At 32.7% G+C, this 72,089-nt stretch overlaps 2 protein-coding genes across 2 annotated transcripts; one reads left to right on the top strand and one right to left on the bottom strand.

Moving 5' to 3' along the window:
* The first annotated feature begins 27,948 nt into the window (after window positions 1–27,948).
* LOC107899492 (zinc finger protein ZAT5) lies at window positions 27,949–29,468 on the top strand. Its single transcript, XM_016825220.2, has one exon. It carries the CDS (start codon window positions 28,320–28,322, stop codon window positions 29,082–29,084), a length of 765 nt encoding a protein of 254 aa, XP_016680709.2. The 5' UTR covers window positions 27,949–28,319; the 3' UTR covers window positions 29,085–29,468.
* An 11,181-nt stretch (window positions 29,469–40,649) lies between these two features.
* Window positions 40,650–44,329, bottom strand: LOC107899493 (ras-related protein RABC2a). The gene is made up of 6 exons (XM_016825221.2): window positions 43,849–44,329; window positions 43,680–43,748; window positions 42,408–42,473; window positions 41,864–41,985; window positions 41,379–41,507; window positions 40,650–41,025 (listed from the first exon to the last, which is right to left on the bottom strand). The coding sequence occupies exons 1-6, from the start codon at window positions 43,988–43,990 to the stop codon at window positions 40,915–40,917; spliced, it is 639 nt and encodes a 212-aa protein (XP_016680710.2). The 5' UTR covers window positions 43,991–44,329; the 3' UTR covers window positions 40,650–40,914.
* Between the last annotated feature and the right edge of the window lie 27,760 nt (window positions 44,330–72,089).

The raw sequence follows: 72,089 nt of genomic DNA, 5'->3' as shown, positions 1-72,089 counted from the left end.
ATTGTACTCATATCAGAAATCAATCAAAATTATACATATTGTCCTATATATGAGCCCTCGAGGCCTAAAATACACGTTAGAAACAAATCAGGTACTCAAAGAATTTTTCAAAAAATATTTAAATTTTCCAAAGGTGTAAGGGACACACGCTCGTGTGGCCATGCCCGTGTCTCAGGCCATATGGGTATTCGAAATAGGGGCACATGGCCATTTCCCAACTCGTGTCCATACCCGTGTAACTCTCTGACTTGGGTCATATGGCCAAGCCACACGCCCCTGTGCTAGGTCGTGTGAACATTCTGTTTTGTGCAAATTAAAGATACAGGGGACACACGACTGTGTCACCTGGCCATGTGTCACACATGGCCGAGAAACACGTCCGTGTCTCTGCCAGTGTGGACAAAAATAGGCCATTTTCCTAGCCATATTTCTCACCCAATTAGTCATCAACCTAAATCAACATTTTGGACATCAACAAGCCGTAACAAGACATTCAAATCAAGCCAAAATCAATATTTAAACATGTAATACTATCACATACCAACAATATGCCTTTAGGCTCTTTAAATGAAAACATAACTTATATCAATAAAATAACCAATTTCACCTACATGACCAAATTCATATATGCATAATTTACCAAATATACCTATTCAACCCAACCATCAATATACCTATAAGATTTCCATTATACAACCATTTCAAACACACATCAAACATGATAAAGCCATTTACATACACATCAAAATTTATCCATCACAAGCCATTCAAATGGCTATTTCCAACATAACATTTATATGCCATCATTGGCCAAATTAACCTATACATTCTATTATAACCAAAATTAATTAATTATTATACCAAAAAGGCTGATGGTTAGTGTGAAGTTGCTCTGATCAGCTTCCAACCAAAATGAGCTTTCTAATTACTAGAAAACATGGAAAATACCATAAAGTAATTATTTAAGCTTAGTAAGTTTGTATAGAAAAGAAATTAACTTATCATTTAATCATATTTAAGGTAAGCATGTTAAACCAAACCAATTTGGCCAAAAGCCTAAACACATATCCTCAACATGTTAGCCATGTAACATTTTCCATAACCAATAAACATGGATATACATAATCACTAGGTAAGATTCACATACATGTATCATCCATTTCATATTTCAATATATCATGTAATATCATTTCCATGTAATTCAAGTATGTAACACCACTTACCCGTGTCCTATGCCGAGACAAGGTACGAGGCATTATCGGACTTAAATATAAACAATCATGCAAACCGGGCCATAAAATTTCATTCATATTTTAAATCATTCTATCACATGCACATATTCCCTTATTTGTGTTTACGAAACCCAAAACATACTTTAGAAAGGATTCGGGACTAAACCGAGAACTTTGGAAAGCTCTGGGAAAAATTTAAAAATTTTTATCATGAAACAAGGTCACACGCCCATGTGGATACGGGGGCATGCCTGTGGCCATCAACACGCCTGTGTCTTCAGGACGTGTAACCCTCTGTTTATGACGTCAGCAAATAAATTGAACCACACGGCCAGGCCACACGCCTATGTCCCCAGGCCTTGTCCCTTACACGGTGGAGACACACGGTCATGTCTCATCCCGTGTAGTTAACTCTTAGGCTATTTTCCAAGCCTTTTTGTTACCTTTACATGCACACACATATACATGGATCCAATGGCATTCATCATCCTCAATTATGATACAAACATATCATTTACCTATCAACATGCATGTGTTACACATTCTCACATTAAACCAAGACTAGTAATACCATAGTTATCTTTGTGCCAATTTATTTCAACTTATCATCAAACTTTTATGTTCAAAGCATTATTGCCAACCATGAATTCATGGTCATAAAACATGAATTCAACACACATGACATATTGCCAACCATGCATGACAAACAAACATAATCATACCTTCACATCATAAGCAATAAATCATAACATGACTAGCTAGACTTACAAGCCATAATCAATATGTGCCACATCTCATGGCCATATACAATAGCTCAAAATGGGCCAATACTTTTGGCCAAATCATAATAACACATGTCATAGAACTAGGTTCCTATACATGCCATTCACTTGATAATTCTAACGTATGTAACAATATTCCAAAGGTATTGGCTTGATAGTGTGATGCTGCCTCTGATGGTCTCTAACCCCGAGCCGACCTGACAACACTAAAATAAATAGAAAGGAGGGAGTAAGCTTTACGCTTTGTAAGCTCACATGAAAAATAATAAGCAATGTATTAACATGCTATTTTTCAATTCCTCTCTATTTATTCAAAGTCTAGTTAAGCTACTTTGTCGAGTCACGGTCACTAAATTATTTATATCCGGAGATACGAGACTCCAAATTGAGAACTGCTAATTTTCCTAGAAACTAGACTCAATATCTTCTTACCATAAAATTTTCAGAATTTTTGGTCCAGCCAATAAGTACAGTTTATTATTAAAATCTCCCCTGTTTCGTTGTTTGATAGTTTTGACCTTTCTTCACTAAAATTTATTTATCTCATAGTACAGGACTTAGATGATGCTCTCATCTATTTCTCTTGAAAATAGACTCATTAAGGATTTTAAGCATGTAATTTATAATCCATGACTATTTTCATGAAATTTTTAATGATTTTTCCAAAGTTAAGACAGGGGAGTCTAAGATCACTCTGACCCTGATTCACAAACATTCAAATTCTCATAATAGAAGATTCCTTTACTTACATCATTTCCTTTATAAGAAACTACACTCAATAAGCTTTAATTCCATTTTTATTTGGCTTTTAATTCGACTTCCGCAATTTTTGGTGGATTTTCAAAGTAGGACTACTGCTGCTGTCCAAACTGTTTTAGTACAATATAACGATATCATCACAATATATTCATGAAATTACTCTCATAAGTATCACTCATTCATTTTCATTCTTATCAAAAGTCCATGGGTTTCGAGTATTTACCTGTGCTATCATTTAGCACAACACTTGTCCAAATGTGACAATTCATATGCATCATAACAGTATCATATAAAATAAATGAGTTTATCATGGTAAAAACCTTTTTATTTCAATTCTCATATTAATCTCATTGAATTTCTCAGAATCTCGATGGATATCTCATTCACTGTCAATTCATACAAGTGATCATTTCAAGTACGCACTCTCATGAACCTCACTCTTACGGCAGGATTACCAATCCAGGCTAAATCCCTCGTAATATAAACTCATATGGTAATGTCGGGATTACCAGTCCAGGCTAAATCCCCCGCAGCGACAATTACCCTTATGAGTTCGGATCTAAATTACCAGTCCAGGCTAAATTTAGATCCTAATCGAATTACCCGTCCGGGCTAAATCCATTTCAGCATACATATTTTTCGAGAGACTAGATCACTTTACAAATGTCTGTCAATTCGTATTTTCCCTTTCTAAAAAGTACACTCACGCGAACCTTTTTTCTTACAGCGAGATTACTAGTTCAGGCTAAATCCTCTGTAATATAAACTCATAGAGTATTGTCGGGATTACCAGTCCAGGCTAAATCCCCTACAACGACATATACTCAAATGAGATCGGATTTGAATTACTAGTCCAGGCTAAATTCAGAACCTAATTTGGATTACCCGTCCGGGCTAAATCTGTTCACACATATTCTTCGGAAGGGCTATATAGGGATTGGATCACCCGTCCGAGCTAGATCCTTTTTACCATCAATTCTTTTTCAAGAATCCATCGAATATCCTATTTCATTCAACCGAGATTTTTCTTCCTCTTATTATCAATCATGTCAATGTTTCATAAATTTTCATACATTGAGCATTCAAATCATATTCTTATCAAGAGCATACATTTATCATATAATCATCATTTAAGCAATTAACATACCTCACACATTGTATTTACTTGCAAATGGACTTACCTTCCTTTTCACTCTTTCACAAGTTATCCAACTTAATAAAACATCATGTTATATCAAATTCTCAATATATTCAGCTATTATATAGCAAGCCATCAATGATTGAACCATCAAACATGTCATGTGCTACTAGTCATATATCATTCTTTTATCATTTTTCAATATATTAAATCATGCCATTCGTGCAATAATAATATAGAATTTTCAATTCAAATATATCATTGCAATATTATTGACACACGAACTTACCTCGGCACCAAAATAGCAAAAAGGAACCAAACTGTCGATTTTCCATTTTTCACCTGGTCTAGGTCCAATCCTCTTTTTCCTTGATCTATAATAGCACATTTTTTCTAATTATTAGTCAAATTATTTAATGTGATCCAAAAATCATATTTTTGAAAATTATATTTTTGCCCCTAAACTTTGTCAAAATTACACTTTTGCCCTTAGGCTCGTAAAATAATTTTTATTCAATTTTCTCACTCTTTAAGCCTAGCCGAACCATTTAATAACTATAGAAAACCACAATTCTCATCAAAACACACTTTTATACCATTTATACAACTTTTACAAAATGGTCCCTTTGGACGTTTTCATCGAAAATCGCTTAGTAAAAGTCATTTATTGAACACCCAACATTCATTTTCTACCATTAGACATCAAAATGCATGCATGCCACACATGGGTAAATTTTTAAACATGAACCCTAGCTCAAATTAATGGTAGAAATAGATAGATCTTGTTATGAGGATTGAAAAAAACGTAAAAATCATTAAAAACGAGGCTAGAATGGACTTACAATTGAGCTTGGAAGGTTAAAAAACCCTAGTCATGGTTTCTCCATGCAATTTTTGGCTAAGAGGTCAAAAATTGACTTTTAATTCATTTTAATAACTAAATGACCAAAATACCCTTAATGAAAAACTTTGGAAACATGCCTAACCATGTCTATTTTTTTCCACCAACTTTACCAATGGTCTAATTACCATATAAGGACCTCCAATTTAAAATTTCATAACAATTGGACACCTCTAGTGTGTAGAACTCAACTTTTGCACTTTTTACCATTTAGTTCTTTTGACAAAATTGAGTGCCCAAACGTCAAAATTTTCGAACGAAATTTTCATGAAATCATTCCGTGAAATTGTAGACCATAAAAATATAATAAAAATAAAATTTTCCTCGTCGAATTTGTGGTCCCGAAACCACTATTCCGACTAGGCCCAAAATCGGGATGTTACAAAGTATATACCCGTAATTGTTCATTTCGAAATCATATTGTTTCATATCAGAACTTTTCCCATTGAACCATTTAAAATATTGTTGGATACTCGGGTAGTACACACGAAGTGTACAAATCTGTGATCCGTCAATTCATGTATTTGTATGTTTATACAAGCATGTAAACGGGAAGCTCTTCAGAGCCATATAACGGGAAGCTCATGTGTAAAAATCACACACAACAATATTCAATTTAAAATATTTAAATATACAATTTAGTTACACAAACTTATCTCGATAAGTATATGTAGATACAAAGGCTACTAATCCAATACTTTTTCTTTGCCTCAATCTAACTCCGTATTTGGTCTATCCAAATCTATACGAATGAATTTAACTCAATTTAATATAATTCATATTCAATTTAATCCAACACACATCTTTGGAAAAATTACTATGTTGCCCCTATAATTTTAATTAATTACAATTTAGTCCTTAGGGTCGAAAAATGAAATTCATACAATTTAATCATTATTCAAGCCTAGTCGATTTTCATACTTATCAATAGCAGCCCATGTATTTCACAAAATTTAGAATTTTTTCATAAATTTTTTATCTTTTCAATTTAGTCCTTAATTGATAATTTTATCAAAATTCTCTTTACAAAAGTTGTTTATCTAACAACAACCTTTCATTTTCTATCATAAAACTTCAAAATTCAAGTATACTCATCCACGACACAACCCTAATACTTTAACAATTTTGCAAATTAATCCCCGAGATAGTTAGATTAAGCATTACGATCTCAGAAACATAAAAAATTATTAAAAACGAGACTAAAATACACACCTAATTAAGCCAAATAAGTTTTCTAGAACTCAAGCTTCCATGGCTAGGGTTTCCATATTTTTGATGAAAGATGATGAGAATGAATGATAATAATAATAATTATTTAATTCATTTATCATCATTATTTAACTTTCCAAAATTAACCTTACTAATTTATTAATTTTTCAATGATGAATAATCATTCTTATCTACTAACTACTCTAAATGGTTTATTTGCTATATAAGGACCTCCAATTTTAAATTTCATAGCTAGTTGATACTTTTAACTACTAGAATTCAATTTTCACACTTTATATAATTTAGTCATTTTTATCAAGTTGGGCATGTAAATGGTAAAATTTCTTAACAAATTTTTATACGATATTTTTATCATACTTTAGACCATAAAATAAAATTAAAAGAAATTTTCTTTCGACCTCGAATTTATGGTCCCAAAAATACTGTTCTGATTTCACTAAAAACGGGCTATTATAGTAGATTACAAAGTCATCATTTCTACCACAACTAAATATGTTAACGAGAGCTAAAAAGGTAATGAAGGATACAAATGGAAGATCAGGGAAACACTAATGAAAAAGAAATAAAATTTGGGAAATTAAAAAATTTAAGTGTCATTATATATGCATAAATGCACGAGTAACGTGGGATCATTGCAAATTGGATTCAAAGTTTATTTGAAAATGCATAATCTCGTTGGTTAAAGCAAATTCAACAATTCCAGTGCTAGTACTAATAGTTTATATACAGTCTTAATTTGGATATTCCATTACATATTGAAAGGCATAGAACGTAAAAATCAAGGCTATGAGGGAATTGTACAACAATTGGGATGATTCCTATAATGAGCTATAAAGATGGATAGTTGCACTGCAAGAGTTCGTTCTCGGTATGGTTGTAACAGCCCATTTTCAGTGAAATCAGAATAGTGATTTTGGGACCACAAATTTGAAGTCAAAAAAATTATCTTATTATTATTTTATTTCCTACAGTATGATTGTAATACCGTATAAAAATTTTGTTAAGAAATTTTACTGTTTACATGTTCAATTTGATAAAAAGGACTAAATCACGTAAAGTGCAAAAGTTGAGTTCTAGTAGCTAAATGTATTAAATAGCTATAGAAATTTAAATGGAAGTCTTTATATGATAATTAGACCATTAATATTAATAGTGGAAAAATATGATCATCTTTTTATTGGTTTTAAAACTAATTACTAAGGTTAATTTGTAATTTAATAAAACAACTCTTAATAAAATAAGTAAAAGAAAGATATCATCTTTCTTTCTTTCTTCATTGTCAAAATTTCACCTAAGGAAGCCATTAACAAAGCTTCAACATTCGGCCAACATTCATTCCCTTGCATGTGAGTATTTTTTCTTCCCGTTTTTAATGATTTCAATGTTTTTGGAGTCGTTGTAGCTTAATCTAGCTAGTCCGGGAACTAATTTGTGAAACTTTTAAAGTATTAGGGTGTTAACATTGATGAATGTATGAGTTTTGATGATTTTTGGAAAAAATGATTAGTTTTTGTTAGATAAACAACTTTAGTTAAGTGATTTTCATGAAATTGTCAAATAGGGATTAAATTGAAAAATGTGAAATATTTATGGTGTAATTTGTGAATTAATGAAATGAATGGACTGCTTTAAGCTTGTCGGATTTTCGGCTAGGCTTGGATAGGGGTAAAATTGTATGGATTTCATTTTTCGAGCCTAGGGACTAAATTTCAAAAAAATTAAAAGTATAAGGGAAAATGGTAATTTTGCCAAAATATATTTTGGATTAAATTGAATTAATTTTATGTTGAATTGAGTTAAATTTATCTGTATAGATCCAGTTAGACCTCGTATGGAGTTAGAACGGGGCAAAGAGAAAGTTTCGAATTAATCGCCTCTGTATCTATGAATACTCTTCGAGGTAAGTTCGTGTAATTAAATTGTGTTTATATGTTTTTAATTGAATTATATAAATGATATGATTTGTCATATATAATTATCGAGTGCATATTCAACGACGTACGACGATTATCGAGCCCCGTTTGAACATTAAAAATCCATAGGATACAAATGACATGCCATTAGGATTACTGGTTTATAGCTCGTAAGAGCATGCCGGTTCATAGCTCGTGAGAGCATACCGATCTTCAACTAAAATGAGCATACCTATTCACAGCTCGTATGAGCATACATGTACATGAATTGACAGATTACAGTCATATGAGCTAGCATATTATGTGTGAGCTATCCCGGGTATCCAATGGTATTCTAAACGGTTTAACAGGCAATATTCAATTACGAAATGATATGAGTTGGATACGAACTATTACAGGTATATACATAAAATACATGGAAATGATGTTACATGAGATATAGACATATGAAATGGATAATACTTCTTTATGGAACTTGATTAATTGTTGAGCTCATTCATGAGTATTGGTTCATAGATGTATTTACATGACTAATATTAATTGGGGGTATATGTGCTTAGGCATTTGGCCAAAATGTGTTGGAATATGCTTTGTTACTTACCTATTACTTGATTAAATGGTAAGTTAAATTTTAAGCTATACAAACTTACTAAGCTTAAATGTTTCCTCTGTGTTATTTTTTGTGATTTATAGTGTGTCGGAAGCTCGTTTAGGTTGGAAGCTTGTTGGAGCTATATCACACTATCCATCGGCTCTTTTGGTATTTTCATATGTTTAATTTAGGTTATAATGGCATGTATAGGTTGTTATGGCTAATGTTAACCTATATGTTTTGTTGGGATTATGGCTATTTGTTTGGCTTGTGTTTTGGTATTTTGATAATGGTATGAGTTTGGTTTTGGCATGTAAATATTAGAGTTAACATGGTTGATGGTGTGGTTAATGTGGTTGAATGATGAAAGATGAAATGATAGATGAATATGCATAATTTATATGGCTTGGAACTTGTTGAGAAATGGTACTTTGTTTGAGTAGCTTAAAAGATTATTGATGCTAATTATTGAATGGCATTTTGGTACCAAATGGTTGTGTTTTGGTAAGAAAATTATTTGATATGTATTGGTACAAAAATGCATGTAAGTTAATTGATTTTTTGGTCAAAGTGAATACAAGGTTAGTCATGTTTATATATTTTCATTTGAGGTGCCTAAGGGCATATTGGTTGTATGATATTATACCATATGTATAAGACTTGTTTATGCTTGATTTGGATGCCTTGTAATGGCTTGCAAGTATGTGAAATGTTGTGTGTAGGTATATGCCAATTTGGGTGAGAAAAATGGCTTGTAAAATGGCCTATTTTCGTCTACATGGTTAGAAACACAGACGTGTGTCTCAGCCGTGTATGACACACAATCAGGTGACACAGCTGTGTGTCCCCTGTAGCTTTAAAAGGGTTGCAAGTCAGGCTATTACATGGCCTAGCACACAACCTAACACACGGGCGTGTGAGGTTATTTCGAAGGGTACACGGCCTGGCACGCGGGCTTGTGGCTTGGCTATGTGACCCAAGTCAGTGAGTTACACTGGCATGAACACGGGCTGGGACATAGTCGTCTGTCCCTATTTCAAATGCTCACACGACCGTATGACCCCTATTGTATTGAAAAAATTCAATGTTTTCTGAAAATTTCTCTAAGTTTTTGATTTAGTCTCAACTTGTTTCTAATGTGTATTTTAGGCCTCGAAGGCTCGTATAAGGGACAATTTGAATGTTTTGAATTGGTTTTAATATGTTTAATGATATGTTATGAAATGTTTGAATTTTTTATCCGTTTGAATTGTAAACTCTGGTAATACTTTGTAACTTTGTTCTGATGACGGATATGGGTTAGGGGTGTTACAATGGTGGTGGAACTACAAGCTTTCGATGCATATGATTTTTCTTGTCAAAAAGTGAAAGGTAAATCAAATATTGAGAATATTTAAGATTTATGTCAAGACATTTCCATATTGCAAGCCCATTGTGCAAGTAGACGAGACTTGGATGTATGTTAAATATAGCCAGATATTGTTGCTTGCAATTGTGTAAGATGGGAATCGAAGAATCTTGCTTATAATATTTTCCATCGTAAAAAAGGAAGACATGGGATATTTCAAATTTTTCCTAAGAAACTTGTGGCTACATGTAGTTAAATAGCTTGACATATGTTTAATGTTTGATAGTTGTAAAGGCATTCTAGCGGCAATAAGGCGATGTGGTGGTATGTGAAGACCACTGGATGCCTGTCATGTGCATTGCATCCGACATATTACTTGCAATTTTGTGAGTTCCAAAATTTTGATCAACATGAAAAAGTTGTTAACATGGGTACGTACTTGAATCTTATATTAATAATTGGTATTTAATGTTTTTCTCCATACTATTAATGATAATAACCAAAATTTATTCCATAAAGTATGAGCTATAACAACCCGTTTTTAGTCAAATCAAAACAGTGGCTTCGGGACCACAAATTCGAAGTAAAAATAATTTTTTTATTATTATTTTAATGTTTACAACATGATATTATGATTGTGTGAAAATTTAGTCAAGAAATTTTATCGTTTGAGTGTTTAATTTGATAAAAGGGACTAAATCGCGTAAAATGTAAAACTTGTGTTCTATTAGTTAAAGGTGTCTAATAGCTATGGAATATTAAAGTGAAGGTCCTTATGTTGTAATTATACCACTAATAGCATGAGTGGACAATTATGGACATAAATTAGATGATTTATGGTGTTTTTATTAAAGGTTAAAATAGTAATTTATAAAATAAACTTAAGTAAAAATAACATAAAATAAGTCGTCATCTTTCTATTCTCTCTTCAACTGATTTTTCTAACAAGAAGGAAGCCATGGGAATGAACTAGGTTTCGGCTACTTCAAAGCTTAAATTGGTGAGTGATTTTTGTCCCGTTTTAAATGATTTTTATGTTTTTTAAATCGTTGCAGCTTAATTTAGCTACCCTAGGGACTAATTTGTAAAACTGTTAAAGGTTAGGGTTTTTCCATTGATGAATGTTGATGTATTTTGATGTTTAATTGTAGAAAATGCATGGTTGTTGTTAGAGAAATAATATTTGTTAAGTGATTTTGAGTGAAATGTCCAATTAGGGATTAAATTGTGAAATGTGTAATTTTTGTGGTTAGATTGTGAAATAAATGAAAAATATGGGCTGTTAGGGACTTAATTAAAATTCAGCTAGCATGGGTTTTGGTTGAATTACATGAATTTGTGCTTTTTTGAAATAAGGACTAAAATGTAAATATGTGAAAAGTAAAAGTTCCTTAAAATGTGTTTTTGGATTAAATTGAATAGAGAGATTATTAAAAAAGCTAAATTTTATATTATTTGGATCCAGAAAGGCGAAATACGGATTTAGATCGGGAAAAGAACAAGGTTTCAAATTAATCGATTTAATTCGCCATTTTTGCATTTGAGGTTAGTTCGCATGTAATAAGTATTGTTATATTTGTGTTTTAAATGCTTTAATATTGCATAAATTGTGAGCACGACATTGCAGACTTATTCGACGAAGATTCGGCATTGGAAATCCCAGTTGAACCTTAGATAGATTAGGATACGAATGACATGTCATTAGGGGGTAATATTGTTTTGGGTGCTGGTCCATACGTCCTACCAGTGGCTGAGTTATTCCAGCATGTATTGCGGATTCTTGTCAGCTTGTATAAGCAGCATCGTGTAGTTACGTCATGACCGTCAGTTTGTGTGAGCAGACCTGTTGATAGCTCAAGAGTGAGCATTATTGAGATAGTTTCGACTATGTATTAGTACTTCGGTGCAAGATTTATTGAGATAGCTTCGGCTATATATATCGGCACTTAGGGTGCGAGATTCTTTAGTATCCTGTATTATTCCAAATGGTTCAACGGGTATATCGAAGATATGAAATGGTGAGAATAGATACGTATCAATACAGGTATGTACTGAAACTGAATATGCATCGAACATATGAAAGAATTGAGTTCATGGTTAAATAGGTGATGGAATACATGTTAACATTATGGTTAAATATCTTGTAGTATGTTATATGTATATTTTGAATGGTAAATAAATGGTGAGTTTTGCTTATTATTTTCATACAAGCTTACTAAACTTTATAGCTTACATTGTTAAATTTTTCGTGTTTTGTAGTGAATTCAAAGCTAGCTTGGATTCGGGGACCGTCGAAAACTTTATCACACTATCTTACTATCACTTTGGTACTTTTGAACTTAAGTATTTTGATTATATGGCATGTATAAGATTATGGTCATTTTGGTTATGGATAAATGTCTAAAGTTTGGTTTTGTATATAGCCATGGAGTTGGCTTATTTCGATATAGTTGATCATATATACACATATGTACGTATGGCTTGTGTGATGCGTTAGATGTAGGTTATATGATGCTTGTTAATACTAGATGATATGGATAACAAATGGTTGAGTTATAAATATTGATATGTAACGCCACTAAATTTTAATTTTTGATTTCGTGTATGTGTGACACATTAGTGTATATTTCCTTCAGTGGTTAAGTGTTCTGGGTGTGTGTGAGAGGTCCCAAGTTCAAGCCTTACTTGGGCAAATTTTGGTATTTTTATAAATAAAGCCTTAACCTTTTGCAAATGACTTAAGTTTAATTGTTGGTAAGTTTATATTAGAATAGGTCAGTTGGTCTAGTGGTTAAGTGGAGTGTTGGAGTGTTGGAGGTCATGTGTTCAATTCTCTGTGATGGTGTAGAGACAGTATATTTGCTCCAATTTCGGCTAAGAGTTGTGTTGGGGAAAAATTCTGAGTAGTTGTGTTTTAGTGAGTTAATAGGGAGTGATTTTAGGAGATAATTGGGGAGACGTTATCAGAAAATAATCTGCTTATCTTTTTGTTACGAAATAAAAATAAAAAAATAATAGAGTTTCAGTTTTCTCTCCAATTCCCCAAATTTTTTCTGACTTCTTTTTTTTTCTCTCTTCTGTCAATTCCTTCCCCTAGTTGTTGTCAAAATTTCCATTATTTTTCCCCTTCCGTTTCTTTCTCTTTTTTTCCATATTCGGTTGTTCATCATTGGTTGCATGTATTCGGTAAGTAACGGTTTTGTCTATTGTTAATCATTCTTGGTTAATCTCTAAAAAGGGGATTCCTTTTGGTGTTTAGGCGTTAATCAAGGGGCTGGTGGTTTTAAATCAATGCTATGATTTTGCGAAATCATGGTTACTCAAGCGAGGTAAGGGTTTTGTTAGGTTTTTAGTCGAGTTCCTTCCAAAATTTGTTGATTAAAAACAAATTAAAAGATTAATCTGGAGATATGTTGGTCGATTTTTAGGTTCTGGAGACTTAGGAGTGCTTACGCATCAGAAATGATACTAGGTGTGTACTCGAAACGCAGAAAACGGGATTCAAGAAAAAAGTCGAAATTTCTTACTGTCGAGAAATAAGAGAAATAAGAAAAAATAATGCGAAAAATTGTAGAGAAAGGAAATAAGGGTGTTATAAACTTGGAAATCAACATTTTGTACTAAAATAGTTTTGGACAGCAACAGTAATCTATTTTTGAAAAATCATCAAAAATAGTGAAAATTGAGTTAGAGGTTAAATAAAATATGAAATTAAATTTTATTAAGTCCAGTTTTTCATGGAAGAAACAGTGTAAGCAATGGAATTGTAAATTATGAGATATAATAAATTTTGTGATACAAGGACATAATGATTTCGGGTTCCCCTTTTCTGACTTTGGAAAATCATAAAAAATTGTAAAAAAATAATTAGAGGCATAAATTTATATTTTTAAATCCTTAATGAATCTATTTTCAAGAGAAACAAATGGAAATATCAGCCAAATTCTATACTAAGAATAGGGATAAATTTGAAGATTTTACTGTACTTATTTGATAAACTATAAATTCTAAAAATTTTATGGTAAAAAGGTATTTCAGTCTATTTTCAAAAAAATCAAGCGGATCTTAATTTGGAATTCTGTAGCTCAAGATATAAACAATTTAGTGACAATGACTCAAGTAGACAGTTTTGAATGAACATATAAGTAAATAGTGAAAACATACATGAATATTTAGCTAGCATGGGTTACATTAAAAATGAATTACACGGCCAAGGCCAATTTGGGCCATGTGGGCCATACGAGCGTGTGAGCCCATTTTTTTGAAAAGTTTTCTTAGCTTGCACGGGTCGCCAAAGTCGACTGTGGACCTACTGAAGGGTTGGTAAGCCCTACTTAGACCCCTATATGAGTGATCTGACAGTCTAATTTCTGTACCGAGCATGAATTATGATATCTGAATGTATGTATTGTAATTGCATAATAGCATGACATCTTTTGTATGTTGCATTGTATCGGAGTGGGTTATTGTTATCTGGAGGAAGTGTCTGAAAGGCTATTAAGCCTGTTATCTGGCAGCTCTGCTTCAAATTTTTTATTATGTGCCGCATTGTGGTACAGCATGGTGTGTAGGGATGGGTGGGTTGATTTAATCCCCACATGGTGTGTAGGGATGGACAGAGATGGTGTGTAGAGGCTGATGGGTAGGATTCTAATTTTCTGCTATTGCATATTGTATCTGAGATGGGCCAAGGTCCTAAATTATATCTGAGTCTGCATCCGAATGGGCCAAGGCCCAAACTGAATCTATAATGGGCTCAGGCCCTAGACCGTAATTGATTATTTTCTGATGTGTATCTGTATGTATGCTTTCGGTAGGGATTGCACACTGAGTTTGCGAAAACTCACCCCTTCTTCTGTTTAATCTGTACAGGTAATCCCCAGACTTAGGCAGATCGGTGCAGCGGAGGGCTCGACGGTGACCACCACTACAGAACTGCTTTATTACAGCTTTTGATTTTATATTATCTTTGGGTATTTATTATTGTAATGTTGGGACTTTGGACTGTTTGGTTTAAATTGGGATTTTATATTGTTTTTATGGATTTTTAAACTGCAACTCAACAAAACACAGTTTTTTTTTAAAAACTAGGATTTTCGATTTCGTAAAATAATTGGTTTCAAAAGCTTCTGCTTAAAAGACATGTTTTAAGGAAAATCAACTAGTTCACATTTTTCCAAATTCAATAAAAACTAATTAACTGGAACGGTTTTAACTTATCAATCTCGATTTCAAACCCATTCCATGTGACATTGCTAGATTCGGCTATAATGTTTAGGTGGGGTTTGGGGTGTTACATGATATACTATTGAATCTAAGAAAATAATGCATATTTGGAATTGGTTATTTTGTTATATTGTAAAAGTATTATTTGGGTATGAAATTGAATGGTATATTGTGGTATTGTTGTGATATGTATTGGTTGGCTTTGAAATAGTATAATTTATGCTTGTTTGGGAGCAGATGAATGATAATATATGCTATGTTTTGATGCGAAATGGATTGTTTTAGGTATATGCAAAGTTGGGTGGTAAATTGGCTTGGTAAATAGCCTATTTTTGTGCACACGAGTAGAGACACGGACGTGTGTCTCAGCTATGTGTGACACACGGTCAAATTGCACGGCCGTGTATCCCCTAGTGTTGAAATTTAAATCAAGTCAGTATGCTCCACATGGCCCAGCACATGAGTGTGTGTCTTGGTTGTGTGGCATAAGTCAGTATACCCTACAGATTTGGCACGGTTTAGCACACAGCCTGGCACACGGGCGTGTGTATTGGCCATGTGACTCAAGTCAGAGAGTTACACGGGGTCAGACATGGGCTGGGACACAGCCATGTGATCCCATTTCAAATGTCCACATGGCCTGTGACACGAGCGTGTCTTTGGCCATGTGGGACACACGACTGGGCTACACGGGCATGTGTCCCCTGTAGTTTTTAAAATTTTCTAAGTGTTTCAAAAATTTCTTGAGCTATTGGTTTAGTCCCAAACCAATTCTAAAGCATGTTTAGGGCTTCGTAGGCTCGTATTAGGGACAATGTCATTAAGTTTGAATGATGATTGCATTAAGTTTGAAAGTGTATGTGGAATGAATGTTTAATTGTTTTATAAGTCCGGCAATGCTCAGTAACCCTATTCCAATGATGAATATAGGTGAGGGGTGTTACATGAGCTCTAAAGATCTTGTTCTATTAAAGGTTGAAGAAGTTGCAAAATTCATAATTTACGAGTTAATGCGCCATACGCTTGACCAATAATACAGGTATTTTGTATGACTTCGACTATCTTTGGGTTAGTATGCAACGTCCATCGAAACTGCAAACAATTTAATATATGTCAACTTACATTTCATATTCCTTTTCATGAACCAAATAAATAAAAGTATTGAAATACAAGTATAATATACAATAACATAGAGGTCTTGGGACTACCTCAACTTCAGAAGAAACATTTATCAACTGTCTAAAAATGGGAAAACTCATCCCCTAAACTGAACCCTTATTAGGTTTCCCCCATTTGTTGAAAACAACTTAACATGGTCAATGGAAAAAAAATAATTAGAGCATTACTGTACAATATAAAAGAATTTTGTTTACTTATTAACCAAAAGGAACAAATTCAGTCAACCTAATAGAGTAAAAAAATGCATTCTATACCAAGCCCACGATTAAAGAAAAAGTAGGCATCCTCCAATTTCTGATTCGTCTCTCGATACATTTCTCAGTACAATTGTCATTGATTTTGACTCGTGAAAAAGGCCTCCTTCATTTTGACCAATCACTACCAATCACTCTGCATCGATTTGATGGGTCAAAAATATATTAATTATTACATAATACTTTTTTTTTTACCTTTTTCAGCCCATCTGATTGAAAATATTGAAATGCCAACTAAAAATCGATTCCTTCGAACCGGTTTTACTTTTAAAAAAAACATTGTTCTATTTTTGTTATTATTAAAAAATAGTTTTGTTTTGAATTTTTTTACTTTTAATGTTAATGAGGATAAAAAAGCCAACAAGCCTACTAATACTTCATTATTAAAACAAGGTTAATTGAATAATTTTTTTTAAAATCTCCTTATTATTATTAAACTAATACTTCATCCACAATGCTCAAAAGAAAATACTGCATTGGTAAATGTAAAACCAATTTATAGTGAGATTTAAACCAATGGTTGAGGTTTTTTCGTAATTACAATTTTGCATACGTTGCTACAGTTTATTGCTCCTATTGTATAAAAAAATTAATCTCATGGTATTGATAAGGATGCATGTGCAGAATAAGATCACAAGTTTGTTAAAATCACGAATTTGGTTTAGGGTTCTAGAAGGATGAAGGAAAAACTTGGAGTTTGACACAACCTAAAACTTAAGAAAATACAAGTTAGATCTGTAAATTAAAAAACAATAATTAAAATAAATAATTAAGATGGAAAAAAAAGAACAGTTAAAAGAAAATCAAAGATTTGAACAATTAAACAAGAACAATATAAAATAAATAAGAAAATAAAGAAAATAGATGGAAAAGATAGAAAATGGTGTGTAAAAGTCGTAATGAGCCTTGAAAACATGATGAATCCACACCTCCCTTTAAACAACTGTAATTTTGTAACCTCCCCAACCCAGCCTAAATGGTAGACCCGAGTCGAAGGGATCAGATTAACCATAAAAGTGGCCCGGTCTTTTTAAAATCAATTTGCAAAGCTTAGACCTATTTTGTTCAAGTAAATTTTCTAACGAGATCATCAAGTAAATTTTTAGGTGTCACACGATCGTGTGTCCAAGCCATGTACGATGCCAAGGGATTAGGGTGTAGAAATGAAACGTCCATGCGTGAAGCATGAATGCAAGGAAAATTGAGGGGACATGGTCGTGTGAGGGACCCTGTGTCCTACATGGGTAGGCCACATGCCTGTATGGTAGATTGTATGTACCTAGGCAGTTTCGAATTTTGATTCAAAATTCGATTTTTTATAAAAGTCACCCACCTTACTTTCTCAAGATCTCAAGCGACTGCCCCACATTCAAGCTTGATCAAAACACCTACAATAGCCTTTTAATTGGCAAAATGGGATTATCAATGGGGGTTTTCAAGATTTGAGGGGTTTTTCGACAAAAAACTTTAAAGATTCAATAACGGATTAAAAGATCTACTAAATTTCATTGTTAATCAAAATTAGGAGGTTCTAATTGGTAGGGAACGTGATACTTACTGATTCTTAACAGAGATTTGACAAATAAACGACACAAACTTCAAGAATTTTGATGAAGACAACGAATTTGGGCTTGATCGTAAGGAATCATGAATTCAAGATTTATTTTCCAGTAGCAAGGTTTTGAGAACAAGATTGTAATAGAGTGTTTTCTAAGATTATGGTGAGATAATAGTAAGGTAGGGTTTTTAATTTGCTAGAATAACAAATGAGAGTTTTAGTTAAATTAGGAAAGGATTGTAGGGGATTGAATTGAGCAAGAGTTTGGGGTCTATTGAGAAAATAGCCCATTTGTCTAAGAATCATGAAAAAATTAGGATGGGTAATGTGGATGGTGCTTTTGGAAGTGAGGAGTGAAAAGAATGCAACGTAGGAGACTTGAACTCTGGTTCTCTACACTTTCTACCAAGCTTTTAACCACTAGGCTTGTAATAGACTTTTTTCCAGTGGTGTCAGAAACAGTGGTTTCAGAGGCACCAAATCCGACGAGTAAGTTCGTAAATATTAATATTTAATATTTACAAGTCAAACATGGTTTTAAAAAGGTTTTTGATATAGTGATTTTTGTTATATAAACAATTTATTAAGTTCAAGTGGTAAGACCCTAAGGTCAAGTGGTTTTAGAAAATGAGGTATTGAGACTTCGTTTCTATAAACTGAGTCGTAAATATTTTTATAAATATTTTCAGAGTGTCATTAAGGTGGTATTAAAGTTTCTTTGAAAAATTTTAACGTTTCGATAGTTAATTAATTAAAAAGGACTAAATTGTAAAAGATGTAAAATTTGATCACTATTTGATTTGAGTGATTAAATGGTTAATTGAATAAATAAAAAGGGACCAAAATGGTAATTAAACCATGGTCAAAGTTTCCAAGTGATGGTGTCATGATTTGAATCCACTAACTTTTAGATTATTTGCTCTTTTAGTCCTAATTAGTTTAAGATTAAATTGTAAATAAGTTTATTTAGTTAGAATTTAATTTAATTGAAGGATCAATTATGCAATTAAGCCTTCTTAGATGGTAATTATACCATATATTTATGTTATGGACAATTATGGAAGTGTGTTAGTGATATTATAAGTGTATTTACCAAGGTTAAAATGGTAATTTGATAAATTAATTAATTAAAATAAAGCCAAAATATTTTATCATCATTTTAATGTGTCTTCTTCACCAAATTTGGAAGGAGAAAAACTCCGTAGAAGACTTTGGAGCTTCAGCTTTCTTGTTGATGATGCATGTAAGTCCGTTTTAACCCCGTTTTAATTAATTTTTATGTTTTTGAGATCGTTGCAACTAGGTCCAGCTAGCCCATACCTTTGATTTGAAACTGTTAAAGATTGTGAATGTTGCTATTGATTAATCTAGTGATTTTTGATGTTAAATAATGAATTTGAAATATTAGTTGGTATTTAAAAGTATTTTGTTAAGTGTTTTTTGATGAATTTTTTGATTAGGGACTAAATTGTTAAATTACTAAAATTTCAAGGATTTAATGTGAAACATAAATGGGCTGTTTTAGATACCATGAACATTCGGCTAAGCTTAATTTTGGGTAAAAATAGTTAATTTGCATTTTTTGGGCTTAGGGATTAAATTGAATAAAAGTAAAACTTTAGAGGTAATTTTTTAAAAATTTAAAAAATGAATAAATTGCATAGAATGAATTGTTTTATTTTCTAAATTAATATATTGAATGAAATTATTAATTTAGATCAAGATCAAGTGGAAAATCGACAAAAATAGAAAATTACCAAAATGCCCCTAAACTTTGGTATTTCTGCAATTTAGGTAGGTAAGTTCGTATGAAATGTATTCTATATAATTTTGATTAAATTGAATGTTAATATATGATTATATTGTGATTAAATCAATATCTATATGTTAGTATGCAATTTTCCGTTTTATGAAATGACGTAAAGCCAACGACGTACAATGATTACCGAGCCTTGTTTGAACGTTCGAAATTCGTAGGATAAAAATGACATTTCATTAGGGTTTACATGATTCAGGTGTTGGTCCTGAACGTCCTACCGATGGCTGACCTTCGGCATGTGTTGTGCATACTCCACAGCTCGTGTGAGCAGCATTGTGTAGCTACGTTCCGACCCATAGCTCGTCTGAGTGGGCCCATTTTCATAGCTCGTGTGAGCATGTATGTACAAGAATTGATGGATTACAGTTATATGAGTTAGCACACTATGTGTGAGCTATAGTTAGCACACTATGTGTGAGCTATCCCAAGTATCCAACAATATTTTAAATGGTTCAACGGGCACTATTCAGATTTGAAACGGTAAGAGAATGATATGAATTATAACATGTACATGTGAGAAAATCATTGATATGATGATACACGAAAATTATATAGGTTGAGATGAGTTATAAACTCATGAGATACATTTTGTGGCTAAATGGCTATTTATGTTAATGTGCGTGTGATTTATATCTTGTATGCTAACATGTTTGGTATAAATGCTTAGGCTTTGACCAAGTTGTGGTTGGATTATGACATGGTAAACTTATAAGTTATGCATTGAAATGATAAGTGCTCAAATAGAAATACGCTTGTGTTCATAAAAGAGTGATAAGGTTTAAATCATGTAATTTTTATGAAATGGTTTATCATGTGACTAATTCCAAAAGAGCTATGTTTAAATGCACTAGCTTGTGGCTATGGTTGAATGATATACTTATGTCTTGTGTATTATGAAAGGTAATAAAATAGTAAGTCATACTTGAAGTGTAAAATGATGAAGGAATGATGAGTTGAATTGATGTTGTTATTTTAAGTTAAAGAAAGTAAAAGCAATAGAAAGTAATGAAATGCAAATGAAAATAAGAAAATTTGAAAGGATTTAAAGTTATTTAAAATCCTACTTTGCTAGAGATGATATGTATATGTGATGCTGTGAATTTATTCACTTTGCAAGTTGTTGGATATGGTTTCATGAATCTTGCGGTATCGGTATAGGATTATTCTTGATATGTATAAATTTTATATTTGAAATGGATTGATATGACTAAAGTTTATATGAGCTTACTAAACATTCATTACTTATGTGGTTGTCTTTCCTATACTTTTTAGATTATTGGAAGCTCGATCGGGTTGGAAGTTCGTCGGGGATCTATCACACTATCCAGCAGTTATATCGGTAGTTTTCGATGTCTTGGTTAAGGTTATAATGGCATGTATAGGTGGACTTATGGTGGATGATAGTTGAATGTTAGTTAATGAGTTTGGCATTTATATGTCATTTTGGGTGATGCAGCCTTGATACATTTGGTGTCTTGTTGATATGTGTTAATTTTATAATGTGTTAAAGCATGTTTGATTGGTCAAAGTAATATATGATGAATTGACCTCAACATAGTCAAGATATGGTATGCTTTTGAAAGGTTTTGAACTAGATATCGCATGAATCTAATATGGTGTGGTGATTATGTAGCAATTATATTATGTTTTGGCATGGAAACAAGTTAATTAATAATTGGATAAATATGCACATGTATAGGTGTTTTTGGTTGGTATTTTAGCCATTATGTTTTGCCTTGTAAATTTGGTATTTTGAATGATTGAAATGGTTGATATGTGGATATATGTATGTCACTTTTTGATAGATGACTTTATAGTCTTTATGATGCTTAGATGATGGAAGTTGAACACAGACATTTTGGTATTATAAATTTAGTTGGTATTTATGGCTTACGATGCTAAATGTTAAATGGTAAATTAAGTACATATGAGTGTGGTTTTGATATGTGTACAAAATAGTAAGTTTTGGCTAAACAAAGCATTTAGTTATACATGTTTAATTGTTATGATTGAGGTGCCTTTTGGGCATATTGTTCGTATGAATATGTACCTATTTGGATAGCTTGTTGTTGTATGGTTTGGTGTACTTTGGGATGCTTGATCATATGTGGTAAATTGGTTATAGGTTTGTGCATGAATAGGTGAGAAAAAAGGCTTAGAAATGGCTTATTTTTTGACAACGTGGTCAGAGACACGGGAATGTGTCCCCTGTAGGTTTTTAAAGATTGCATTTTGAGAGTTACACGCCTGACACAAGGGCATGTGGCTTGGCCGTGTGACCCAAGTCAGAGAGTTACACGGGCACGGACAGAGGCTAAGACACGACCGTGTGTCCTTACTTCGAATACCTGCATGGCCTGAGACACAAATGTGTCTCTCAGCCGTGTAAGTCACACGACCTGGCCATACTACTGTATGACCCCTACAGTTTTGAAAATTTTCACTTTATCTTGAAAAATTCTATATGTTTCAGATTTAGTCCCAACTTGTTTATTTTTAGGGCCTTGAGGGGTTGTATAAAGGATAATATGTATGTTATTGATTGATTTGTCTATGATTGATGTAGTGAATTGAATGTTTAAAATTTTTTATAGTTTTGAAACGTAAACTTCGGTAATTCTTCGTAGCCCTATTATGGCGACGAATACGGGTTAGGGGTGTTACAAGTCTAGGTTTTAATTCTTATTAATTTTTAAAGTTTTAACCTTATATTATTTGGGATGTTACAAAATTTTCCTCCAAGAAAGAAAACTTGACAAGAAAAAGCTTAAAGATGATTAATGAATGAATTTATCTTGTACAATGGAGAGACTTTTATATAGGCCAACTAAATGCATCCAAATAAAACTCTCAAGTCAATTGAAACTCTAATTAATCTAAATAAGAAACAGTTTTAAACTAAACTTTTTTATTAACATAAAACTCCTAAAACTATCCAACATTCGAAATAAATAAATAATAAAATCATAAAAATTAATAAATACAATATGGGGCTCATATATAATAAAAATTAAGCATAAAAATCAAACTCAATATGATTTAAACTCGAGTTAAGAGTTCAAAACTCGTAATTTCCATAATAATCCCATCCAAATATTCTACTCGTGCAATTTTTACTAAAACAGTCATTACTTGAGCTCCTGAACTCAAAATTGAGTGATTTAAAGTGCGTTTCGAAGCTAAGAGATAGGTCTCCGGATGCTATGAAGACATATCAACTGAGAAATGTCTGGATCCCATCAAAAAAGTCATCACAAGTTAACTAAGCTTCCAAGCTTGAAAATTGACAATTTTAGTGAATAGAATTTAATAAATTTCACCCCATCCGTGCATGTATGAATATATGTATATATAAACTCAATATTTGACTCATTTTTATAGAGATGTGTGTTTAGTTGCTTAATTTGATGGCTACAGTTTATGTGAGGCCTTAACCAAACCCTAATGATTGGGTCACATAGCTAACCTGATTTCGAGTTATTCTTATCTATTACATGTATATATTGGAAAATATTTGGTACATTATTGATGGAGTTTTCAGACTCCATAATCACGGTTATGGGGTTAATAAGTATGTTGTAGATGTATAGTAAAATATTAAAAGAATAGATAATTAAAAAAGAGACACATGTTAGTTTTTTAAAGTTGCTTATGGAATAAAAAAGTACATTGCCAATGTACCAAATATTTTTCTATAAATTAATTAAAATATTATATAATATAAAAGTAAAATATATATAAATATAAACATATATCAAAATTCATATAATACATATAAATTTTTTAAGGAATAATATTTGATACATTATCAGTTAAGTTTTTAGAATCCGCAAACAGGGTCAAAGTATTGAAAAATTAAAAGGATATAAGAAAATATTAAAATAAATAAATATTTTAAAGAAAGAGACTGTGAAAAATAAAACGTCGATAATGGCAATGTATCGCAAAGAAAAAGTAAGAAAATACAAAACACAGAGAATTTTACGTGGAAACTGTTTTGGGAAAAAAACCACGGGTAGAGGAGAATAAAATTCACTATGTTGAATTCAAATCATAGAAGAGGAGAGACAATTACATCTACTTATAGGTTTAAAAACCTTATTATAATCAAAGTCAAATAGAAGTAATGCAGTAAGATCAAAATACCTTATTTTAATCAACATCAAATAAAGAAAGTAAACTTCTATACGGATTTTACTTGTGTAGCTACTATACCGCGGGGGCTCGGTTGCAGCCCTAGTTCAGTATTTTACTTATTAGGGATCTATGATAGATTGTGGCCTTCGCCATCGTAGATTTCCTTAGCTTGCCACTTGTATTTTATTTTAATAAGAATTTGGGTCACACAAACAAAGACAGACAAAATTTTAAAGTTTCTTCTAAAATAAAAAAAAATGCTAAATACTAAATTATTTTTTAAAGATAATATTTTTGTAACGCCCCAAAATTTTGAGAATTTAATTGTAAGATTCTGCAGTAATTAACTTCTGTATCTGTGGCTCTGTGTTTTGCTATTGTGTTTAAGGTCTGGAGTTCGAGTCGTATCGTTAAAATTTTTATTATTTTAAAAACAACCCTTATCCATGCATTACTTAGTTAAGTTCAATTCAGTGTAAACTTGTGTTAAGAATGAGCTTGCTAGTTCACTGGTTAAGCGTATGTATTCCGTTAGGTCCTATGTTTGACTCTTGGAGAGGATGATAAGGAATATTTTTGGCAAATGTTAGAAATCTGCCTGGAAGATAATTTTGTTAGTTTTTCATTTTAACTTTTTCTTTAGTTTCTTCTCATCCCCTTCATTATTGTTCTTTTTCTTTTCTTTTATTTTTGCTCATCGTGGTCGTAAGGAATATGGGACTAGTTGAAGTTTTGCTGTTAGTCATTAGTTGGAAGGCTATCTAGTGAGTCACTGTCAATTCGTGCGTTTCTACGGTTTTCCCTTTGTTTTTGGTAACTTGCTTTGAATTGGGTATCTGGTGTTTTGAGAATCTCTGTAGACGATCGTTTGTTTCCCTATTACGTGAGAATAACAAAAAGTAGGGAACAACAACACGACAATTCCAATAATCGTCGTTGAATTTTCGATAAGTATTGGTTTCGTTAAAGGTTTCATGTCGAAACTTTTGACATAGGCATTAGGCACGTAATTGGGAATTGTTGTTGATTATTCACTTAATTGTGTAGCTGAATGATTATTTTAGGCTTCAGAGATCCTTTACGTTGTTATTGCTTTGAAATCTCTTTAGATGCGTACCGAAACCCCCTATTTTTGCGAATTTCGGACGCCAAAAAACATGGTTGTCGACGTTACATGGCCAGGGACATGGGCTTTTGACCAGGCCATATGAACTATATGGCCGTGTGGTTGGTCGTGTAACTCACTGTTCATTGAATTTGAGCAACATGAGCAAGGGACACGAACGTGTGTCCAAGCCGTGTAAGGCCATGTTAGTGCAGGGTTCACATGAGTAAGGACTTGGGCATGTGTCTAGGCTGTGTAACTCTCTGTTTATGATTTAGGACCACATGGCCAGGGACATGGGCATGTGCCTAAGCCGTGTAAGCCACATAGGTAAGGACATAGGCGTGTATCCAGGCCGTGTAACTCACTATTTATGATTTAGAATCACATGGGCAGACAACATGGGCGTGTGCCCATGTGAACCACACGGGCATACGACATGGGCGTGTTCCAGGCCGTGTGAGCCATACGAGCAAGGACATGGCCGTGTGTCCAGGCTATGTGAGCCACACGAGCAAGGACATGGCCGTGTGTCTAGGCCGTGTGGCATCTAAATAGGGTCCGAATCTTATTTTTGAGGCCATGAGTGTTGCCCAACACGAGCATTGGCATCCACAATGTGTTTATAATCTGAATTTGATTGTATGGGGACTATTTGATGCTTTAAGACTGATATATGGATGATATAAATGTATGTGTACTATGATGGCTATTACTGATACTGATCTGTATTATCTATTTTTGAATTGAATTGGAATGACTGAACACATGTTGTGGATATTTATAATCCGCATTTGCATAGGTTGGGATATTGTGACGAAGGAAGTAATCTGCTCTGAATCAATGGCTAAGCCATGATGCGTATATATATGAATCTGGCGATTTGTAGAATTTCGATCTAGCAGCAAGCCAGCATATTTGTAAACGTGTCAGACAGACACTCTATGGTGTATAGGGTTGGTTGGGTATTGATCGCCCTTAATAGTGTGATGGGATAGCCAAAGATGGTGTGTAGTGGATGGGGGTAGGAATAATTGCATATGAATTTGATTTATTCTGTATATGAAACTGAAATTGCTTCTACGTATGTAACTGGTCTGTTTTGTATCTGAATTGAAATTGCTTCTGTTATCTAACTGAATCTTGGAACTCAGGAATTTTCTTATAAATGTGCTTTAATTGAATGGATGTCTTTTACACATTAGGTCCAACATTCGTTGTTGATTGGTTTTCAGGTGGCTCTCAAACTTAAACAGGTCGGTGCTGCAGGAGCTCGGTCATCCGTTTATCTTTCCTTTTAATTTTACTATTAGTAATTACAACTTTCTACGATATTATGATGTTTGGAGATTCCATAGATAATTAATTGCTATGGTAATTATAATATGTTGAATGGGTTTATTTTGACTGCGTTTATAAATGTAGTCTTCCTAGTATCATTAACGTAACCTCTGAATTCAGTCTGAACGTATAGGCTGAGTTTAGGGTGTTACAATTTTGAATACAATTATAAATTAAAATAACATATGAAAATAGGTAATTAATATTGACAACCAGGGTGCGTCAACTGCTCATGAAACTGCTTGATTAAGCTGCTGCTTAGCACAATACCTTTCATATGCGCAATTTTGAAATAAGATGATTGTTTTTTAGAAATGATAAACACCACCACAAGGGAGCTTTAATATTATTAATTAATAAAAGCTTTTCTTTTTTATGTTCAATAACTAATAAAAGTTAAATTCAGTTACAGAGATCTTTAATGTTCCTAACAAGTCACCAAACTTTGTGCACAATTTAGTACCAACTAGTTTAGGTTTTTTAAGCTATATAATCAAATTTAGTTACAAGTATGAAATTAAATAATTTAATTCAAATTAAATTAGGGTATATTTATAATACGGATAAAAATAATTATATAAAAAATTAATATAAAATTAAAAATATTTTTTTACTGAAATGGTTAAATTAATATTTTGAATTTAAATCTCATCATGTGAATATATATTTTAAATTTATATAAAATATAAAAAAATAAAAATACTCTAAAATGAATTTATTATTTTATAAAAATAAGAGGTTTTTAAGAAATTAAACTTACCTAATTAGCTTACACATAACTTCAATACTCAAATTTTGAATAATAACATATGAGTCTAAAGTAAAAAAAAAAAAAGTGAAAGTGTTAGAAAAAAACTCATATCTATTAACTAAAGGTCCAATTTTCCTTGAGCTGTGGCACATATTCACATGTTTTATTTTATTTTATAAAAATAATTAACTTTCAGCTTTGATTTTTTAATAAATTTAATATTTAATATTTAATTTTTATATTTTAATTTCTAACACAAATTGATCTCTATATTTTTATAATATTATAATTAATTTAATATTTTTATAATATTAATTTTTAATTAAAATGTTACATGATTATATATAATTTGAAAGCGAATTTTTAAAGCAAAATAGAGTAGAGAGATTAAATTTTTAAAAATAAAAGTAGGAAAACTAAATTTTAAATGTACCAAGTGTAGAAATTAAGAGTTGTAGTTGTTTAAACCGGATCGAACCAACTAGGATATCAGTTTAAAAAGAGATATCAGATTAATTGACTTACAAATTGATTGTTGAATTGAATTAATCTTTATTTTTAATTTTTTTATTTTTAATAATTTACAAAGAAATCAGTAATCTAACTTATATTTAATCTACCTTATTTAACTCATAGTTTAAAACATACAGATAATCAACCCTCCACCTTACTAGTCACTAGTAAAAGGTATGATTAAGAAAGAATAAGTCAAATGAGAAAAGAGAAGTAAATAAAGTAGGGTTGGGGGGGTGCACTGCAGAGGCGGTTTCCAGGCTTGCAAACCAATCCTCCCACTGCATCAGGAATCGTTGGGATAAAGTAATGGGTTTGGGGTTTGCTTCAAACCCACCCGAATCTCACTCTTTTCCTCCTTCACCTTCTCTTTCTTATGTCATCTTATTGTAATAACAGCTTTCTGCCTCTCTCTCTCTCTCTCTCTCTCTCTCTCTCTTATATATATACACATACACAAGGTTGGAGATACAATCCAATACGAGCAAAGCAAATTCCAGGATAACTGTAGAAAGGGTTTCAATATTGTACAGAAGAAGAGATGGTGATGGAGGGTCAGCAGGAAGTTGTTCTTTGTAAAGATGAGTTGCAGATCATCAAAGGGAAGCGTACGAAGCGTCCGAGGCCTGTGTCCCCACTGACTTTAGCGACAGCTTCAACCACAACGACTTCCACTGGCGGTGAAAGTAGAACAAGTAATGATGATTCCAGCATAACCACATCTGTTGAGCCACCTGAAAGCTGTTGGGAAGATGAAGAAAACATGGCTTATTGTTTAATGCTCTTGGCTCAAGGTCAAACAAGGAAACCATCGGAGCCAACAGGTAAGACGGCCGGGATGAATGTTCACCAGTGCAAGACATGTAATCGGTGCTTCCCGTCATTCCAGGCGCTTGGCGGACATAGAGCCAGCCACAAGAAACCGAAGCTTCATAGTGAAGAAAACACTAAATGGTTGAAGTTTGTGAAAGAGGATGATGACAGGAATACAACCCTTTCACTTCAAATAACCAGTAAGGCTCCTGCTTTATGCAACGGCACCAAATCCAAAGTTCATGAGTGTTCCATATGTGGGGCTGAGTTCTCTTCAGGACAAGCTCTTGGGGGTCACATGAGGAGGCATAGGACATCTACTAACGCTACAACAACGGTTGGAACAAGCACCAGTGGTGAAACAGAAGATCTGTCGTCCAACAAACCAACAACTGTGCTGCAATTGGATCTTAATCTTCCTGCCCCGGAAGATGATCGTCACAATGAATCGAATTTCCCGTTCACCGAAACCATCAATTTATGTTATTGTTAACATTAAATATTTTCTCACTAATTATTCATTCTTTGGATTCTTTTGGACTGAACCTTGTTTCCATGTTAGTGAAGTTGAAAAATTCATTGGTTGAAGTAGGATAGCTTTTGGCTTTTCATGGCGGTATTTGATCCATATAGAGAGAGAATTCTCGTATTCTTTCCTTTTTGTTTGGGGTTTTAAGAGACCTGTTTTTATTCCTTTATGAGTTGGAGAAGCATGTGAATATGTGATTAACCACCAATCCCACAACCGAAAGTGGTGGATTAGGTCCTCTTGTTTGGTTTGCAAGAAAGCTAATAAGCTCCATCTCCGTGTATCTGTTCTGTTTCATTAATATGAGAAAAATAAAATAAAATGGATGGCAACCGAGCCAGATTGCTACTTGCCCTTCTTTTATGGATCCACCTATGTATTTAGGTAAATCACACGCTATGCACTCCCACTCTCAGCTTTAAAAACTAAGCAGAGCTAATCTAGTGACCCATCTGAACCAAACGAACAGGCCACATAATGGTATAAAGCATGCAGGGACAAAGGCTTTAGTTTTAGACTTGTTACACTTATCTTTTAAAGGTGACTATATCAATCAATTGAATTAAATTTTTAATTTAGTTTTTCAACCGCCACTAAATTTAATTAAGCTTGATTTGGCTGCGAATTAACTTTTGATTAAAGAACCTGATTTTCAAAGGTAATTAATCTCCAAAAAGTCTATGCCTAAAGTGGTGAGTGACCATGTTGTCAAGCAACGGTGAGTAATGCATGCTAGTCTTAGCAGCAATGTTGGGTGATGCAAGGTTGTCAAAGACCCAAAAAAGGGTCTACATAATAAAAACATGATTACATTTAATATATATATATATATTTACAATATTTAGAGTAAGGGATAGAATGATACGGTTTAAATCTGTGTCAAACATCTATTTGACAAGAAATTTGATCACTACTTATAGAAGTCAAGATTAGATTTAATACTTTTAAAACATATATATATATATAAGGAGAACTAAAAGTGGTTCTAAGATAAAATTTAAAATATGTCAATTGAAGAAAAAAACACATGAATAGTTTTCTCGTTCTACTTATGATTTTAGTTGAAGGATTTTAACTCTCTTGACAATTTTAACAAATAGATGTTTTTTATTCTGTATTTATAATCCATATTTATTTACACTTTTTTTTAAAGTGAATTTATAGACGTGTGTTTTCATAAATAAGGAAAATAAGGACTAGATTTTATGGTAAACTCTTATGCATAACTTGTTCAACTTTCCATGCAAATAGAAGCCCTCTGTCTATTGACAGAGAGAAATATCAATGAACTAATGAGAGGTTACTTAAATTTATTGTAGAGGTTTGTTAAAGGGAAGTCATTAATGGGCACATTTGGTGGGTATTGAGAAGCCACGCCATGTGATCCACTTTGCTTGAGGGCATCCAAATCCATGAGAGAGAGAGAGAGAGAGAGAGTTGACAGAGAAAGTAGGGATAATTCCCTTTGACATTAGCACGTGTATGGTGGTGGTCACTCAACTCTCACATTATCTAAATTTAATAAACTAAAAGGAACTACTTATCAACGCCAGTCCTAATCTCTTTAAACATTAGTGGCTGATCACAATAGTCTTTGCAATGACATATAGATAGTAGATTGTGTTTACTGTGTTTGTTGGTAGTTGAGAGAGAAAAAAGCCCTTGATGCATATGCTGGCCAGTGGCCACTCAATTTAATAGAAAGAGCATATATAAAGTGTGGGTTTGTAGTGGGAGACCAGTTTGTGAAGGTGTGATAGGCTTGCATTTTCTTACTAAAATAGGTAAGCTTTGGAGTCTGGTGATATTAAAAATGAAAAGGGCCTGAATCAGAATTTGCCAATGTCCCATTCCCAGGTGTTACATATATATCATTGTTATGTTATGTACTTGAGGTCTTGTATCGAATCTTCACGAGATTTGATTACAAAATTTCGCTTATTTCATTGAAAATAACTTTCAGAAAATAATTTCTAGAACATGATTTACTTTTTTAGAAAAGTTAATATTTTTTGGTGTTTAGTTGAATCTGTGCAAAATATTTTCTGTTGTTTGGTAGATTTTTTAAAAATATTTTCTGGTGTTTAGTTGAATTTATTTTTATCTATAATTTTATATTTTACATTGTTTTTGCATATATTAAAAATATTATGTTAAATTCAAATTCATTACAACGTCATTTTTTAATTACATGACTACTAAGTGAGTATTTTTTTTTAAAAATGTGACATCAACAAAATTAACAAAAAAATTAATGATGTCAATAATTGGACTTGATTTTCAAATTTGAAAAGTAAAGGGACTAAATTCTCGAAAATAAAAGTACAAAAACTAAATTACAAATCTGTGAAGTGTACATAGACTTATGACATATTTTAACCTTTACACTACAAAACATTTATTATTAATATATTTATAATTGCAATAAATATTTATTATTAAAATATTAATATTGAATATTTTTAATAATATGTGAATAATATTATTTAAAATTATTATTTTTAAAATTAATTATTAAAATAAAATTGAAATATTAAGTAATTTATTAAAATAATAAATTATATTTATTATATTAATAATTTATTATATGACTAAATATAAATAATTAAATATGTCTATTTAATAATATTGAAAAATATAATATTTTAAATAGTTTTAAAAATTAAAATTAAAATTATTATCAATATAATAATTAAAATTATATTTAAGTTAATTTTTATAAAAAAATAAAATTATCTATAGATGAGCTCTTTTCTGGAAAATAACTTAAGCTTTTCAAAATAGTAAGTCATTTTACAGGGAAAAGGGTTTATTTTACATTGATCTGTAAGTCGTTTTCCGTTGATCAAATTATTTTCTGTGAAACAAACACAGGAAAATGCAGAAAATATTTTCCGTAAAATCTTTTACATGTAAACAAACGGACCCTAAAAGTTTTTTTAAATTTAAGTTTAAGTTTAATTCAATCCATCCAAAAAATTTGTTTTAATACATAAAAATATTTTTAAGAAATTTAATTATAAAAATATATTAATATTAATATTTTTTATTTTATATTTTATATTGTATTATTTTTTGAATAGTGAAACAAGATGAGTTAGACTAAAATTAGATAATAAAAAATTAAATCTAAATCTAAATCTAACTTAAAACGGGTTAGATCGACTACATCGGGTAGGCCACTCGACCGTGAACACCTCCATCTATTATATTCTTTGATGTAATTTTGTTGTTATGTATTAACATCTGTAACTACATATAAAAGCTATCCGGAGGTCTAGTTTTTAGATGCATTAATAATGTAATTAAAGATTTTAAGATGGACAATTATGGTATATTAAGAAAATCTTAAGAAAAAGAAAAATATACACTAAGAGTTTGCTTTATAATTTTTAATGTAAATAACAACTTATTTAACTTTTAAACTTTATTAAATAATTATATATAGATTTATGTTCATGTTATTTTTTGAATTTTTAGTCGTTATTAATTACTTTTATGTATATTTTGATGCATTTATAAATTTAGTGTTGTGTTCATGTTATTTGTTTTAATTATTTTCACTTGACCATATAATGTCTCAATTCATCTCATATTAACATAACTTTGTCATGTCCATGTTTTTATAAATATATATATATAATTTTCAGACATTAAAAATTAGTCATATGTATATTTTGACACATTATGCATGTGTGTCATGTTTATGTTTGTTGATATTGGGTATCAGAAAGGGAGACAAAGAGGAGAAAGTGGTAGTGCAAATGAGGTTGGTTCACCTAAATAAGCAGAAAGCCAAAAAAGCATAAAGAGGTTGAGAAGGAGGATAAGGAGGATAAGGAGGTTGTATGCTAAGGATAAAGGATTAGGGCTAGTAAAGGAGTCAAAGATTCGATCCTTTCTTCCTCGTTCTTCAAAGTATTTTATAGGCGGGGGTTCTTTTTCCACTTGTGTCATGTTATCAACAATCTTGGGTTGGTGGGGAACGTGTGTTCGACTAGATGGCAGGTTGGTTACACGTTGATTATCATCAAGCATGGTATTACTTTGATATTCTCTTTACTGAGGTAGTACGAGGTTGTTATGCCTCAGGCGTCCTTCTTGGAGATTAGAATGTTCTCGCTAAAAGCGGATGGCCTAAGAGCAGGTAGTCTATCTAAGTGGCTATTCACCTAGTGACCAGTTTGGTAGTGCAAGGTGGAGGGTCGTCCACAAGTGTTTCTTATGTAGCTTCTCATGATGCCATATGTTTAGGCCGAGTAGGGGTATAACAATTGTCCGCCTTGTTAAAAGGTAGGTTATTAAGTGGCCTGCCTTGAAACTATCTGTAAACAATCGCTACAGGTGGTATGGTGACAATTGGCTCGAAAGACTGGAAATTGGTCCTTATGTGTACTAGGTACATTTCTAGAGATGAAGGGTTGCCTCAAAGCTTGCAGAATATCCATATTTAATGCAAAGCTGAACAATTGTGTATGGGGAGTTGGAATAATGATGCAGCACAACCTTTCATGAGACACTTGTCCAAGTGTTATTGGCTATGAAATCTCGAATCGTATAAACGACAAAATGCACCATTTTGAGAAACCTATATATTTTCTCCTTCTTCAAGCTTGAAGCTACTTATGTCGCATTAAAATTTTGAGTTTTTCTCTCTGGTTTTCTAACATTATGTTGTTGATCCTCAAGGGCTTGATTTTCTAGCTTTTGTGTTCTTGTGTGTTGTTTTTCTTACTTTGAGGTCTTTTGCCTAAGATTTGAGGGTAAAATCACTTTTTTGTTGCTTTTTCGTCTCTTTCTCTATGTTATTTCGACATTTATAGCTAGAAAAAGTTGTAAACCAATCCCCGGAACACCTAGAAGATGGTTGGAGATTAGTGGGTTTATTGGATGGAAAGCAAACCTATCGTCAATGCTTCCTACGAGTGCACCACCACAGATCTAGAGATAAGGAGATTGTTGAGGTGCCGGGGGCTTGCCCAAAAGCACCACAAGTATGAATTTAGCATACCTAAGGGGTCTTATCCCCTCATCTAAGTTTTTGGGCCTAAATATAGGGGAAAAAGGACAAGATTCTACCTCCTACTATACTTACTTAGGGTCAGGTTCCACTTTCCTTTTCATTCTTTCGACTGCGATTTGCTCAGAAGCTATTAGGTGGCACCTAGGCAACTGGTAGGGGTGTCTTGGTGGGTGATCACAGGCTATTTTATCCTCTATCTCAAGTAAGGAATATGGCTGAGGTGGGGTTGTTTTATACTATATGGAGAGGGCTTGATCCAGATCATTTGGGCTTTTTACATGTTGCAAGGAGGCTGAGGGTTCTTGTGATGGAAAACATGTTTTATGCAACGGGTTAATTTATATAAATTTTCACAATTATTCAATTTAGACAATTTATTTTTTTTCATATTACTTATCAATTTATATCATATTTTACATAAATATTCATATGGATTCAATTTGTACAAAAAAAAACAACATATGTTCATATTGTATTTGCGCTACTTTTTGTCTTCAAAGTAATATAAATTTAAATAAATTTTTATATGTTAACGATTCGTTTCATGTAGATTTTAGTACATATGATATTTATGTCTTTTGCATATATTTTTTTATGAAACCATGAAAATGTATTTTGATTATTTTATCATGTCTTAAATTATAAGGTAAGCTACCTAATTGGTCACCCAACTTTTAGAGCGCTTTCATTTTGGGTCCAAAATGAAATTCTTGCAATTTTTCCACTCAATTTTTAAGACACTTTCATTTTAGTTACCCAACCGTTAAATTTCTAACAACGGTTAACTACATTTGTTACATCATGTTAGCACTTTCATTTCGGTCACCCAAAAAATATCATTTTTTAAAGTATTGATTGGGATAAAAAAAATTAAGGATTAAGGTGAAGACATAGAAACTAAAATAAAGCATTAAAAATTTTGTCAAATTGTACTTGCTTATTACATTGTCGAAAATTCTAAATTTTTTTTTCTTTTGCAATATTGAAATTTTAAATTTTAAAACATACAAATCAAATAAATAAATTGTTGAAAATTTTTTATCCATTGATAATAGTAATTGATTTGTTATTTTAACATTGAAGTTAATTAAATTAATCTACTTCTAAATTTTAAATTTTTATTTTATGTTTTCATATTATTCTTAATAAAATCAACTCGCTAACTCATAATTAATAATTGTATGCAAAACTTAAATTTCTTTTGATTTTCCTTTACTTTTAGCTCAGTATGAAAGACTCGAGATCATTTAATCAAAAGAAATTTAGGTTTCATATACAATTATTAAAGATGATTTACTTGAGTTGATTTTGATTTGCAAACATAAAATTAAATTGTAAGATTTAAAAGGAGAATAAATTAATTGATTTAATTATTTTCAATATTATAAAAATAAATCAGTTGACACTGTTAAGGGATAAAAAAAATTCAATACCTTATTTAATTGAGTTTGATGTTTTAAAATTTAAATTTTCAACATTGAAAAAAATTTAGAACTTCCGGTAATAGGGCAAACAAGTGTAATTTGACAATTTTTAAAGTATTATTTTAGTTTCTACCGCTTTTTCACTTTAATCCCTAATGCTTTTTACCCCAACATTAAAAAAAAAAGATATTTTTTGGGTGACCAAAATGAAAGTGTCACATGATGTGGTGTGTACAAATTTACTACTGTTAGAGATTTAACAGTTGGGTAACTAAAATGAAAGCGCCCTAAAAGTTGAGTGATGAAATTGCAAGAATTTCATTTTGTGTAACTAAAATGAAAGCACCTCGAAAATTGGGTAACCAACTAAGTAGTTTACCCAAAATTATATCATATTTCATATATTCTTTCATAATAATTTTAATTTTAATTTTATTTACTTAAAAATTGCATCATTACATTTATCATATATATATAACATATTACAAGGTTATTAACTTTTTAATGTGTTCACACAATAAAAAATTTGACATATAACAGTTAAAATAGCAGCATAAATCTCTCCGACTTTAAACAAACAAACATATTCACAAACATGTTCGTTTAATTTAAACAAACGAACATGAATACATATAGTTTTAAATAAACAAATATAAACACAAATTTAAAATTCTTAACTAATATGAATTGAACACAAACAAGTGATAAAGAAGGTTTTTTTTTGGTAAACTACACAATTGGCCATCTAACTTTATTAAGTTTCCGTTTTGGTCATCAAAAAATTCGCAAATAGGCACCATTGTTACAAAATGTTTTCATTTTAGTCACTCAACGTTAATTAAATGTTATTGTACTTTCATTTTAGCCACTTAACTTTAGTATGTTTTCATTTTTGTCACTTATTTTTATCTTTTTAATTTCCTTTATTTTTTCCTTTTTTAGAATTATTTTTAGTTTTTTCAGTAAAAAATGAGTTTTATAAGGAAAATTTTGAGGCTTTAAATAAAAGAAAGAGCTTTTACATCAAAAAAATCATTTTATTTTTTAGAATTAATATTATTTTTTTAGTAAAAGGAAAAAATCTAGGGTGTTATAGGGAATTAGCTAGGTTTTGATAAGAAAAACTTAGTGCTTTATAGGAAAAAACATTTTATCTTATATATATATGTATATATATATTTATTAGAATAATTTTAGTTTTTTTCTTATAAAAAGGAAAAACTTGAGGTTTTACAGAAAATTAAGTTTTTATAGGGAAAACTAATTTATCTTTTTATTTTTCTTTATTTATCTTTTTTAAAAAAATAATTTTGATTCTTTTCCAATAAAAAGGGGAAAAACCTAAATTTTTATAGGAAATTGAATTACAATGAAAAACTTAGGTTTTATCTCCATAGCTTAAGAACTCAATTCTTTATAAAAATCTAGGTTTTTTTTTCCTTATTTTGATAAATAAAATTATTTTTTAAAAAAAAAACGTGACCAAAATGAAAACTTATTAAAGTTGGGTAATTAAAATAACTGTACAATAATATTGAATTAACGACATGTGACTAAAATGAAAACATTTTGTAACGGCAATGCCCTATTTGCAATTGTTTTTGGTGACCAAAATAAAAACTTATGAAAGTTAGATGATCAACTGTGTAGTCTACCATTTTTTAGATTGATTCAATTAGATGGAAATGAAAGCCTTGCATATATGAATCCTAGCTTAATATTACTAAGCAGCTTTGATGTTTCTTTAAATGTTTTCTTAAATGGTATGGTGAATTGTGGCTGAGTTAGGATGTTTTCCGATGTTTCTTTCAATGATAGAACTAGGGCCAAGTGCCTCCTATTCTGCTCAAGTAAGTATCCAACCGGATTCCAGATTTCTAGCTTGATTTGAGCTTTTCATGGACCGCCATATTAATTGAAGTCTTGAATTCAAGCAAATGCTGATGATTACTACAAAATTGTTCTTAGATAAGGTTCCAGGGGCTGACTTGACTAACTATCGGCAACTGCCGCAAGCTTCAAGTTGGCTTCAAGGAGGGCTCAGCACACAACACTTGACAACCCAATTAGTGCATATCTCTGACTACCTGATTGACTTCATGCTTGCTGTTGGACACATGCTACAGTTTAATGCAGATTTGATCTTAAGAGCAATTCCGGGAGCTGACTTGACTAACTATTGCCGCGAATTCCCGGTTGGTCTCAAAGATGGCCCGACACACAAGAAGTAGACGACCTATTTGATCATTTTGATATCTATTGTTAAGAGAACCACCTTGCATATGGACAAATGCTGAGGTTTACTATGAGTTTGGTGTCAAGAATATATCCAGGGTTTGACTTGACTTTTCTGCAAATGTCGCAACCTACGAGTAGGTGACAAAGGACAAGATGAAGAGAGTGAGGGAGAGATGGCGGTAGATAGTTGGGAGTTCTTTTTTGTTCCCTTCCCTGCATTTGTGATATTTTGTTTCGTGTGAACATTGGGATAATGTTCAAAACAAGTGTGGGGAATGCTGTAATATGATAAATATATTAGTCTTGAATATTTTCAATTTTCTTGGCAAAATTAGGGGTAGATGCAAATTTTAGGGGAAAAAAATAGGAATATGGACTGATTTATTAATTATTTAGAAAAATAGCTCGATTTTTTTAAGTGGCTTGAAAGTGTTTTATGGGCGCACGTTTTTTAAAAGTATTTTCTATTAACATGTCACATCTCTGGTTCGTTGGTTAAGCATTAGTGTTTATGAACTTTCAGTTCAAGATTGATTCTTGCCTTTAGCATTTTGAATTTTTTTGATTCATGTTATTTGAAACTTTTTATTTTAATTTTGTTTAAGGTTTTTTTTTAATTTTCAATTTTCAATTAATATTTTTAATTAATTCAATTCATATTGTTTCAAGATTTTTAATTTTAATTTTTATCTTTAATTTATGTTTTTAGTTTATAAATGTGTTGTTTTCAAGTTTTTTTAAAATTTTTAATTAATAACTCCTTTATTTGTAGAAATAAAATAATAACTATGTAATTAAAAATATTATATATATTATTGTGTTAAATATATTTTATTTTTAAAAACATCAACTAATTTTTAATATATTTTCTTAATTCATAATTTTTACATGTGAAATATTTATTTTTTTCACCTACATAGCCACAAATTATAATATTATAAAATTATTTATTTATTTCAAAAATCATTATTTTTAGTAAATATTTATTTTTATATGTAAAATATTTTAATTAATTATTTCAAATATCATTATATTTTCACCTACATTGTAGGTTAGGATGGAAAAATAAATATTTAACATAAAAAAAATTATATTTACTAAAACTAATGGTATTTGAAATAAATAAGTGATTTTATAATATTAGAATTTACCATACCCTAATGTAGGTGAAAAAAAATAAATATTGGACATATAAAATTATAAATCAAGAAAATATATTAAAAAATTAGTTTATGTTTTTAAAAAATAAAATATATTTACCATAATGATATATACAAAAAATATAAATTTTGAATTATATAATTACATAATTATTATTTTATTTCTATAAATAAAGAAATTATTAATTAAAAATATATTTAGCATAATGATAAATAAATATATATTTCATTATATAATTACATATTATTATTTTGTTTATATAAATAAAATATTTATTAATAAAAATATGAATTAAAAATAAATTTTAAGAAAATATTGAAACAATATAAGTTGAATTAATTAAAATATTTAATTAAAAAGTAAAAATTAAAATAAGAAAAAAGCTTGAAACAAAATTAAAATAAAAAAGCTTTAAACCACATGAATAGAAAAACCTAAAATGTTAAAATTAAGAATAAATTTTGGGCCATAAGCATAAAAACATCAATATTTAACCATATAATTAATGTGTTTATGAAAAATGCTTTTATGTATAAAATGCATTTTTCACAAGTTACATCAGATAAAATTGACCATACTTATCTAACCAATGAAGAAATCAACTTATATTCTAAAGTACAATTAATTTGGGCAGCAATGATACAATAAACTTTGGCTGTAGCCACTCCATTACAAATAGTGGTGCTGATATCCACATCCGGCCTAAATATAATTTTAATATATTTTATATTTGCTTAAACTCAACTCAACTTAAGATATGAGTTTATTGTGTTGTAAATTACTTAATATATAAAAATAACATAATATAAAGTAGTATAAACTTAAAAATGAATTGGTTGGGCCGTGCTTGGGCCGTAAATGTTCAAGCATGAGCCTGAATTATATTTTAAACGGGTCTAATTTTTTATCCAAGCTCATTTTTTAAGTCTAATATTTTTGCTCAAATCTTCTCAAATTTCAAACGGACATTAAGTCTAAACAACAGTATACAAAATCCAAAGAAATGGCATACTTGATTTAATAACAATATATTAACATATAAGCTTATGGCTAAATTAAGTGGTACAGTTTAAATTATTTACTTTAATAATAAATTAAATCTTATCCGTCTATTCAATTATTTGATAGATCTATTAAATAAACAGTTGAATTTCTCTTTACTATACTCATTATAATCTATTCGAAAGTTTAGGGCTTCCACAAGATTGTGTAACAAAAGGGAAAAGCTTCAGAGGGAGAACTATTCTTCTTCATCAAATTCAATATCCCACTTCAATTCCACATAAGTAATTCTATATATACTACCAAAATCATACGACTCTAAAGATTCTAGAATTATTTTTAAGTTTTTTTCATGATTTGATCCTTGAACTATATATATCATACTATTTTTATTTTTCATTTTGACACTTGAATTATCATTCTATTACATAGTTTAATCTGAAAGGTTAATGATGTTAAAAAAAAAAGAGAAAACTATTCAAACCCCCCTGTAGTTTCTCAAAACTAAAATTGATAAAATCTTATGTAAGATCAACAATGTGTTAATAAAGATTAAATGAATGAGTTTTTTTATCAATTAAAAAAGAAATGTTAATTATAAAAATTTAATGGATAATTTTACATCGCTAGAAAAATAAAAATTTATAATTTTCTAATTTAAAATAATAGATCACATCAAGGTTTAAACAATATCTACTCAAATTAATCAATGAAGGACAATCAATCTGATTTTTAATACAAACTAAAACTTAATCAAGACAAAAGCAGAAGGCAAACAAATTTACACAAGTTAAATTCCAGTGGTAATGATACAATAATCTATGGCAAACAGCACTATAGGAAACCCAATAAATCATATACATAATCTGTTCACAACCAGTTAAGGTAGAAGCTTAAAGCCACCAAACATGGCTTCATGTTAAAACAACTCAAATATCGCTGCAATTTAAGAGCAACAACCACCGTCGGGAGAAGCCTGGTACTCTGGCTTCTGCTTTAACATTTTTCTCTTTCCTACAGAAGACCCTTCTTCCAAAAGACTTGGAATTTCCATTATCTGTAAGAAAATCCATAACTGGTCAGAACCAAGACGAGATTATGCCATTCTTATTTTTTTCACCCTCATTCAAAGGTTCTTTGTTCATGGTACCAGCTTTGTCCTATGTAATATAGCAACAGTTGGAAAGAATTGGATAAATTCACATCGTATTGATATCATCATGATTCATGAAGAATCATTGTGTCTGTTCAAAAGTTAAGAAACTACAATTCTTAATGATTGATGTATATATAACATAACCCCACTGCATAGTTAAAGTTTTTGAACTGACCCACGCGCAAATAGTTGTATATATTACTGGAAATTTGAAGAACAAAACTGCTGTTTATATACATAGAGAAACAAATTACCTTCAATGCAAGCTCCTCAAAGCATTGCTCCACGTTTTCTCTTGTTTTAGCACTGCATTCAAGAAACATGGATCCAAGCTCTTTTGCAAGTGCAACGCCTTCTTCTCTAGTTACAGCCCTTTCGGAATCCTGAAATGTAATCAAATGAGATACAATGAAGAAGACTATAAATTAACAGAAAATGATTCAAAAATAAGTCCTCAAGTAAAGAGAAACGCAATATCAAAGACTATAGGGGATAACACGATAGGCAAAGCAGCTTATAGTATTAATGGGTGCAATGGCCCCTTTATGACTGGTAAAATTTTTCTTCGCATCTTTGTTCCATGAGGTTTCAACATGAAGGAGCTTTGTCCCACAAGAGTGTGAAATTGTCTCTTCACAACAAACTAATCTATCCTTGACCTTTTCAATGGATACGCGTGAATGGAGTTGATTTATCTTCAAATTTTAGTTCTAAAGGATTTGAAGGACACTAGGCTTACTCTGTCAACTTTATTTCCAACAAGCATCTTGACACAGTCCTGATTGGTAGAGAAAAGCTCCACTTCTTTGGCCCAAACATCAGACAAATTTGTGAAGGTCTCTCTCCGTGTTACATCATAAACTATAACCAAAGCCAAGAAATAAGTCAAACAATTATGCCAATTTAATTCATGAGCAAACCATATAATATTTACCACAACCCCTTGAACGGAATCGACAAGAATCGCAGTTGATAGTTTATTCGGGACGAGAATATAAATTTTAGGATCCAGTCCACCATTTTGAAATGATGAACCAAATGCAAATGTGCCATAAATAAAAACTGCATGAAATTGCAGAAAGTAGAGCTCCATCAAGCCACAATGCATCTTCTTGACCAGTCCAAGAAGAAAAGCATCATCAAACTAACCTTATTATCAGCCACATGATTAAGAAACCGTTTTGCTATGATATCAGATAGCTGAAATTCGCGAGATGAAACCGGTGATAGGCTCCATTGAACAAAATCAAGAAAGTAGAATAACGCCGGAAACATGAACTTACCAAGAATGATCCCTTGGGCGCCCCGGTAGTAAGAGCTTGTTAAGGTTCTGAACCTTTCCTGTCCAGCTACAAGAAGCATATTGGTTTCACAAATAAATCATGATTTCTCCACGTTGCAAGACAATTATTTCAATGTGCTTTCATGAAGAAATGAAAAAAAAAAAGAGTGGACAGCTAATAAAAGATTAAAGAAGCAACATCAAGCTAACAACAAAGTTAAAACCCAGAAACTCATTTTAACAAATTAATATATTATCAATTGTATACCTCTTTTCACCATGAATGATTTCACATATATTTTCTGAAAATTTTGATGATATTGCAGAGTGAAGAATTGGGGCCATGAAAAACCATAGCAGATCAAAACACATTAACAAAAACACTTCAACGATGCTAATGTCATACTAATGTATTAATGAACATATTAAGTCGGTAAAAGTGAGCTCTCTCCAATGTAAAATGGAAAACAGTCAACTGACTTCAATTAGACACTGAATGATTTTGACAAAGAAATCTAATTTTAGTCGCTACAAAAAATAGTCACTTTTGTTTGCTTCATGTTAAGTTTTAGTCACTTATGTTTAAAATGTTACGTTTTAGTCACTTATGTTATTATTTTGTTACGAAATAATCACTCTTCCGTTAAGTTCTGTTATCTCCCTAACGGTAATCTTACGTGGCAGTCAAACTAGATATTACTAAATCTGTCAATACATACTTCATCCGAATAAAGTATGCATTATTAAAATTAAATTAAAATATTAAATAAGAAATAAAATTATAAAACAATATGTTATTTAGAAAATACTATTATTGTAATGAGAAACATGTTTTATTAGGTATAAGTATTTAAAATTTTATTTTGGTAATCTGATATATGCGTAAATATATATATAATCATTTAGTGAATTTGTTAATACATACTTCATCCGGACGAAGAATGTATTAGCAGATTCAGTAATATTTAATTGGACTGCCACGTAAGATTACCGTTAGGGAAATAATAGACGTAACAAAATAATAACATAAGTTACTAAAACGTAACATTTTAAATATAAGTGACTAAAATGTAGGATGAGGCAAACAAAACAGACTATAAAATATTTTTATAGTTTATACTATTAAGTCGGTAAAAGTGAGCTCTCTCCAATGTAAAATGGAAAACAGTCAACTGACTTCAATTAGACACTGAATGATTTTGACAAAGAAATCTAATTTGAGACTGGAAGACTAAAATGAAAAATAAAAACAATATTAGCATGAATTTCGTACCAGTATCCCAAATGGTAAGCTTTAATCTCTTGCCACCAACAGATAACAGCTTGATCTTAAAATCCACACCTAAAGCATTAGATTTAAGCAAAAACCCAAATCATATTTTTTACTAATCAAAGATCCAGGATTGAAAAAATGAATGAAAAAAAGAGAGAGAAAATCGGACCAATGGTGGGAGCTAGATCTTCCGCAGAAGCTGAAATGAAGCTAACAAGCAAACTACTCTTGCCGACACCAGAGTCTCCGATCAACAAGATCTTGAATGAAAGATCATAGCTTCCGCTACTTTGCCCTGAAGATGATCCCATTTCAAATTTTCTATTAACTTTTCCACTTCTTTTTCAAGGTATCTGTTGTATCCAATGATGATCTCAAAAAAAGAAAAAGAAAAAGAAAAAAAGAAAACCTTGGGTGAGGAAATGAATGGCTTCTTTCTATCAAAAGTACAGTGAAAAAGAAAGTTAATATATATAAAGGAAAAAATAAAAAAATAAGGGAAGATTTTTTTTTTGTTTTTAAAAGAGGAAAACAAAGGAAAAGGAAAAGGAAAGAGCGAAGCGAATGAATGCTTTGTTTGAGAGAGAAGCTAAAAGAAAACGGCTAACTGTGGAACACAACACAACTGACACCAACGTTATTCTTTTCCCTTTTTTGTTTTTATTTTTATTTTATTATTATTACTATTATGTAGGAATTGTACCCACGTGGCACGCGGGAATAACTGAGAGTGTTTTGCACGCTCCAACCGTCTGGTAGAGAGGTGCTTTCTTGGGACAATCAAAGATTTATGCCTTAATTACTTTGGGACAAAACGAAATTGTGTGCAAGAAATAGATAATGCTAAAATAACTTTTTTAATATAATTTTATTGATAATTTGTTATATTTAGAAATATAATTTTCAAGTAAGTCATTTTTTTAATGATAAAATTTGTGTAGATTCAAGTGATTAATATTATATTCAACATTGTTTGTAAATCTTAAGGAAACTTTTAAGATTTATGTAGGTATAGTGATATAACTTGATTTTAGTTCTTTAATTTTTTTTTGATGATTGCTTCCATCCAAAAAATATTATATTATCAATAAATAGTTAAAAATATATTTTATCAAAAACATAAATAGTTAAAAATTAAATAAAACACTAATATGTTAAGTTTGAATAGAGCTCAGCTCTAGTTAAAATTTTTGTCAAATTATATAACTTTTATCTTCTACCCTCAATATTGTATAAAAAAAAACACTAATAAACAAATTTGCTATGCTTTCATTTTTTTATATGTTTATTTTTAAAAATTTTTACTATATCATACTCCTTGTGAAAATTTTAAATTTCACTTATGATGTAACGGATATTTTCTCATAAACATATTTATGTAAAATTATATAAACAAAACATTAATAATTGATTTTATGTATAATTATTAAATACAAATTGAGTGTTATTAATACTGATTATAATTATAATTGTGTTTTAGAAAATAATATATTAATATTTATTATTCAAAATTTTCAATAATAATTTTTTCCTGTTATATCATGCATCATATTGCCATCATCGTTGTTTCTTTGAAAAACATATTTTATATTATCGTTGAATTTAATTTATTGTAACAATTTTAAATTCTAACATGAATTTATCAATTTTTAATATTTAGTCACCAAATTGGCAATTAAACATTCAGGGTTTGGTTCTCCAATACTTTCATTTTTAGAATTTATTATAAAACTCAAGAATTTGTTTTCAATTTTACGAAAAAGAAAGGAAGAAAGAAATTTTACATTTTATCTAATAAATACAATAACAATTATAATAGCATTGGTCCTAAAGGAAGCTTAATTTCAAATTTCGAAATTTGATTTTACTTCATGAATGATATAATCATTATAAACAGCTAGCATACAATATATTATTAGAAATTTGTTTCTATTCATTGGTATTAAAAAGAATTTGTAAGAGAAGTTCTTAAATTTTTATACTGACGGTAAAATATTTGAATCTAACATTCGGACTCAATCCAACCACACTAGGGTGAATTTTTATTTTTTTTAAATGCGTTTGAAACACAAGGTATAAAATTCGGAACAAGGTTGAGTTGTGGCACTAGGTTACCATCCTTAGCTGTGCATTATTATATTTGTTGAACTAAATAATCAGCATGAAAGAGATGACAATAGAGAAAGGAGCTTAGTTCATCTTAGAGGGGCGGAGAGCCATATGACGATTGTGATAGATGGTAGGTAAGTTGAGTGTTCAGAAGTAAAAGAAGATAGGAACATGGATAGAGAGAAAGAGAGAGACAAGGTTGTATGTGTTCATCATAGAGGTGAAAAGGATTTTATATAAAAGTGGACCTATTAAGGAAAGACGTGGCAACCTCTTGCTAGCCCATTGATCCCTTCAAGGGTTTTAGTTAGATGAGCGATGTAACATTGATGAGGTTGTAAGGTATGTAGGTAAACAACGATGATAATCCCATTGGTGTAATTTGACTATAAGAGGTGGTGACTCTCGTGTTCCCTAAGCTTTGATTGAATAGTACCCTTGATAGAGGTGTGTTGGTGGAGCTATATTCTGGTGAAGGTACTATGTGTAACAATATTATATTAAGAATTCAAAAATAACAAAAACAATGACATGTAGTAACCTTATAACACTGGTTGTTAAGTTTTTTTTTTTGGTAAATGAACAAAGCTAATCATCAACAACTAATATCATGAAGAACACAATCTGCCTGTAGTGACTCCCAACAGGTCACCTAACAAAGCAGACAATATGTTGTCGGGCGGTTGTATCCACTCTTGTAGCACAAAATCATCTTCTACTGACATCTTCCATAAGCAATTTACAACATAATTGGCTTCCTTGTATATATGGAAGATTTTCAATTCCCAATCTCTGCTGCTAAGATTTCTAATGCAGTTTAATAAAGGTTTATGGCTATACTCTCCTTCACCTGCATCAATCTATTTAACAACCTTCACACTATCAGTTTCTAGCATCACTCCCCTATATCCTTTATTCCAAGCAATCAAGAGACTGTTATAAATCACCCAAAGTTTATCCTCCAAATCTCCGACTATAGCCTATCTGCCACATACCATCATCATCCCGAATAATGATTGCTATAGTAGCATCTGATCCATAATTAATCATCGCATCATCAGCATTTATTTTCACCCATCCCGTAGGTGGCAGCTTCCACCCAACTTAAATCTAAGCATTTGGTTTAATAGTTACTTTAGCAAGAACATTATCCTTAACATGTTGGGCCTAGCTGATACTGTGATTGATAATATCAATAGATGAACAAGAGGGCCTCCGAAAAATGAACTCATTTCTCTATTCCTAAAGATTTCAACAGGCCATAGCAAATAAAGTATTCCAGTGCACTCCCACAATTTCATCAATCTCAGAGTTTGCAAGATTACTAGATAACCAGCTTCCAAATTTAGAATCAAAGAAAATTCATTGAGAATATAGAGGAACTAACCTTTTCCGTACCCAAGAAGTGACCATGCAGTCCCTTACTATCTGTAAAGAGTTTTCTTGAGTTACACTACACATAGTATAAGTAACATTCATCCTCATTCCCCATCGGCAGCTTTTCGAGTTTGTTAAAAGCCTATCTTAGGCAAGCACTCATAAAAATGTCTCACTTTTTGAGTAACATCCGGTCGCCAAATAACTTAGCAATAAGAGTTGCTTGCAACCTAACTATGTCCAACTGTAACACCTGAATATCATTATTAACTAAAAATTTAGGAAGCTAGGACTAAATCGAGAGGACTGATGAATTCTGGGACCTCAACGAGTAATTTAAAAATTTAAGAGGTCAAATATTGATTAGTTGGATTCCAATGCTGGTTGGGTTAGGATGGAACTGACTGGTTCCAAAGTGGGAGACAAAATGATCAAGAATGGATAGTGGAAATGACCAATGAGAATCATGCCTAAGGAGTATATATAAGGCATGGTTGGAGGCAAAATTTTTTGAATTCTGTTGATAAAAATTTTATCCTCTCATAACATCTTCTTCAGATGTCTTGAAGAAGGAGGGGATACGGATGAAGAAGGCTCTGTATGCAGCAACAGAAGTGTGGGCTTAAGGCTAGTAATGAGGTTTTGGAGAAACTGATAAGTTTCCTCATCTGCCTCTGTGTTTAAGAAATAAAGAAAGAATTAGAATAAGATTCTTGGAGCTTCTTTATAATTTAATGTTCTAGGTTTTTAAGAATTTACTATTGTTGGTTTAACCAAAACATGGTTGTCGTGCTTAGCTGCCATGGCAAAGGAGGCTCTCGCATTTGGACTAGCTAAGCTGTCAAGGGTAAGGAAACAATGTTAGTGTCTGTATTCTGTCTTTTGGATGCTAAATGTTGCTATGAGAAATTGTCATATAAATATTGATAGTGTTAGTAGATGATTGTCTGGAGTAATATATTTATATGTATGGTATGTATGATTAGTGTATTCATGGTATGAGAAGGGTAACTAACTATGGGTTAGGCGAAGTTAGGAATGAGAAAAATGGATGATTCTATTATATACTGCCATACAGTGTTGTTGTGTGCACTCATGATGAGCGAAGCTCCGAGCCTTATGGAGGGGACACTACGTCATTTGAACATCAAGGTATGAGAATAGTGAAATGGAGGAATGGAAGGAATACGAAAGGAATGGTACATAAGAAAGATCATGGCTAGGCTATGGAACCAATTAAATGCTATACTCCTAAATTGAGTAAGACTATAACTGAAAGATGTTATGGCATCATGATAAAAACGAGTACGACCATGGTTGAAAAATGCTACGGGATTATGTGAAAGCATGCCAATATGGCTAAACAGGATTAAAACCACGTTTGAAAGATGTTAGAGCATCCTTCAATAGCCTGTCGGGACATTAAAAATGGGGTTATACTGTGTAAGACCATAGTTGAAAGACACTACGACATCAGGGATAGTCCAACGAGACGTTAAACATAGGGTAGTCCACCAGGATAGTAAACATGGGGAATTCGGGATATAAGACTGTAGTCAGGCTATGACAACCAATATAGTCTGATGAGACATTAAACATGGGATAGTCTGCCGGGACACAAAACATGGGGTAGCCTATTGGAATAGCAACATGGGAAGTCCAACATGGCGTAAAGACATGGGGACTACAATTGGAAACCCGTAGTTCACGAAGAATGACAAGGGTAAGAGTAGAGTTCACGGGTAATTGGAGTGATAAGTCATATAAAAAAATAAGTTGGTGTGACCAAGTACAAGAACGATGAGTGACACTAGTATCCGTAGAAAGAGATGAGGCTCATTAGATAAAAATGAGTATCCGTATTAGGAGCAAACATTGGTCTATGATGGAATTTACAGATCCTATACAAAGTAAACAGTCATGGTTAAGTCTACACTAGAACACAGTCTTATACATCTAATAAAATGATGGAAAATCCCAACTAAAAGGTATGATAGCCTGAACCGGGTCCTTTTAAGAAGAAGTGTAAGCCAGGACTGGTTGGCCAGTAAAGTTCGCCGAAAGATAAGGAAAAATAAAGGTCAAATCTAACTAAGGAGAAGAGAAATGATGTTGTTGAGTTTCCAAGGTAGGAACTGTCTATGATTAGAAAGCTTTCTATGGGGATATTTAAACAAGAGTAAAGGTATTTGCATCTCTAGTGAGCCTTAATGTTTTAATGCTGTAAGGGCGGAGAAATATGGGAAAGACAAACATAGAAATCACTTGAGTAGTTGCCAAACGTAGACCGTTAGTAATATTACATGTGATTATCAAGGAGTGAAAATCTGATTTGAATGCTTCCATGTTTCTTCATAAATTCCCTAAGTAGATTTCACTAAGTTCGCTTGAACTTATAAGTTTTCTACTTACACATAGATTGATTAAGGATAAAGACCTCGAGAGGGACCAAACAGACTACGCTAAAAGCAAAGTGGTTTATGGAAGCTTGCATGTGTACATAAGGGCACCCGTAGAGGCTCTACCTTAGGGTTGTAGCTGTCATTTTACATTTTCGAGCCTTGGTCCAAATAAATTTGTAATTTATTATGAAAGTGAAGGTTTAAGGTTGTATCATTAGTTAATATAAGTTTATTATGAATATAATTTAATTTAAAAAAAGAAATTTGGTTAAGTCATTTGAGTTATTGTGACATCAGATATTTGGACCTGACGAATGAGTCGGGTAGAGGGTGTTACAAATTTAATAGTATCAGAGTTTTGATTTAGTCAACCCTCTAGACATAGGAGTTACGAGATAGGCCCTATACACATGATTATATTAGATTTGGCTTAGTTCATCGAAAAGAGATAGAAGATGGTAAGCATGACAAAGATATGTACAGAACTAGTGGATTATAGTAAAAATGATAGAAAAAATATAATATGTGAAAGAAAAGGAATGAAACTTTTCATTACGATAAAGAAAACTAGTACTACAAAAGAGGCAATCAAATATGATCCTCCGTAGGTAAATCAGTCGTATCTTCTGTGTTTTCCTCCTCCTCACAATAATATCCTCTATTGAAGCAGGAGTAGAGGGCTCAGGATTGGATGGGAATAAAAATAGTCATAATCTTTCCATTTCTTCTAAAATTCTTTCCATTTAGCACCAGAAGGGTTCATCTCGTCAAAGTTTGGATTTTCGTTGATAAACTGGCACAGACAGTTGAAGTCCACATGACTAATATCAAAGAGGTCCACGACAACTTGGGCATGAAGGTTGTAATCGAACCTCAGCTTAGGAAAATAATCTGTGATCCTCACCACAATCCTTGCTTTGTATTGCTCCAAGGCTTCACTATTTTCCTTTTAGATTATCTCTAGGTGCAACAAGTGGTGCTCCTCTTGCACCTTGATTTGATCTTCCAATTGACGAGCCCTGCTCTCAAGCTCCATTTTTAATGAGTTGTGCTTGGACTCCCAACTGGAGGGAGATTCTGCGAATTCTTAAGCCTAACGAGCTGCAATCTCCTACGCTTGGTGAATTTAAACTAGTTTTTGATTTTGAGATGCTAGGGCCACCTCTAATTAAGCCCGTTTTGTCTCGCTCTCGTGACATTAGTCACGAAGGGCACAACCAATCAAACAAGATTCCTCAATCATGATTTGGTAGGAGTCTAACGACTTCAAGAGAGTTGGTTTTTGAGCTTCAAAAGAATAGGTCCGAGTATATTCTTTCAGGACCTGTCTCTTGGTATTGGCTAATCTCAGTTGGGAAGAAAGGAGGCTGACTTGTAGAAAAATGACCCTACTAGGGGAGCAAAATTGATGTTCTGCTAGAAGAAGTGAGAGGTTTCCTTGGACCAGGATAGAGAGGTAGTGGTTAAAAAGGGGCAGTTCAAGGGGCGAATGTAACACCCCTAATCCGTATCCGTTGTCGGAATAGGGTTAAGAGGCATTACCAATCAATACACATCATTCACATAAATTTATGCATTTTAATATCAAAATATATTCATCTCAATCATATTGTCCCTTTTAAGGTCTTACAAGACCTTAAAACATGCTTAGAAGTGGTTCGGGACTAAACCGATAACATTCACAAATTTTGAGAAACTTACAAAATTTTCAAACTTTAAGAGGTCACATGCCCGTGTGAACAGGCTGTGTGCATCACACGGTTACCAGACACACCCGTGCCACATGCCGTGTGAAAAGAGAGCATACATATTGACCTGTACCACACAGTCGAAAACATGCCTGTGTGCCAGGCCGTGTGAAATTTAAGGGGTTTACTAACTTAGGTCACACGACCAACCACACGCCCATGTGCCAGCACGTGTGCCACAAACAACTAGTAGACACACCCTTGTGTCTAGGCCGTGTCAAAACTGTAAGGTATACTGACTTTAATTCGAAGGGTACCCCAGAGGACACACGGTCGTGTAACATGACCGTGTGTTGCACACGACTGAGACACACACCCATGTAGACAAAAATAGGCCATTTGCAAAGCCAATTTGCCACCCTTTTCTCATGCTCACCTAGCCATCAAAATAGTACCATTTCAACACAAATATAAGCATCCAAAACATGCCAATTCACAAACATTTCATTCCATTTCATAATCAACTATTTCACTACTTAAATTCTTAACCAAATTCATAACAAAACAATATACCAAGATCATTAAACCATATCAACAACCATAACACATACCAAAACACAAGACAACATATATACATCACATATACTTATCATTGCATAACTCAAACCAAATTAATAGCCAAACATACACCAACATGTACATCATTTGCAAGCCAAATCTCATGGCTAAAGTCATGTTTCAAAACTTATCAACATCTCACTAGCCTATATATGCCATATACCATAATTACAAAGCTTCAAAAGTACCAACTAGTTGATAGATAGTGTGATGATGCTTTTTGACAATCCCTGAGTTCAAGCTAGCTTCGATAATCCATAAAATAGAGAAAGAACACACAAAGTAAGCTTTAAAAGCTTAGTAAGCCATATGCAATTAAATCTATACCATAATCGACATAATTCTCATGATCTAATCAAATTATAACTAAACACATTTAGATACACAAACCTTTCTCAAGGTACATTCATTCCAATTTATATGTAAATTCATCAAATACTTATTCTTTTCAATTCACATATGACTTTCGTACATGCCTGAATCACTTACTCAATCTCATATTTAATCTTGACTTGACCTTACCCGTTGAACTCTTCAGAATCACTAAGGATACTCAGATATCTCGTAGAGCTCATACAATGCCATATCCCAAATATGGTCTTACATGTTATCATATATCGATGCCAACGTCCCAGACATGGTCTTACACGAAATCATATAACGATGCCAATGTCCCAGACATGGTCTTACACATAATCAAAATACAATGCCAATGTCCCAGACCTGGTCTTACATGTAATCCAATCTCGATAAACCTAATGTCATGGCATTTGCATCCTAAGCATTCCTAAGGTTCTAGACGTTGTAACTCTATCGTTTCTTACTCGTAGTTGCTCATTCATACTCATTTCAATTCAATGAAAAATAATACATATGTAATTCAATTTAAAAGCATGTACTTGCATAAGAACTTACCTCGTAGTCAGAACAAATGAACGGAATCGACTATTCGTCAACTTTTGATTTTCCCCGATCTAAATCCGTTTTCTTTTGTTCTTGATCTATATACATTCAAAATTAACTCTTTTATTCAACAACACATTCAATTTAGTCCACAAATACATATTTGGGCATTTTTGCACTTTATCCCCCTAAGTTACACATTTATTCAATTTAGTCCCTATTTCATAAATACACAAAACTCATAAATTTGACAAAACCCATGCTTGGCCGAATTATCTATAGGTCCGTAGCAACCCATATTTTTTTTATTTTACAATTTAACCCCTCAATTTACACTTTTCTTAATTTAATCCCTAATTGACATTTTTGTCAAAAATCACTTTATAAAACATGTATATCAAACATTAAGCTTGCATAATTCATCATCAAACATCATAAAACTCATGGATTCATTAATGAAATTTCACAAAATCATCAACAATTTCAAAAATTAGGGACGGGCTAGCTAGTACACAAAGTAATGATCACAAAAATATAGAAATCATCAAAAACCGAGTCAAAATGGACTTACGATTGAATTATGCAATGGCCAAATTTCCCAAGCCCTAAAAATGGTTTTCTTCTTTGCTGTACACGGTTGAAGATGATGATATTACTAATGGTTTTCATTTTGTTTTTATTTATTATCATAATAATAACCAAATTACCTAAATATCCTTTAATAAAACATTTAAAAACACTTAATCATATGTCCATATAAGTCCACTAATGTCTCAAATGGTTTAATATTAACATAAGGACCTTTAATTAAATAATCCATAGCAATTAAGTAATTTTAACAAGTGGAATGCAACTTTTGCATTTGACGCGATTTAGTCCTTTAGTAAAATTAACAACTTAAACGATAAAATTATCACACGAAACTTTCACACATACATAATCACGTGCTGTAAACACCAAAAATAATATTAAAATAATTTTTTGATCTCATATTTGTGATTCTAAAACCACTATTTTGATTTAGCTAAAATCAGGCTATTACAACTCTCCCCCTTAGGATTTTCGTCCCTAAAAATCTTACCGTGAATAAGTTTGGATATTTCTCTCTCATAGCATCTTTGGGCTCCCACATAGCTTCTTCGATCCTATGTCGATGCCATAAGACTTTCACCAATGAAATTTTCTTATTTCTCAATTCTTTAACCTCGTGATCTAAAACTCGAATTGATTCCTCTTTGTATGTCATATCAGGTTGAATCTCAATCTCATAGGGAAAAATCACATGCGAGGGATCTAATCTGTAACGTTGAAGCATCGATACATGAAATAAATTATGGATATTTTTTAACTCAAGTGGCAACAATAATCTATAAACAATCGGTCTAATATGCTCGATAATATCATACGGCCCGATACATCTCGGACTTAACTTGCCTCTTTTGCTAAAATGGAATATTTTCTTCCACGGAGATACTTTCAAGAATCCTTATCCCTAATCTGAAATTCAATATCTTTTCTTTTCAAGTCTGTGTAAGACTTCTGTCGATCCGATGCTGCTTTCAAACTATCATGGATCACTTTCACTTTTTCTTTAGTCTCTCTAATTAGATCAACTTCATGAATCTTATTCTCTTTTAGCTCAGTCCAATACAAAGGTGTTCGAAATTTTCGACGGTAAAAAGCTTTGTACAGTGCCATTTTAATACTTGATTGAAAATTGTTGTTATACACGAATTCAATCAATGGCAAATACCTTTCCCAAGTACTTTCGTACTAAAAAAAGCAACATCTTAACATATCCTCGAGTATCTGAATAATTCGCTTGAATTGACCATCTGTTTTCAGATGAAAAGTAGTACTAAAGTGTAGCTTTGTACCCAGTGCATATTGCGATTTCTTCCAAAAACGCGATGTAAATCTCAGATCTCTATCTGAAACAATAGAAATAGGTACTACGTGTAATCTTACAACCTCGAAAATATACAACTCAGCTAATTTATCGAGCAAATAATTCATTTGTACCAGAATGAAATGAGCTGATTTGGTCAATCTATCAACAATCACTCATATCCCGTCTTTCTTACTAGGAGATAGGGGCAAACCCGATACAAAATCTATAGTGATTCTATCCCATTTCCACTCGGGAATCATAATTGGCTGCAATAAACCAAACGGTACCTGATGCTCAGCTTTAACTTGCTGACAAATTAAACATTTCGAAAAAAATTCTAAAATATCACGCTTCATGCCATGCCACCAATAAAGCTGTTTTAGATCATTATACATTTTCGTACTTCTTAGATGAACAGACAAATGACTACTATGTGCTTCACTCAAAATCATCTGAATCAACTCTGAATTTCCAGGAACACATATTCGGCCTCTGAATCTTAAACACTCATTAGAATCAACTTGAAATTCTGAATTAGAGTTCGAATCACATTAAGCTCGTTTTTCTAACATTTCATTATCAACTTTCTAAACTTCATAAATCTGCTGTATAAACAACGGTCTAGCTTTCAAATCAGTTACAATCAAGCCGTCATCAGAAAGAGCTAACTGGGTATTCATCGTACGTAAAGTAAACAAAGATTTCCGACTTAAAGCATCAGCAACAACATTAGCCTTTCCCGAATGGTAGTTAATCACTAACTCGTAATCTTTTAACAATTCTAACCACCTTCACTATCGTAGATTCAAATATGAGTCATCAAATATTTAAGCTCTTGTGATTAGAATAAACATAACATTTCTCACTGTACAGATAGTGGCGCCAAATCTTTAACGCAAACACAATAGTTGCTAATTCCAAATTGTGCGTTGGGTAATTATTTTCATGCTGTTTTGATTGTCTCAACGCATAAGCTATAACTTTTCCTTCCTGCATCAAAAGACAGCCCAAACCATTCAACAATGCATCATTATAGATTACAAATTCTTTACCCGATTCTAGCTGAACTAACACTGGAGCTTCAGTTAATAAAGCTTTCAGCTGATCGAAACTTTTCTGACATTTGTCCGACCACTCGAACTTAACATATTTCTAAAATAGTCTCATCAACGGAGTTGCAATCATTGAGAAACCTTTTACGAATCATTTGTAATAACTAGCGAGTCCCAGAAATCTTCGAACTTTGGATACATTTCTCGGAGGCTTCCAATCCAATATTGCTGAAATTTTACTCAGATCTACTCGAATACTCGATGCTGACACAGTATGCCCCAGAAAACCAACTTCTCGTAACCAGAACTCACATTTACTAAACTTTGCATACAATTGCTTATCACACAGAATTTGTAATACAATTCTCAAATGCTCAGCTTGATCAGTTTCATCTCGTGAATAAATCAAAATATCATCTATAAATACAACAACAAATCTGTCCAAATACATTCTAAAGATCCAATTCATTATGTCCATAAAAATAGTAGGTGTATTCGTTAGTCCGAAAGGCATAACTAAAAACTCATAATGTACGTACCTCGTTCGAAAAGTAGTTTTTAGCATATCAGAGTCTTTAACTCGCAAATGATAGTAACCTGATCTCAAATCTATCTTTGAAAATACTGTAACTTCTTTCAGCTGATCAAACAAATCATCTATTCTGGTCAGAGGATATTTATTCTTAATAGTCACTTTATTGAGCTGTCAATAGTTGATGCACAATCTTATAGTTTCTTCTTTCTTTTTTACAAATAAAACCGGTGCACCCCAGGGAGAATAACTCGATTGTGCGAAACGTCTATCAGTCAATTCTCGCAATTAAGCTTTCAACTCTTTCAATTCGGTTGGTTCCATTTTGTACGGAACTATTGATATCGAAGTTGTTCCCGGCATTAACTCAATACCAAACTCTATCTCTTGGATCAGTGGCAAACCTGATAATTCTTCAGGAAATACATCCAGATATTCACACACAACTGTTACTGATTCAATCTTCTTTTCAGTCACGTTAGAGTTGAGAATATAAGCAAAGTAAGCTTCATAAACCTTTCTCATATAACTCCAAGCTAACATTGAAGAAATCACTGCTGGTAAACCATTCAAATCATCTGATTCAATCCGGATAATCTCATTATTCTGACATCTCAAATCAATTGTTTTCTGTTTTCAGTTTGCAATAGCATTATGCAATGTTAACCAATCCATACTCAGAATTATATCAAATTCGTCGACTAACAACAACATCAGATCAGCCAGAAAACAAAAATCATGAATCATTAACGGACAATTCTTGCATACTTTATCAACCATAACACATCGACCTAAGGGGTTCGATACTCTAATCACAAATTCAGTAGACTCTACAGGCAAAATCTTACTGGATACTAAAGTTTCACCTACATAAGCATGAGTCGATCTTAGATCTATCAATGCAATTACAATAGTATCATAGAGAGTGAAAGTATCAGTAATAACATTTGGAGATGAAGCTTCTTCGCGAGCGCGAATAGCATAAGCTCTAGCAGGTGCACAAGCCTCAGATCTAATAGCAGTGTCTTTAGTTCCCTTCTAACTACTACTCATATTACCCGTGTTTCTAGGTGGTCTACCTCGAGCTACCGTGTTACTCGACCTAGTATTTTGCACCATCTCTTGCTCAACCAGCTAAGGGAATTCACGAATGAAGTGATCTAATGATCTACATTTGAAACAGGCCCGATCATTCAATCTATAGTCACCGGGATGTCATTTACCACAATGTTTGCACTTGGGTCAGTTGGGCCTGATGTTACCAACACTAGCTACTGAGGTAGCTTTCGAACTCACAGGTGGTCTGTCTTGATCACATCTAGAATAACCTGCAGTAGCCTTTGAACGGCTAAAGTCATCTCGGAACTTCTTGGATGCCAAATGAAATGACTTACTCGATGATCTTTTTTGCAAATCTCTGCTTTAAAATCAGCTTTTCTTTTCTCTTTCCCAAATTCTTCAGCTTTGCAAGCTTGCTCGACGAGTATCAGACACTCTTTTATTTCTAGAATCTCGACTAGTAGCTTTATGTCTTTATTCAAATCATCTTCAAATCTTTTACACATTAATCTCACAAATTCTCGTTCGTATTTCGTAACAGACTTACAACCTGTTTCAACTCAAAAAACTCTTTGTGTTTCTGATCTATGAATCTTTGACTATGTATTTCTTTCTAAACTCAGTCTGAAAGAACTCCTAAGTGACTTGTTCTTTCAGAACCATAGATATTAACGTTTTCCACCAATGATATGCTGTATCTCTCAAAAGTGAAACATCACATTTAAGACATTTATCAAGAGCACACGAAATTTCATCAAACATTTGTATCGTATTCTCGAGCCAAAAATCAGCTCTCTCAGTGTCATCATCAGTAGTAGTATGAAATTCTTCAGCCCCATATTTTTTAATTTTATCAACCGGAAGATTACTCAATTGAATCAGATTCACAGCTTGTGGCATAACAGGGACTTGTGGAGGATTAGGCGGGGGATGAAGGCTGTGGAGCAGCTAGATTAGTTCTAATATACTGAGTGAACCACTCATTCATCATCTGGAAGAAGGCTTGCTTAGTCTCTCCCTCGTGGCTACTAGATACAAGTCTAGAATCAGATTGCACTGCCCCTTGAGCTGGAGCGGGTGCATTACTTTCAACATCGTTAGCTACGGCTCGATCGGGATCCATTTGCTATATAAAAACACATTTTAATTGTCAAGAATCATCACACTATCGCATTTTAATATATATGGCATGTATAGCTAGACTCTCACTCGCTATATTAGTCTTAGAATCGACTAAACCATAGCTTTGATACTAGTAAATGTAACACCCCTAACCTGTTACCGTCATCGGAATAGGGTTAAGAGGCATTACTGATCAATACACATCATTCACATAAATTTGAGCATTTCAATATCAAAATACATTCATCTCAATCATATTGTCCCTTCAAAGGTCCTACAAGACCTTAAAACATCTTAGAAGTGGTTCGGGACTAAACCGATAGCATTCACAAATTTTGAGAAACTTACAAAATTTTCAAGCTTTAAAAGGTCGCACGCTCGTGTGAACAGGCCATGTACCTCACACGATTACCAGACACGCCCGTGTCACATGTCGTCTGAAAACAGAGCATACATGCTGACTTGTACCACACGACCAAAGACACGCTTGTGTGCCAGGCCATATGAAATTTAAGGGGGTTAGTGACTTAGATCACATGACCGACCACACGCCCATGTGCCAGCCTATGTGCCACACACGGCTAGTAGACACGCCTGTGTATCTAGGTCGTGTCAAAACTGTAGGGTATACTAACTTTAATTCGAAGGGTACCCCAGGGGACACACGGCCGTGTAACATGACCGTGTGTCACATACGGCTGAGACACACGCCTTTGTCTCTGCCCGTGTGGAAAAAAAATATGCAATTTGCAAAGTCAATTTGCCACCCTTTTCTCTTGCTCACCTAGCCATCAAAATAGTATCATTTCATCACAAATATAAGCATCCAAAACATGCCAATTCACAAACATTTCATGCCATTTCATACTCAACTATTTCACTACCTAAATTCTCTACCAAATTCATAACAAAACAATATACCAAAATCATTAAACCATATCAACAACCATAACACATACCAAAACACAAGTCAACATATATACATCACATATACTTATCTTTTCATAACTCAAACCAAATTAATAGCCAAACATACACCAACATGTACATCATTTGCAAGCCAAATCTAATGGCTAAAGTCATGTTTCAAAACTTATCAACATCTCACTAGCCTATACATGCCATATACCATAATTACAAAGCTTCAAAAATGCCAACTAGTTGATAGATAGTGTGATGATGCTTTTTGACAATCCCCGAGTTCGAGCTAGCTTCGATAATCTATAAAACAGAGAATGAACACACAAAGTAAGCTTTAAAAGCTTAGTAAACCATATGCAATTAAATCTATACCATAATCGACATCATTATCATGAACTAAGAAAATTATAACTAAACACATTTAGATACACAAACCTTTCTCAAGGTACATCCATTCTAATTCACATGTAAATTCATGAAATACTTACTTTTTTCAATTCACGTATGAGTCTCGTACGTACCTAAATCACTTACTCAATCTCATATTCAATCTTGACTTGACCTTGCCCGTTGAACCCTTCGGAATCATTAAGGATACTCAGATATCTCGTAAAGCTCATAGAATGTCATATCCCAGATATGGTCTTACAAGTTATCATATATCGATGCCAATGTTCCAGACGTGGTCTTACATGAAATCATATAATGATGCCAATGTCCCAGAAATGGTCTTACATGTTATCATATATCGATGCCAACATCCCAGACGTGGTCTTACATGAAATCACATAATGATGCCAATGTCCCAGAAATGGTCACGTAATCACAATACGATGCCAATGTCCCAGACATGGTCTTACATGGAATCTCATCTTGATAAACCTAATGTTATGACATTTGCAACCTAAGCATTCCAAAGGTTCGTACGGGACTTTCAGACGTCGTAATTCTGTCGTTTCTTTCTCATAGTTGGTTGCTCATACTCATTGCAATTCAAAAAAAAATAATACATATGTAATTAAATTTAAAAGCATGTATTTGCATATGAACTTACCTCGTAGTCGGAATAAACGAATGGAATCGACTATTCGTAAACTTTTAATTTTCCCCAATCTAAATCCGTTTTCTTTCATTCTTGATCTATATACATACAAAATTAACTCTTTTATTCATCAACATATTCAATTTAGTCCACAAATACATATTTGGGCCTTTTTTCACTTTAGCCCCTTAAGTTACACATTTATTCAATTTAGTCCCTATTTCATAAATACACAAAATTCATAAAATTTGACAAAACCCATGCTTGGCTGAATTCTCTATAGGTCCCTAGTAGCCCATATTTTTTATTTATTTTACAATTTAATCCCTCAATTTACTCTTTTCTTAATTTAATCCCTTATTGACATTTCTATCAAAAATCACTTCATAAAACATGTATATCAAACATTAAGCTTGCATAATTCATCATCAAACATCATAAAACTCATGGATTCATCAATGGCATTTGATAAAATCATCAAAAATTTTAGAAATTAGGGTACGGGCTAGCTAGTACACAAAGTAACGATCACAAAAACATAGAAATCATAAAAAATCGAGTTAAAATGGACTTACAATTGAATTATGCAATGGCTGAATATCCCAAGCCCTAAAAATGGGTTTCTCCTTTTCCATATACGGTTGAAGATAATGATATTACTAATGGTTTTCATTTTGTTTTTATTTATTATCATAATAATAACCAAATTACCTAAATATCCTTTAATAAAACATTTAAAAACACTTAATCATATGTCCATATAAGCCCAATAATGTCTCAAATGGTTTATAATCAACATAAGGACCTTTCATTAAATAAGCCATAGCAATTAAGTACTTTTAACAAGTGGAATGTAACTTTTACATATTATGCGATTTAGTCCTTTAGAAAATTAACAACTTAAACGATAAAATTATCACACTAAACTTTCACACATACATAATCACATTCTATAAACACCAAAAATAATATAAAAATAATTTTTTGATCTCAGATTTGTGGTTCCAAAATTACTATTCTGATTTAGCTAAAATTAGGCTGTTACAGCGAATTCACCAGGCAGACTTTATGCAAGAAGGGTAATGTCCATAGGAGAAATAGACAAAGTTTGAGTTTTGGGGTGAGACGAGAGGATAGGTAGAGTAAGATCCCTCTCAAAATCAACTGGTCTTTTGCCCCATTTACGGCGAACTAGTTTATGCCGCTGCTTTCCTTAGTACTTCGAGAGTCCGTTTTAGTCCTAGCTTCTTACAGTTGTTAACACTCACCTACACCCTTGTGTTGGCATCAACGACGAACTTCAATGCTCTTCCCATAATGGCATCCACGTCTATATTTCTCGAGGTTGGAGACAAAGTGGATGATTGGATGAAACTTGCAAAGAAAAGTTAGAGATTAGCCATACAAGAAATAAAGTCTTTGTTTAAGAGACTTACCAGCAACCATTGTTGGTAGAGTGGACCAGTGGTGCACGCATTGCCGAGAATATAAATAAAAAAATTTGGAGGTTCTTCCTTCCTCCCAACCAAAATAGTGATTAGGTCATCAATATCATTGTAAGGCTACACCTTATCAAAGGGGTATAGGACCCGGGAGATAGTCTCAATACTAGAATATGAAAGCCTATAACCATTTGGGCTATAGTTCTCTAGATAGAAATGGAAGACATTTCTAAAAGTAATAAGGCTCTCCAAAAGGAAAGAGTGGACCCACTTTAAATGAATGAACTAATCCTCCACAGACATATTCGGGAGGAATAGACTATTGGGTTGGAAACCCAAATCCACCCTTTAGATTACACCTCACCCAGATAAATTTTTTTCTGTTGAGGTAAAGGTTGGAGGCCCAATTTTTGATAATAGGCTCAAGACCCTAGTGAGTACTGAAGTGGGCCAACCTAGCAAAGGACCTATGAGAAGTCACCTCAATTGGTAAACTCATTGGAAAATGCCAAGGATGGACGACTAGCCCTTCAGATTATAGTTGATAAAATAGGGCACCAAGGTCCACTGAGTTAAGCCGGTGAGACCCCATACTCGTTAAGGACAGAGTAAAAGAAGGGATGTAAGGGTAAATGGAATCCAACTCTGAACGGATAAAGAGAGAGGAGAATACCATTAGAATGGTCGAGTTCACTCGATTGACACTCGCCTTGAACAAGGCTGAAATCGTAGAGAAAGTTAGGAAGTTAAATCCCTCTAAAGCCTAGAAAGAGAACCATTTCTCCTTGAGTTGCAGTGTAACGAAAAAAATGGGCCTTTATTGGAGCACTCACCACGGAGCACTGGGTCTAACCCTGTCGCCTTCCCTAAAACCACTAAAATTCTTCTTGCTGCTATCATTACAATGGTTGGTACCTTCACGATAGCATTGCTTAATTCTGATCATTTTTGGGAAAGGACAAAGGAAATATAAAGGGATCTAAGAAATTACCTAGGAAACATGATGAAAAATTGATCTGGAAAAAAAAAAGAGGAACCCAGACAGGATAATGAAAAAGGCTAGGATATAAAGTGAGGATTGAAGAAGAGGCCTAGTTACTAAGTAGTTGAGAAGTGATTTCAGATGAATAGCCTCTTTTCCCAATGTTTTGATTTAAGTAGCAAAATATTTAAAAGAAGTTGGGAGATTTGAAACGAATGATTCAAATCCTCGAATCCGTAAATGACACCTGTCAAGCCGAATAGGTTTTTTTTTAAACCTATTGATAACGAAAAAAACAAAAGTAACCACCAAAGTTGATGGTTTATTGAGTATTTTCCATACAACCCATAATGACCCAAAAATGCTGGTCAGTGATATGTTGAGACATGATTGGCTGATGATGTAAGTAAACATCCACTCAAATAAGAACAAAGTGGCCCCATGCTATTAATTCCTCTGTAGAAAATCAGAGTGGAGCCACCAAAGAATGAGATAAGATTTGGATGAGGTTTTAGGTGTTAAAGAAGAGATATGTCCCCAAAAAAAGTGGAAGCAGCTACCATTAAATATGCAGAGACTTTTCTAAGGAAAATTAAAAGAGATATTGCCTTAAAAGGATTAGGTAAGAAAGGAAATTTTGAGGATAAAATTTTCTTTAAGGGTGAGGAGTTGTAACATCTGGATATCATTATTAACCCAAAATATAGGAAGCTAGGACTAAATAAAAAAGGTTGACAAATTCTGAGACCCCAATAAGTAATTTAGAAATCTAAGAGGTCAAATTGTGATTAGTTGGATTCCAATGTTGGTTAGGTTAGGATGGAACCAACTAGTTCTAAGGTGGGAGACAGAATGATTAAGAATGGATAGTGGAAATGATTAGTGAGAACCGTGCCTAAAGAGTATATATATAAGGCATGGCTGAAGGCAAAATTTTTTGGATTTTGTTGAAAAAATATTTCTTAGGCAAAATTTTTTGGATTTTGTTGAAAAAATATTTCTTCTCCCATAACATCATCATCTTCAGACATCTTGAAGAAGGAGGGGGAGTGAATGAAGGAAGCTCTGCATGCAACAACAGAGTTGTGGGTTTAAGGCTGGTAGTAGGGTTTTGGAGAAATTGATAAGTTTCCTTATGTTCCTCTGTGTTTAAGAACTAAAGAAATAAGTAGAATAAGATTCTCAAAGCTTCTATATAATTTAAGGTTCTAGGTTTCTAAGAATTTACTATTGTTGGTTTAACCAAAACATGGTTATCGTGCTTAGCTGCCAGGGCGAAGGAGGCTTTGGCATTTAGACTAACTAAGCTATCAAGGATAAGAAAACAATGTTGGTGTCTACATTCTATATCTGGATGCTAAATGTTGCGATGAGAATTGTCATGTAAATAGTGATTGTATTAGTAGATGATTGTCCAGCATAATATATTTATTTATATGGTATGTATGATTAGTGTATGCATGGTATGAAAAGGGTAAATAACTATAGGTTAGGCAAAATTAGGAACGAGAAAAAGGGGTGATTCTATTATATACTGCCATACAGTGTTTCTATGTGCACCTGTGATGAGCGAAGCTCCGGGCCTTACGGAAGGGATACTACAACGTTTGAACAACAAGGTTTAAGAAAAGTGAAATGGAAGAATGGAAAGAATACAAATGGATGGGTATATAAGAAAGATCATAGCTAGGTCATGGACTCGATCGGAGGCTATACACCTAAATTAAGTATGACAATAACTGATAAACACTATGACATCATTATTAAGATAAGTATGACCACAACTAAAAGGTACTATGACATCATAATAGAAATGAGTAAGACCATGGTTGAAAAACGCTATGACATCATGTGAAAGCATGCCAGTATGATTAAACAAAATTAAAACCATGGTTGAAAGAGGCTATGACATCTTTCAATATTTCGTCGAGATAATAAAAATAGGGTTATATTATGTAAGACCATAACTAAAAGACACTACGACATTAAGGATAGTCTAATGAGACATTAAAGACGGGGTAGCTCGTTGAGACAGTAAACATGGAGAATTTGAGATGTAAGACCATAGTCGGGCTATGACAACCAGTATAGCCTGACGAAACATGAAATCCGAGATAATTCTCTAGGATACTAAACACGAGGTAGCCCGTTGAGATAGTAAAACAGGAAGTCCGCCATGGAATCTGTGGATCCCAAACAAAGTAAACAGTCATGCTTAAGTCTACACTGGGACACAGTCCTATGCATATATTAAAATGATAGAAATGCCTAACCAAAGGGTTTGATAGCCTGAATTGGGTCCTTTTAAGAGGAAGTGTAAGCCAGGGCTAGTTGGCCAGTAAAGTCCGCCGAAAGATAAGAACTGTCTATGATTTCATTGAGTTCCTATGATAGGAACTGTCTATGATTAAGAAGCATTCTGTGGGGATATTTAAATAAAAGTAAAGGTATTCACATCTCTACTGAGCCCTAGTGCTCTGAGGTCATGAGGGTAGAGAAATCTGGGCCAAACATAAACATAGAAATAACTTGGACAGTCACCAAGCATCGAACGCCAATAATATTTTATGTGATTATCAGAGAGTTAAAATTTGATCTGAATGCTTCCATATGTCTTCTTAAATTCCCTAAGTGGATCTCACTAAGTCTTTCCAAACTTATAAGTTTTCTGCTTACACGCATGTTGATAAAGGATATAGAACTCGAGAGGGACCAAGCAAGACCACGCTAGAAGCAAAGTGGATTACGGAAGCTTGTATGTGTACAAAAGGGCACCCAAAGAGGGTTCGCCTTAGGGTTGTAGTTGTCATTTTATGTTTTCGAGCCTCGGTCCAAATAAATTTGTAGTTTATTATGAAAGTGGAGCTTTAAGGTTGTATCATTAGTTAATATAAGTTGATTAAGAATGAAATTTAATTCAGAAAAGAAATCTCGTTAAGTCATTCGAAAAATTGTGGCATTCGATACCCGAACTTGACAAAAGGGTCGGGTAGAGTATGTTACACCAACTATTATTTTATAAGCATTAGACATTGACAAAGCCAAATATTTTTTTCCTTTCCAACTAATACAGTTCGATTTAACCTCATCTTTTGGTGGTAAACTAGTTGAGATCCTCCTTAAAAGAGAATGGTTCAGCCATAACAAATTTTTATTTCATGCCAAATTCCCATTCACATCAACCAGTTCACTAACAGTAGCTTCCTTATTAATTACAAGCGAAGAACATTTGATATTCTAAAGTGGGTTGATATTCGAAATCTACCAATCTATCCAAAATTTCACCCTTTACTGTCGCTTACCATCTAAACAACATTCCTACTCACCTCTTCTCGTATTCTTGAGATGGATCACTATTGCGTGTGAATATGATATACGAATTGTGCAAATATACACATCGAATCAAGTAATAAAGTGATAAGTGAGATCGTCTCCATAGTGATCGGATTAGGTATAGAAATGGTCAAGTTATGATAAAGATTAATGTTATTGCAAAACCGAGTTAAGTATGCTGTGGTAAATTAAAATAATAAGGATAAGTGCAAAATGTATACTGACTAATATTGGAAAATGTTAAGGCAAAGCAAGAGTAAAAATGCAATGGTAATTATGAGAATAATTACGTGAATAAAATGCGAGTGACTACATAAATAACTATGAATGCTATAGCAAAGATACTACGACAAAAGGATAAAAGGTCTACGATGTTTATTGGAAGGTTAGGATTACTAAGACTCTGCCCTGACTTTTAAGAATGCATCAGCAAAATCGTACTTAACCTATTGCTCAGAAGAAACCTAAAGTGACCTGCTTCTTTTGAGAGCAAGATCTGAAGTTACCTGGCCTATGTCTATAGGCCTTAGTACGGCACCCTACACTATTTTGTCTTTATTGTACACAGATGTTGCTCTATGTCTAGATTTTACTATAGGTATTCGGTCGAATACGCACTTGTATCATTCAATTTCAATCCAACTAATCCAACCAATCCACAATCTAGTAGCATAGTGTCCTGTGGTGGCTGAGAGAGACTACTTTCAACTTCTTCTTTCTGTTTCTACTCAATCGCTACCTTTATTGTTGCCTCAGGATCTTCATACCCTTTAGGGTTTCCTCTTTTGGATTTTTATAAATATTTCTTTCTAGGATAGCTTCAACAGCCCACGATATCCTCTTCTAATTTTTAGGCAGATTTTTTTGGTACAAGTAGAGTTGGGCTGAGACTAGTATGCGTTGAGTGTTGATTCAGTCATCTTCTTGAATTGCCACGACATACAAGATAGCAAAATTTCCAACCTTTTGCCCTAATAAACCATCACTCCTTTACTTCTTTCTCCATATCTTGCACCTGTCAAACCACCAAACACAACCCTTCCACATGCAATTAAAAGTATCTAACATGTAAACACAGTCCAAGGTCCTAATGTAAATGATAAAAATACTACTAAAATGTCCTAACACGCCACTAAATGTACCCAAGTACAAGCAATTAGTTAAGTCTAAAAGAATGAAATATAAATCTTTGCAACAGTTATCACACCCCCAAACTTGAGTTATTACTTGTCCTCAAGCAAAATATTCATAAATGCATGTATGCAGTAGTATTGCCAGTGCATGTACCTATCTTATACTATCAATCTATTCAAAGACCAATATATATTAATTCTCAGCCATCTTCTTTCGTTAAAAACCTATTCGAGTTTCAAAGCTTTGATTTAATGAAGGTAGTGTATAAAATTGCTCCCTACAAACAAGATTTTCTAAGTTCCATATATGTTCTGGCCATAGCAAAATATCTCCTAGCTTACTTAGTTCATTTGTTACCTAAAATTAAGTCACCTTTTCTCTAATCATACTTGCATAAACCATTTACATTTATGTTTTAAAAAAAAATCAAATATTTATATATTAGGGGATTTAGCATGTCACCAAATTCTTTAACTTGATAATCACAATGGAGCATACACTGAATTACCTAGTACTCAATCATGTCACAATTTAAACAGAAATCACTCTTGAAGCTAAGGCTTTTATCTTAGAAGATGGATAGAGCAAACAATTACTTCCTCAACTACTCAACCCATTACTACAGTAGAGTGCCTGTAATTTATTTACTTTCTATTACACACTCTTACTCAAACTCACATTTCTAATCAACAACATGATGGAGCAAACAAATTGGTGCTGGCTTGCTAGAAATTCTAAGCATTGGAGTGCCTGTTGTCTTTTACTTAATAATGCCAAGGCAAAATGACTGAATTTTGGCTTCAAGAGTCCCTAAGCTCATTAGAAGATACTCATTATAACTAGAAAAAAACTAAATATAAGGCATCACATTTTTAGAAATTAATTTTCAAGCAACCAATCCTAAGCTAAATTCACCTAATCCATTGTCACATGTTCTAGGTGTATTGCAGAATCTAAGCTCATCATCAAACATCATAAGTACAAATTGTAGTCCACATAGGCAAACAATACGTAATAGTTACATTGTTGTGGCAAAATAGATTCAGCTAAACTAAAATGACTATACTAAAATGATCATACATACTAAATATAACATGCAATCTAAATGCACAACACACCCCCAAGCCTAAGGGATGCATTGTACTCAATGCATGATAAAATATATAAGAGAACAACCAAAGAGAAAGTTTTACAATAAATTCCATAACAATAGAAATGAAATGCAAGATTCATGAAAGAAAAAAAAATTAACTGGCTTGGACTAGCATGTAGATACTTCATTTTGCTCGACGAATGGATTTTCAAGCGCTGACTTTGTACCGCCACTTTTTTTTTTAAGAGTCATCTCTTTCCCTTCCTTGTCAGTTTCTCTGAGTTCATTGATCAGATGATCAACGTTATGATCCTGTGCAGATACGATAGCTGATGGCTAAGGTGGAACAGGATCTTTCCCTTTGGTGGTGGTAGTGGTGGCATTATCAACCTTTCCTCATTCTTCCTCCTTCTTAGTATTTAAAGATGTTGTCCTTTTAGGCTCTTCCGTAATAGTTTGAGTAAGTGCTTCGGCAGTAGCTTGACTGGGTGTCTTGGTAGTAGCAAATGGAAGCAAGGTGGCTGGGAAGATAGGAAATTCTTGCATTGACTTTGTAAAATTCTTTTGTAGGGATTTCCTTAGAGCCAAATCCCCACTCCTCACATAGCTAAATATTTAGTTTGCTGCTACTGGGCTATGTCTTCTCCTCAGCTAGGTGAAACTGCTAAATTTCAAAAAGGGACATCCTCTGCTCTAACTGCTTCAAGGAGTGCACTATTTGCTATTCAATAGAGCTACAAGAAACTGGAGGTGCCGTTGTGGGAGTATGCACAGCAACGGAAGTGGTGGAATGGCTATGTTGAGTTGCCTTGGTAGCATCAGTGCCTTGGATCTTGGCAAAGATGGTCCTAGTCAGCCCACACTTGTTAGGGGTGATATCCTCCCTCTTATTGAGAAGGACTTGGGCGATTCAACATAGAGTAGTAATAAGTGAGGGAAAGTTTAAACTACCAATATTCTTCTCAGCTCACTAATGTACTTCTTGAAAAATGATCCTCTCAAAATTAATCTTTTTCCCTTTAATAATGGAGTACAGCAAAAGCATTCTTTTTTTTTCAAAACAGTTGTATTATGTGTAAACGACATAAGTCGGTTCCTCAAGAAATGATACCAAATTTTCCTAATAGGCTTCAATAAAGCCCTTTCAACAGTATAACACTCCTAACTGGAAATAGTCCATTGTGTTCCTTAATACATAAATCCTTCAATACCTGGGCTAAACCTTTAGTTGTAATATTGAAATACCCCTTACCCCTACCTGAGACCGGGATAAGGTACGAGGCATTACCGTACATAAACAAGGCATTTTTGGAAAATAATGGTCATAAAATTTCATTCCAAATTAAAACCGGTCAATCAAGATCATATTATCCTTATTATGGACCTACGAGGTCCAAAACATACATTAAAAGAAATCTGAAACTAAACTGAGAACTTAAGAGAATTCTAAGAAAGTTTTTAGGTTTAAGCATCACATACCCGTGTGGAGGCAATGCATACGCTCGTGTGCATTGGGACACACCCGTGTCCCATACCCGTGTGGAATTACTAAAATTTATTTTTCATTTCGAACCTATAGGGATTTTCACACGGCCGAGCACATACCCGTGTCCCTGGCCCGTGTCTCTCACATGGCCTATACACGCATGTGTCCAAAAACCTGGACATTCTGTATATGATGTCATGACTCACTTAGGGGCACACGGCCAAAGCACACGCCCATGCGCTAGGCCGTGTCCTCTACACGGTTGAGACACACGGCCATGTGTCTACCTGTGTGGACCAATAGTCACCCACAATCACTCATACTTTCAAACATACTTTACAACATGCAACATGACATATTCAAGCACTCAAATATTCCACACCATGTCACTCTCACATCTTCAGAAAGTCATCCTATTGCACATTCATTTGTTACACTATTTAGAGGCATTCCATACCAATTTCATGCATTATTATATTTATTATCATGACTTCAAATTGTGCATTGATACTTATAGTCATTTTAAGTCATTTACATTCTTCGATCAACAACATATCACATCATTATCTTGCACTCACCATGTAACAGGCTGATTTAGGGCTTAGTCAGAATAGTGGTCTCGGGACCACAAATTCAGAGTCGAATAAATTATTTTATTATTTTGGAGTCATTGCATGTTTATATTAGTGTGTGAAAAATTTGGTGAGTTGAAAATTTTGGTGAGTTAATTTTGACGTTCGTGAGCTCATTTGAGAAAAAAGACTAAATCGCATAAAATGAAAAAGCCCTAAATTGATAGCTAAAAGTGTCAAATAGTTAGAGAATAAAAATTACGGAACTTTAAAGGGCAATTAGACCCTATTGTGATAGCTTGGCCGGCCATGAGAGATGAAAGTGTGGTAAACTCAACATTAGGTAATGTTGATGACATAAGGTGTACTGTAATAATGCCAAAAGGCCTAGCTATCATTTTCTTTGCTCCATCCTTTCTTTTGATTGAAATTTTCAGCAAAGAAATGGGGTTTTAAGAGCTTGAAATTTTAGCAACTTTAAGTCTTCACAAGAAAGTTATTTTAATGGCTTTTCTTGAATATTTTTGTACTTTTGAGACCCTTGAAGCATGAGCTTTTAAATGAGGGTACTATTTTGCAAAATGATCAATATTTTAGGGTTTTTCCATGAAAGGGTTTGTAATGTTTGCTGTGTTTTTATGGAAGAAAGTAGGTATAACATCCCGAATTAGGGCCTAGTCAGAATAGTGGTTTCGAGACCACAAATTCAAAGTAGAAATAATTATTTTATGATTATTATAAGGTCTATGAAATTTTTACATGCTTGTGTGAAAATTTTATGAAGAAATGTTATGTCTAAGGTACTTGATTAGACTTTAAGGACTAAATTGAATAAATTGAAAAATATGAGTTCTAGAAGTTTTTAGTATGAAATTGAATTGGATTTTTAATTAGAGGGTCTTAAATAGCAATATGACCAAGTTCTAAAATTTTAGAAAAAAATGGGCTTGGATGGATAAAATTTCAAAGAAAGGCTAAAAGGACATTTTGGTCATTAAATGGACTAAAAGACAAAATAAAAGCCAAATTTCTGGTCCATCTTCTACCTATGGCTGAATATTGTGTGGGAGAAGACATGGTTAGGGTTTTCAAGCTTCTAAGCTCAATAGTAAGTGGATTCAAGCCCCGTTTTTTATGTTGTTTACATTTTTGAAATCCTGGTAACATGCTCTAATCATTTCTACCATTATTTTGAGCTAGGGTTTATGTTTAAAAATTTACCCATGAATGATATGCATGTATTTTGATGTTTAATGGTAGAATATGTAGGGTCGGTGTGTAATAAACGACTTTTGCTAAGTGATTTTCGGTAAAAATACTTAAAAAAGACTAAATCGTAAAAGTTAAAAATTAGTCATAAAAAGGTGATTTAGTGGAAATTTTGGGTTTCCACAATTATGAAAATGATTCATCTAGGCTTGAAATGCAAGGAAATTGAATAAAATCATTTTACAAGTATTGGGGCAAAAGTGCAAATATGTGAAATTTTAGGGGTCAAAATGTAAATTTGTAAAAATATAATTTTTGGACCCATATGAATAATGTGACTAATCAGTAGCTAAATGTGATATTATAGATCAAGTAAAACAAGATTTGGGCTTAGAACGAGGGTGAACAAGGTTAAGCACAAACTCGAAAAAAATAGTCGTACT

The sequence above is a fragment of the Gossypium hirsutum genome, chromosome A04, assembly GCF_007990345.1.
Source record: "Gossypium hirsutum isolate 1008001.06 chromosome A04, Gossypium_hirsutum_v2.1, whole genome shotgun sequence".
NCBI lineage: Eukaryota > Viridiplantae > Streptophyta > Magnoliopsida > Malvales > Malvaceae > Gossypium > Gossypium hirsutum.
This window is presented reverse-complemented; position numbering and strand designations above follow the sequence as displayed.

Bases quoted from the DNA above. Each gene is read 5' to 3' on its own strand.
- LOC107899492 (XM_016825220.2), top strand. From the start codon at position 28,320: ATGGTGATGGAGGGTCAGCAGGAAGTTGTTCTTTGTAAAGATGAGTTG.
- LOC107899493 (XM_016825221.2), bottom strand. From the start codon at position 43,990: ATGGGATCATCTTCAGGGCAAAGTAGCGGAAGCTATGATCTTTCATTC. The intron at 43,749-43,848 runs GTCCGATTTTCT...CTAATGCTTTAG, and splicing joins AGATCTAGCTCCCACCATTG to GTGTGGATTTTAAGATCAAG. The intron at 41,986-42,407 runs GTAAGTTCATGT...CTTTGGTTATAG, and splicing joins CGCCCAAGGGATCATTCTTG to TTTATGATGTAACACGGAGA.